This window comes from Schistocerca piceifrons, chromosome 9, assembly GCF_021461385.2.
Source record: "Schistocerca piceifrons isolate TAMUIC-IGC-003096 chromosome 9, iqSchPice1.1, whole genome shotgun sequence".
Classification (NCBI taxonomy): domain Eukaryota; kingdom Metazoa; phylum Arthropoda; class Insecta; order Orthoptera; family Acrididae; genus Schistocerca; species Schistocerca piceifrons.
In genome coordinates this window covers 180,175,016-180,247,104 of record NC_060146.1, presented here as the reverse complement: position 1 = coordinate 180,247,104, position 72,089 = coordinate 180,175,016, and the positions used below count along the sequence as shown (strand labels likewise).

Below are 72,089 nucleotides of genomic sequence, written 5' to 3'. Positions count from 1 at the left end.
CCGGGTTCGATTCCCGGCGGGGTCAGGGATTTTGTCTGCCTCGTGATGGCTGGGTGTTGTGTGATGTCCTTAGGTTAGTTAGGTTTAAGTAGTTCTAAGTTCTAGGGGACTGATGACCATAGATGTTAAGTCCCATAGTGCTCAGAGCCATTTGAACCATTTTGAAAATAACGGTCGCTGCGTGCAACAGCCTCTGAATGGAGGGTAACCCGATATATAAAAGCTGTTAAATTCTTTAAAAAATCGCTTAATTTAATAAATTTAACTGTAAAATGTGAAGAAATGGTGGATGATACATTTTTTCAAGTATTATATTTGTATTTACCACCCTAAAAGCTGCATCAAACCAGTCTCAGGACTGAAGACCACAACAACAACAACCCTAAAAAACATGAGAATAAGGTAATTTCAGCAAAAACATGTTTTCCATCGTTTGCCTGTGTTATTGAACGTCCCTCGTATATCCGAATGGGAGTTGCACTACATTGCATATACGCTGCAGCAACGTGTAAGAAAAACTTTTTGCCCCGTCGTGCAGAAGAAAATGAAAAAAAGGAAGAGCAAACCTTGTTCAGCTGGTAGACATATGCCACTCCGGTATAAGAAGGATACATGGGGCGGCATCCAGCACTGTTCTGGACTATATGTAACCATTTCCAAGCAAAATGTATGGATCTTTTGGATACGACCTGCTGTTTATTATTTGGTAGCTAAATGCTCCCTTCAAAGCGACTGACTTACGAGATGAACAGTAGGTGTCGCTTTGAGAGAGACACAGTCAGTCCGGCTGCTATACTCTTGGAACCAGAAAGCGCTTCTATGCAGTAATTGCAGCAGCCTTAATTCGGAGTGCGACGTGACCTCTGTTCGCTGTCACGCAGTAGCTACGCTGTTATTAATTGAATACCCACTGCACGGTTTGTCCACGTGCCAGTTGCCTTCTTTAACTACGGCATGACGCAAGCGTTCAATTGCAGCGTTTTTTTGCTGTCCACTGAGATGAACTGACCGTCTCACTTCTCGCCGGCGTAACAGACGATTTGCAGCTGAGATGAGCAAAGGGCGGCAAGAGACGTTTCCACACGCCGGGCAGGAAAGCACATTGCTCGCTATTAGGACTGAACCAATTTGAAGACGGTACACAGTACACGACAAATTGTCGGCAAGTGTACTACAAGCTTCGACACGCAAAATAATGGCACTTCAGCAAAAGCGCACGATGTAAATAGGAGGAACGTCATCTATAATCGAGATATGAGGAAAGATTGCGCAGCGCGCTCCTGATACAGAAATCTAATCTGAATGTTATTTAGTTGTGAGAAGATCGTGCTGTGCCTCGTCCACTGGTGTGCAAAACTCAGGGACGAAAGTAGCTTTCGCATGATGTGTCACGGCCAACTAACACAAGTCGATGAAACTTGGACCGTACACAGTAAGAAAGTTTTTGAAAACAGCCGTAAGTCGAACTTTATATATTTTAGAGATCGGTTTTGAACTTTAATGAACAAGAGCATCATCAGAATAAACATGGAAAGGGTACAATTGAGACAATATGGAAAAACTTACATTGACATTACGTGAAATGTATAATGACTTAGTTTAAAGTTGGCTGTCAGCATTAAAGATTGCCTTTAAAGTTGACTCTAAGGATCAACCTGGCTATACTATTTTGTTTGAAGTACAGATTTAAGTACAGAAGTAAATAGCGGCACTGACTGCGCCAAAGATGAAATTGGCTGTACAACAGTACTTGTAACGTCCATTGTTTAGTCCATCCAAAGATGATTTACAACTACAGAAAACGAAAGTCTGTTTTATGAGCGCGTGTATAGACATCTCATACCTGTACGTATCTGCTTATCTTTCAAAAAATAAGAGTACACCTGTAAAAATTAAAATATGTTTCAATTTAAAAATGTCTATACAAAAATGCTTTCAAAACTACCGTTTCTAAAAATATTTGTTAGGATGATAGGGCAGGTATTATATTTTGGTTGCATATCTACAGCAGTTCATCAAATAACTGGAAGAACCCATGTAGATTTAATTTGTTTTGTTCGTTTAATAAAACCCGATAAAATTTATTAAACGAACAAAACAGTGGAATTACCATTGCACTCTTGTTGTTGCCGTCCTTAATTTTGACTTTTCTATAACTGAATCAGTCCTTCTGATGCTCATTTCTTTTTCAATTTCTTCTCAATTTTCCTGCAGACATTTGTCCTTGGCCTCCCTGCATTTCCTATGCATTCCGTGACATACAGTATATGAGGGCTAAGTAAGGTCCAATCGCGTGCGAAATGGAAACCACAATGAAAATCCGATAAAGCTTTCCCCAGTTATATTGGGCAATGTCTCTAGCATGCCCGTCGATCGCGTCATGTCACTCTTTTCACTTCCGAGCGCATATACAGATTCCTAGAAAATAGTGTCTCCCGCCAAGTACTAGTGCCTGGTGAGATTTCGTCTGATGTGATGCAGCCCGCATAACATAACTGTCGTGTGTTTCCTACCTCGTGACAATTCTCGGCCGTACTCTGCAGGGGCAATGTAGCTGTTCCTTCAGCGTTTTCGGTGGGAAGAGTTTGATAACCCACAATGTAGCTCTCCTTGAGTTTGATCTCTGCTCACATGAACCGTTGACCATGAAGACTTTTGGCACAGACTACGAGTTGCAGAACAATGTAGATAATTAGTAGAAAGCACAGGCGGCTCTCTTCTGCGACGAGGACATGGGAAAGTTGGTAAAACCCTTCGACGAGTGCCGAACATGGAGCGGCGACTGTGTAAAGACGTAGCTGAAAGCTATAGCTGACTGTCACAAATAAAGAGGTTTTTGATTTTCACAGTGGGTTCCGTTTCGTGACTTATTGGACCTAAGTTTCCGAACATCCCTCATATTGGTGTATTTCTGTCCTTCCCTGAACAGTTCTGTACCTGATTCTTTTGTCAATCTCCTCAAGTCAAGGTTTCTTCGCAGTCATCTTCCTTGTACCTATGTTTACCGATTTATTGGGCTCTGACTTCCGGATGTGCTCTCTGTGTTCCGTGCACCTCTTAAGGAACGAAGAAGATTAAGTAGAAAGATTTAAATCCATGTCCTTGCTACCATAAGTGCGAAGGCAATCGACAAAAGTAGGTCACATCCTCACCAAGTATAAAGGTAAAGCGATGTTTCGCCCTGCACCAAGGAGAGCAGCACCTTTTCGATTCCGTCCATGCCGCAAAGTTGGAATTTTACAAGATAACACCCATTACTGTCGTCTGTACAGTCCATGAAAGTTTTATGGATAACCAAAGGTACACCTGGCTCACAGAGCCCAGAAAAACGGCTTAACAGAACACTACATCCACATTGGCCAGTCAGTGCTGTATACCAGTGTGGAAATTCTAGCGTCGACTCCATCATTTTGGGTTTCGGTGATGAAGGCAGTAGCTGAAATTTGTTTGACAACGCTCGTATTTAACTAACATACAGAGTGTCCCAGGAGCAATGGTCAGTACTCGGGTATATGACGGAAACGACAGTTCGAAGCAAAAATAAAGGCTAGTGAACACGGAAACTAAAATGCATTCAGATGTGTGTGACATCTTATGGGACTTAACTGCTAAGGTCATCAGTCCCTAGGCTTACACACTACTTAACTTAAATTATCCTAAGGACAAACACACACACCCAAGCCCGAGGGAGGACTCGAACCTTCGCCGGGACCAGCCGCACAGTCCATGACTGCAGTGCCTAGACCGCTCGGCTAATCCCGCGCGGCAAAATGCATTCCTTAAGAGCTATGAGCAGTACTCTACCTTTGATACTGTGAAACAAATCTCTTCTACTGCAACCTCTTTGTGTTCCATATTTTCGGAGGAGGCAGTATGGAAAAAAACTAGTAATCGTGGTCTCTAAAATGCATACCTTAAGAGCTATGAGATCTGCTCGTAAGCATTTCGGGATGTAAAGTCGTGGTCCAAGAAACTCCTCTGTTCCTGGCGTTTCGTCCAGGTCTGCGCTAGACATCCTCAGAGTCGCTACTCCGCTGAATCTTGCTGACTGCCCGATCGGACGTCCGAGAGCGACATACGGTCACTCGAAAAGAAATGCACACTATGTTTTTTAAAATCCATGTTTTATTCTACATGTCTGAAAGTTTTACAGTGTGTAGATACATCCTTTATGAACAATATTTTCATTACTCCACATAATTTCCATCCCTCTCACCTGCCTTACGCCATCTTGGAACCAGCGCCTGTATACTCGCACGGTAAAATTCTGGACCAACCTGTTGGAGCCCATGTTTGGCAGCGTGCACAAGGGAGTCATTATCTTCAAACCTTGTTCCACGAAGAGAGTCTTCCAGTTTCCCAAAGAGATGATAGTCACATGGAGCCAGGTCAGGACTGTAAGGCGGGTGTTTCAGTGTTGTCCATCCGAGTTTTGTGATCGCTTCCATGGTTTTTTGACTGACATCTAGCCGTGCATTGTCGTGCAACAGAAAAACATCCTGCTTTAGCCGATGTGGTCGAACACGACTCAGTCGAGCTTGAAGTTTCTTCAGTGTCCTCATATATGCATCAATATTTATGGTGGTTCCACTTGGTATGATGTCCACAAGCAAGAGTCTTTCGGAATCGAAAAACACCGTAGCCATAACTTTTCCAGCAGAAGGTGTGGTTTTGAATTATTTTTTCTTGTGTGAATTTGCATGATGCCACTCCACTGATTGCCTCTTCGTCTCTGGTGAAAAATGATGGTGCCATGTTTCATCACCTGTCACAATTCTTCCAAGAAATTCGTCTCCACCATTCTCGTACTGTTCCAAAAGTTCGCTGCATACCGTTTTTCTTGTTTCTTTGTGAGCCACTGTCAACATCCTGGGAACCCACCTGGCACAAACCTTTTTCAACGCCAACACTTTCAGTATTCTGCAAACACTTCCTTCCCCTATCCCAACATAGCGTGACAATTCGTTCACTGTGATGCGTCTGTCAGCAGTGACCAATTGGTTAACTCTCTGCACATTGTCTGGAGTGTGTGTAGTACGAGGACTGCCGCTGCGAGGACAATCCTCAATATTGCCGTGCCCGCTTTCATCACGTAACCTGCTTGCCCACCGACTAACTGTACTGCGATCGACAGCAGCATCTCCATACACCTTTTTCAAGCTCTTGTGGATGTTTCCCGCTGTCTCGTTTTCACAGCACAGGAATTCTGTGACAGCACGTTGCTTCTGACGAACGTCAAGTGTAGCAGCCATCTTGAAGACTTGCTGTGACGGCGCCACTCACAGGAACAGGTTGAACTAAGTTTGAAAACAAGCGGGAAGGATGTATCTACACACTGTAAAGCTTTCACACATGCAGAATGAAAACTGTATTTTTACAAAAATAGTGTGCATTTCTTTTGGAGTGACCCTCATAAATACTGTAGGAAAAGGGGTGTGGTCAAAATAACTCTCTGCTGCCAGCAGCTATGTGATACGGTCGTGAAAGCCTTCATTCTATGAGCACTTGTTTGGTAGCAAAGATGTGCTGCACAGTAGCGAAAATGAACACGTGCTCATACCTGTTAAGACACGCACTTTACAGCCGACGTTTACCGGACATTTTTCCCTGTTTTGGTCCATACTAACAGCTCTCATGTAGGGCTGAACATGGCAGTTCATTTTGTGTTGTTGTGAAACAGTTGAGGAAGTGCCACAGAAATGATGTGCAAACTGGTGTAGCAATCAGTGAAATAAAGGCGTTTTTCGTTGCGGCAGAATCTTCTGGTGAAATTTCAATCATTAACTTTCTCCTTATTTTGTTGGCCCCCACCTACACAGGGAAAAATGATCACCGTAATAAAACATCAGAATCGAGGATTGCACGGAAAATTTTAAGTTCGTTTTTCCCACGCGCTGTTCGAGAGTGGAACGGTAGAGAAATAGCTTGAAGGTTGTTCGATGACCCCTCTCCCAGGCACGTGTTTGTGAATTGCCGAGTTAAATCATGTAAATGTAGATGAATGAATCTGGAGTGCTCATTCACACACATCTGGCAGTCAGCCACAACGAGAATTGGCAACGAGCCGTCATAAGTTCTCGTCCGCTTTACATCCTCCGCTCTGTTCTGCCGTTGCCATTCATAGTGTTACGTTTGGCTGCTGAGCTCGGGACTGCTGTATCCGCAGGAAGTGCTGACCGGAAATGCTTATCGCGGTAGGTAGCGGAGGGGAACACAGTCCGCACCGTTTTTCCTGGTCATCATTGGGAGCCGGAACGTTGTGGCCCACAGAGCTTTGGGCACCATTCCTCACAAGCGCCAACAAATTCAATTGCGTCCCTATGGAATGTCATTTCAGTTCTGCGACCCCGTTCGTGATTTACTGTCACATTTCGTAGCAATGCGTAGACAGTCATTTATTAAAACCGAGGTGATATCTGCGGTTTCCCCTGGAATTGTTATAGGCCCCTGCTGTTCCTTATCTATATGGATATAAATATGTATCGTTCTCACGATAAATCGCCGGCATCGAGCATGTGATTTACAACTAGTGCATTTTCAAAAGATACACGTTTCAGAGGTGATCTGCACCACTTGTAAGGCATATGCTGGTGATGGCGATTTATGTGATAATCGGTACATATATTTTCGTACTGAAAAGTGAGCAATCTCTGACCAAAGAAAACTCACAGTCCAAGCTGCCAGTTGGGTAGTGTCTACATCTACCCATCTCCATCTCCGTAATTACAATTCACGATCAAGTCCCTCGAAGAGGGTTCATCGAACCACTTTCAAGCAACAATGAAAGAACTAAAGAAACTGTTATACCTGCCCAATATCGTGTCGGACTCCTGCGAGCACGCAGAAGTGCCGCAGCACGACGTGTCATGGACTCGACTAATGTCTGAAGTACTGCTGGAGGGAAATGACATCATGAACCCTGCAACGCAGTCCATAAAATCGCAAGAGTGCGAGGGGGTGGAGATCGCTTCTGAACAGCTCGTTGCAAGGCACCCCGGATGTCTGGCCAGTGGAAGTGTTTGAAAAATGGCTCAAATGGCTCTGAGCACTATGGGACTTAACTTTTGAGGTCATCAGTCCCCTAGAAGTTAGAACTACTTAAACCTAACCAACCTAAGGACATCACGCACATCCATGCTCGAGGCTGGATTCTAACCTGCGACCGTAGCGGTCGCGCGGTTCCATACTGCAGCGCCTAGAACCGCTCGGCCACACCGGCCAGCGACGAATGTGCTGAAACATGCTAGACGGCAATGGTGTATGGAACAGCGTCACTGGGGACAGGAATGGCATCAGTTTTCAGACGAATCCATGTTCTGTTTCTTAGTAAATCACAATGACTGCATTTGCACGAGATGTACAGTGCCAACTCAAGGCCCTGTGTTGCGGGGTGCTATTGGGTACAACCATAAATCATAGCTGGTGTGTGTCCAGGGCCCTGTGAGCAGTATGACCTATGTGAATGATATATTGTAACCCGTAGCCATATCCTTTCTGCGGAGACGCCATTTTTCAGCAAGACAATGCACGACCACGTGTTGCTGCACGAATACGTACTTTCTTGGTGTTACAGGATATCAGTTCATGGCCGTGACCCGCCAGATCACCACACTTGCCGCCAATCGAAAATGTGTGGCATATGTTGACACGATGGGTGCAGCACTGTGATCCAATGCACCACAAATGGTGGTCAATCCGGAATGCATGGCTATACCACAGGACGCCATTCGCGTCTAACAGGTGTCGATGGGATCATACGTGAACAAGTTATCAGGGTACACGACGGACCCTGTGCCTACTAGGCAACAGACAAATGCTGAACCGAGGTGCTCATCATTTGTGCAGAACGTCCTAATGTACACGCCCTGTGAATATGAACGTCGTATCTCCAGTCGTTCAAGATGTTCTGTTTTTTTTCTGAACGCGAGTGCATATAGGGGTCCACAACTTTGCTTCCGCCGTTTTTTCCCGAAGTTCGAGACTTTGTTGTGAAAAACTTACAAAAAATTTACGATTCGAAGTATTGGCCATCGTTGGCCACTGCTTTCTCCTAGCTTTAGGGCAGCATACGAATCCCGCAGTGTATAAGCTGGGTATCTTTTGCACTTGTTAATATGACCGCAATAGCTAACCAGCTAGTTCGTGTGTCATAAATCGAGAAAGGTGGCAGTGAGAGGGAGGAATATTTGGAGAATACAGCGGGTGGGGAAGAACTTCCCATTTCAACGTTCCCAAGTATGTTTTGACGGAATTTCGACATGGGGTCGTGCACTGTCATGATGCAAAATCATTTTTTCATGTCTATCGCTGTAGTGTGGCCGTTTGTCTTTCAGTGCTCGGCTCAAGCACATCAGTTGCTTCCGATAACGATCTCATGTGATTGTTCCCGTCGGTTGCAGTAGCATCGAAAGCTTTCTCTCTTTCACAACCATACCGGTCTTTAAAGTCAAAATCACCGTTCTCGAAGCATGGAAACCATTTTCTGCGAAGTTCTGTCACTAACAGGCACCTCATAATAGGTCAGTTTTTTATGAGCCTCAGCCGCAGATTTCTTCATATCAAAGCAGAAAATTAGAAACTCCCGCAGATGACGAGAATTGGGCTCATAAGTTGACGTATTCAGTCGAGAATAACTTCATGATGCACTCAAAAATCGACTGATATTTTGATGGCATTACGTTCTCAAATGCCTAAGCTTACTGTATGTCACTTACGACGAACGACTTGCATCACTACTTTCTACTACGGCGGAAGCAAAGTTGTAGACCTAATAGATGAGAAAATGTCAGAATTACCGAGAAATAAATGTCTCATGATGGAGACATTGTGGTTTCAATGACAAGGTACGTCCAACCGTAAACCTTCGACACTGCAGCGTATGTCGAGATAGATGCCGGCAGAGGAATGCAGCGCCGGATCTGGCGGGGAATACAAATGCAGCACCGAGGCGCAGTAAACAGCAGTGCGTTGGCCATCCTGACGTCATTCGACTGGCGACATACAGCTGTGGTGGACGCCCACTGCATGAGCGAGCTCTCTTGTCGCAAAGAGGCCGCTTCGACTCACGAACGTGGTTTATACACGCACTGTTTTATAAAAAGAGGACTTTGTTATACAGGATGTAAATTTTAAATTGACAAACCAGAATAACTCCCAAAAATAAGTTTCACACGAAAAAATGTGTAGAATCCAAAGTTGATTCTTTTCGAGGAGGACAACTGCTGGTGCTAAAATTAGCCCGCCACCCCAGCCCCCTGGGGATGGGGCAGGAGGTAACTTTAAAATTTCAAATGGGATCCCCCATTTTTATTGCAGAATCAGATTCTAAATAAAAAACTACGTACATTTTATCTTAAACATTTGCTTTGACTTTTGGTAGTTGGCGCTGTAATTCAAGAAAATCCATGTTCTCATTTTTGCGTGCAAAATTGTTACGATTAAATAAAAAATATTAACTTCGTAAATTTTGATTCGTTTAAACTAAAACTCTCCCTCTCTCACCATAGGGTGGGGTTTGAGAGAGAGGAATTGGTTTTTTGCAAATGCTGACACAAATATTAATTTTTTCCGCAGATTCGGATAAGTGTTGTTTGTTTCGTGGTCATGAGGTCACACAACTTTTAATCATCAAAGAAATCATCTGACTAGCTAACTAACTAACCAAACATCCTACTTACTAACGAGTGAACTCATTAACTAACAGAGTAAACAAAGTAAAAGACTAACTGAGGAAAAGATATGGAGGCGAGGGTAGGATCGACAATCCCAACCGTCGCACGTGGGGAGAGGTGCGATATCTGGTGACGTCACATGTCCAACATTTGTAATCCAATTTTGACCTATTTCCCAACAGTTGCGGCCCCATGTGTCTTATATTAAATTTCTCGTCTTAGCATCGTCTACGTCGCTTCAAGGGTTTTTAGAAGTTAATAAGAATCACCTTGTACACCTTAATGGTAATATCTCCTTAGTTCTCCTGTCCCTCGCACTTTCATCATGAGCCTAGAATGAGCCATAGCTGTGCCTAATGAAAGGTATATGTTTGGCCGGACTCGACAGAAGAAATAGGACACAGCCGCATATTGGGACAAGCTGTGAACCCTAATCCTCCCGCTCTCCCTCCCCAGAACAGAAGCCTGCTGAGCCTGTCGCTACTTAGGAGACTGACTAGAAGCGGCCTAAAGTTGAACGGGAATGTACAGAGCTACCCCTTCCTCCTCCTCTCCCCCCCCCCCCCCCCCCCCCCCCGCTGTTTCATAGCTTTGGTTACTGCAACTTCCGGACCTGCACGTGTTGCAGATCCTTCAAGGTAGCAGGGGCTGCTCAACTGTTACTCTGCGTGACGCCAGGCCTCACGTGCTGGCTAGTCATCCACACTGGAAGGGAAGAGGGGAGGTAGCAACGTTGCCGCCCGTCCCCCAGCAATGCCCTACCCAAGCAGAGCTCCGCTGTGCCGGATGAAGTCACAACAGTGACGTACATCTACCTCCCTTAAACCAGCGCCACCTGTGGTCCCGGGAGGCTTTGGCCACCGGCCTCTGTACGAACGCTTCAGTTTAAGTTGCCGTGCTGTCTGGAACGCTGGGCTTCGTCCCATTCCTCTGCAACATCCCGAACTCGTCATAGACAAGGTACGTGCCGGTGTATTATCATTTGCCCCGTTTAAATAACCGTACTTTATTTTTTGATGCTTTTAACAGCAGCCATTTCTGCAGAACTAATAATGGGCCAGGATTCAGCATGTTTAAACGAAACAGAAAATTCTTCGTACGTTACTTTTCTTCCTCAACGAATGTTTAATACTTTTGTGCCATCAGCATGTCTTATTTTAACTGAAATGCGTTGGAAAAAGTTAGGCTTAAAATATTTGTTTACACCTACATCTACGATATTACTCCACTATTCACAATAAAGTGCTGGCAGAGGGTTCAATGAACCACCTTCAAGCTGTCTCTCTGCCGTTCCACTCTCGAACGACGCGCGGGAAAAACGGGGCATTATAAACGATTATTCGTTTTCAAACTACTACATTTTCCAAGTTTTGCATGCACGAACGGATTGGTGCACGAACAGAACCGTAAAACGGACGGCAAAAAACCGTCTGGTCAACAACGATACCAGCATTTTAGTTCTGAATAACTGGTATCTTCGGTATTTCTTTCGTCTCGGTTGTAACTCGTGTTTTTATTTTTTACTAATAACCGGTTAAAAAACAGAATTATCAATTAGCCATAGCAGCAGTGCTAAATTTTGTTTTTAATTAACTCTAGCGAACGATTAATTTTTATTTGTAAAATCTGTGTTGCTTTGAAATGTTGCGTTATTGCAAAAAATGGGGAAAAATCGATCAGTGCTACTTTCATAATAATGCCGACAGAAAAGAGCAACAAACACGTGGTATAAGAATTGGTACAGCTCTGTTGAGAGCTGTTATCACATGGCGTGGCCAATAAGACGGTATGCGTGTACATGCAACGTACAAGACTTGCCCCATCTGAGCCGGCCGCGGTGGCCGAGCGGTTCTAGGCGCGCAGTCCGGAACCGTGCGACTGCTACGGTCGCAGGTTCGAATCCTGCCTCGGGCATGGATGTGTGTGATGTCCTTAGGTTAGTTAGGTTTAAGTAGTTCTAAGTTCTAGGGGACTGATGACCACAGCAGTTGAGTCCCATAGTGCTCAGAGCCATTTGAACCATTTATTGCACACATCTGATTAATATGGAACGTTCTCACTATCGTCGTCGGACTTCAGTTATACGGGGTGTTCAAAAAGTCTCTCCGCAGTGCCGTACGATTGTTCGCCTGCTTGGGTTACCTCCCTTCAAGTGGACGCTCCCGACACTCCACTGTTTCGCTAACCTCAGCCGCGTTTCAATGTCACTGCTTGCTGATGTTTTTGGTGGTCGCATAATTTCACAGGGACTTTGGCCTCCACGATCGTCTGACCTAACACCACCTGACCTTTTCTTCTGGGTGCAGCGAAAGCAACTGTCTATAAAAACCATCCAAAATCCATCGATGAATTGAAAAGTGCAATATTCACTTTCGCTGCTTCTGTTACAGAAGAAATGTTACAGCTTGTGTTTGGAAACATGATTAGACTAATTGAATTTTGTATTCAATAACAGGGGGGACACTTTCAACATTTAATGTGAAAATTGGTAAGTAAAAATGAATATTCAATAAATTGATAACTTGTATTTCACTGAGTTTCATTTCGGTATATTCACTGCGGCAAACGGAACACGCGGCTAACAATCGTACGGCAATGCGGAGAGACTTTTTGAACACCCCGTATTACAGAATGGCACCATTCTTGGTTTGGAAGTATTCCACGAAGAGCGGTATCAATAATTGCTCCATTTGCTGTAAGAGATTGAAAACAGGAAGACCTACAACAAACTTTTGACATACGAGGGGAAAACTTGAAACTTAACAGTTTGTAGTTAGATTGAAAACAGAAGGCAGATCTGGTGCCAGTGTCTACATAACACGCCTCTGTTTGTAACCCTTGGAAACGGACAAATTAACACCAGAGTTGAAACTTGCTGGCAGATTAAAACTGTGTGCCCGATCGAGACTCGAACTCGGAACCTTTGCCTTTCGCGGGCAAGTGCTCTACCAACTGAGCTACCCAAGCACGACTCACGCCCGGTACCCACAGCTTTACTTCTGCCAGTATCTTATCTCACGGCCGAATTCACCATCGCCTATTAAAATGGACAGCTTAAAACATTACTGTCTCCGTAAGCAACTGTGTTTGTTAGTGAGCAAGTTAAATACTCTTTTAACAAGCATTTAAAGTTACTTGACTTCTTATGGTTCGGTTGTTAGTTACTAGAAGTATGTTATTGTACAATACGGCTGAGAACCGCAGGCCGCACGAACACTTGTTTATGGCCACAGTTTGACGACCATTGTCTTAGAGAATTTATACGTAATGACGACCAGTGTCGAAAGTAAAAATAATGAATCAATACATTGTAACTGGTACGTGTTGCGAAAATACCGAATACATGCGGTATAACATTTTGTCACTACTTCTGTACCTGGATTCGGGTTCTAACGAGAAAAAAAGAAAAAAATGTTAATCACTGATCCTCTATTAGCAATGAAGTGATTAATCGTTACCGCTGCAAACAAATAAAGCAACACCCAGTTTCGCTGAGGACTAACGGTGCTGAAACTCTTGAATACACCCCACGAGTTCTGCAAACTAACCGCCATCCAAGTCGATACGAGAGCCACACCGCAAACTAGCCACTCCCTTCCATTGCAGTTTCTGCGGATTCAGAGCTCTGCTTGCAACACAGCAGCTTCTACGTTTATGACAACTTCCTCTTCGCATTGCGCCCGACGAGGGAACGTTCAGCAAGATATTGTGGGCACTACTCGCTTGTAACATCTGCTTCCGCCACGTAAAATACTTCCTCCGCTTCTTTCTCCAAAAATAATTGTAGTATCTCGTCAGAAAGTAGGCCTGAATTCCGCGAACGATTTCCCCAATTCTTCTGGTCAGCGTGTCTATCATCGTTTTGTATCTCACAGCCACGGCCTCCTTCGTTGATTGTTTGGTTGATTTGTAGATGAAAGGGACTAGACTGCAAGGTTATCAGCCCTAATATCACCTTCGTTCTGTACGACTACTACTACTACTCTCTCCTTCGTTCTGTCCTCCTACTGCTGTATCCTATCACTGTTACTGTCTCCCTCGTGCAATCTATTACTTCTACTGTCTCATTCATTTCTTTCCACTTCTGCTATGTCTCTTTTCCTCGTTCTCAGTGCCATAGACTGTCTCTCATTATCGCTGGCTCTCACCCACTTCCGGTGTCTCCTCCTCTTTATTTCTGTCCCACCGATACTACCTCCTTGTCTCTTCGTAGTTCTGTTCTCTCACAGTCAACTACACTCATGTTCAGAACTAACGGAAAACACTGAACGACTAGTGATAGGACGTTCATATTCACAACACATATACATTAGTACACTACTGGTCATTAAAATTGCTACACCAGGAAGACATGCAGATGATAAACGGGTATACATTGGACAGGTATACTATACTAGAACTGACATGTGATTACACTTTCACGCAATTTGGGTGCCTAGATCCTGAGAAATCAGTGCTCAGAACAACCACCTCTGGCCGTAATAACGGCCTCGATACGCCTGGGCATTGAGTCAAACAGAGCTTGGATGGCGTGTACGGGGTACAGCTGCCCATGCAGCTTCAACAAGATACCACAGTTCATCAAGAGTAGTGATTGGCGTATTGTGACGAGCCAGTTGCTCGGCCACCATTGACCAAACGTTTTCAGTTGGTGAGAGATATGGAGAATGTACGGGCCAGGGCAGCAGTCGAACATTTTCTGCATCCAGAAAGGCCCGTACAGGACCTGCAACATGCGGTCGTGCATTATCCTGCTGAAATGAAAGGTAGAGCCACGGGTCGTAACACACCTGAAATGTAACTTTCACTGTTCAAAGTGCCGTCAATGCGAACAAGAGATGACAGAGACATGTAACCAATGGCACCCCATACCATCACGCAGGGTCATAAGCCAGTATGGCGATGACGAATACACGCTTCCAATGTGCGTTCTCCGCGATGTCGCCAAACACGGACACGACCATGCTGTAAACAGGACCTGGATTCATCCGAAAAAATGTCGTTTTGCCATTCGTGCAGCCAGGTTCGTCGTCGAGTACACCATCGCTGGTGCTCCTGTCTTTGATGCAGCGTCAAGGGTAACCGCTCCAGTGATCTCCGAGCTGATGGTCCATGCTCCTGCAAACGTCGTCGAACTGTTCGTGCAGGTGGTTGTTGTCTTGCAAACGTCCCCATCTGTTGACTCGGGGATCGAGACGTGGCTGCACGATCCGTTACAGCCACGCGGATAAGATGCCTGTCATCTCGACTGCTAGTGATAAGAGGCCGTTGGGATCCAGCACGGCGTTCCGTATCACCCTCCTGAATCCACCGAGTCCATATTCTGCTAACAGTAATTGGATCTCGACCAACAGCAGCAATGTCGCGATACGATTAACCGGAATCGCGATAGGCCACAGTCCGATCTTTATCAAAGTCTGAAACATAATGGTACGCATTTCTCCTCCTTACACGACGCATCACAACAACGTTTCACCAGGCAACGCCAGTCAACTGCTGTTTGTGTATGAGAAATCGGTTGGAAACTTTCCTCATGTCAGCAATTTGTAGGTGTCGCCACTGGCGCCAACATGATGTGAATGTTCTGAAAAGCTAATCATTTTCATATCACAGCATCTTCTTCCTGTCGGTTAAATGTCGCGTCTGTAGCACGTCATCTTCTTGGTGTAGCAATTTTAATTGCCAGTAGCGTATTTATAATTGTACTTTGACTGTTTCTTCTTATAGCATTGTAGATGGCTGAGAAGAGTGACAAACGAAAAAAAAAATGTAAAAAATGTTCCCTAAATTTGTTTTCGCACTGTTAGCCAGACTGTTACACCGATGTGAGCTCGGGGTGATGTTCCCGCCCCCTCGCTTCAGACACGATAGTTTAGGATTACGCGTGATAAAAGCCACACGTGGTGTGCCGGCTGTCGGCTTGGTGGAAGCCGAAGCCGGCGCCTGCGCAGTGGCGGGACGAGAGATCCTCAGCACGCCGCAGCTGCCGACGGAGCCGCACTATCAACCGGGAAGTTGTGCTGACAATATGTGACTGTTAGATTAAAACTGTGTGCTGGACCGAGATTCGAACTCGGGACCTTTGCCTTTCGCGGGGAAGTTCGCAGGAGAGCTTCTGTAAAGTTTGGAAGGTAGGAGACGAGGTACTGGTTCAAGTAAAGCTGTGAGTACGGGGCGTGAGTTGTGCTTGGGTAGCTCAGTTGGTAGAGCACTTGCCCGCGAAAGGCAAAGATCCCGAGTTCAAGTGTCTGTCCGGCACACAGTTTTACTCTGCCAGGAAGTTTCATATCAGCACACACTCCGTTGTAGAGTGAAAATTTCATTCTAGTAATATGTGACTCTTTAAAACTGTGTGCCGGACTGAGACGTTTGGTGTTCCTCAGGGCCCCGTACTAGCGTCACTTAATTTTCTTACACAAATTAGTCAGTTAAGTAGGGGCGGAGATCATTAAATACATTCTTGCTGTAGCTGTTTTTGTTGTTGTTGTTCGCAGTCCAAGTATTGCTTTGACGCAGCTTTCCACACAACCTAAACTCTTCAGGTCTCTTTGTCTTTGCATCTCCGTGTAACCCGCATCAACATGAACCTGCTACAATTTTCACCTACCACACGGTGATCCAATGCCGAATTAACTATTCCTTCATGCGTCACGATGTGCCCCAACACCCTATGTGCTCTTTAAGATCTTCTCGTCAGTTCAGTTCAGTTCGGCATTAGTTACTCGGTCTACCACATAACAAAAGCTTCTATCTCGCGCTGTCCGTTCTGTTTATCGATCACGATCACCTGCACATAATATTATGCTCCACACAAACACTTTCAGAAAATAGATCATAATGCTTAATTAGTGTCGCATTTCCCCTTTACATGAAAGATTTTCTTCGTGTTAGTAACATACGTTTTATCTGCTAATTACTTCTGCCATAGTTACATCTACACCTGCACCTACATGCATCAGAAGCCACTGTGCGTGGCTTAGGGTAGCCTGTATCACTACTAGTAATTTCTTTTCTTGTTCTATTTGCAGATAAATCGAAACAAAACGACATTCTATGTCTCCGAATCAGCCCCAATTTCTCGTATTTTATCCTTGTAGTCCTTGCGCGAAATGAATGTTGGCGGCAGCGGAATCGTCCCGCAATCAGCTTCAAAAGCCGTTCTCTAATTTTTCCTCGAAAAGAAGATCGTCTTCCCTCCAGGGATTCCGAGCTCACCAAGCATCTCTGTAATACTTGCATGTTGCTCTAATCTACCCGTAACAAAACTAGCAGTCCGTCTCTCAATTGCTTCGATGCCTTACTTTAACCCGTCCTGGTGCGGATCCCGAACACTCGAGCAGTACTTGAGAATAGGTCACACTAGGGTGCTACAAGCCGTCTCCTTTAGGGGTGAACCAGGACTCTCCAAAATTCTCCTAATAAACCGAAGTCGTCCAGTCGCCTGCCCTATGATACTCGTCACACGCTCGTTCAGTTTCATATCGCTTTGCAATGCTACGCCCAGGTAGTTAAAAACCTGTCATGCAGGACACTACTAATGGTGTATCAGAAGATTACGCGCTTGTTCATCCTACACATCCGGATTAACTTACATTTTTCCGCATTTAGAGGTGCACGTCATTGTAACAGAGATGCTCGGGGAACTGAAACGGTAACATAGGAGCTAACGCTTTCACACTATTCTCAGCAGTTTCGTCGCCCAGAAGAAAACCGCTGCAAAGACGGTCAAAATTTCGGCTTTATACGGGGTGTCCAAAAAGTCTCTCCGCAGTGCCGTATGATTAATAGACGCGTATGCCGTATGATTGTTCCCCTGCCTGAGTTACTTCCCTTCAAGTGGACTCTCCCAACATTCCACTGTTTCGTTTCTCAGCCAGCGTCAGTAGTATCGTTGGTGTGTCGTTACGCGTTGACGTGAACGTTTAAGTTTAGTTCCTTTGTTTGTTTTTGTCACTGTTAAAATGTTAACCATTGAAGCACGTGTGTTTTTAGTCGAAGAAGTGTTCAAAGCTGGCGGTAAATACAGTTTCAGTTTGTCCAACATTTAATTCAGTTTTCCCGGAGACAACACTCCCACATCGCGATACTGTGCGAAATTTGATTAACAAATTTCGAAATACGGGTTCAGTGACAGATGCAGGGGAGTCGTCCTAGCGTTTTGTCTGAGGCTAAACTACTAGATATTTCCGATAAAATGTCCATGAGTCCGAACAAGTCAGTAAGAAAACTCGCCCAGGAAATCTATGAGTGTCGGAACGGCCCACACAGCTGTAAGGAAAAAATTAGATCTTTCCCATAGAAAGTAACAGTCGTGCAAGAACTGAAAAATACGGATGATGGCAAGACCCTGCATTAATGTCAATGGTTCAAAAATTTCGTTCAACAAAGTGGAAGGGATATTCTTAATGAAACGTTTTTCACTGATGAGGCGTGGTTTCATTTATCCGGGTACATGAACTCGCAAAATTCTCGTATGTGGAGTACTGCGAATCCATTGCGTATTCATGAGGAACCACTTCATTCTTTGAAAATAGGAGATTGGATTGCAATTTCTAGACGTCGGAATGTGGGTCCCGCATTTTTCAACGAAACAAACGCACAACGATACTGCACTGATATTCTGTACACATTCATAGGAGAACTTGTGTTAAGTGAAATACTGAACGGTTATTGTCAACAAGAAGGTGCAACCGCGAATACAGCTCGCGTTTCAATGTCACTGCTTGCTGATGTTTCTGGTGATCGCATAATTTCACAGGGACTTTGGCCTCCACGATCGTCTGACCTAACACCACCTGACCTTTTCTTCTGGGTGCAGCGAAAGCAACTGTCTATAAAAACCATCCAAAATCCATCGATGAATTGAAAAGTGCAATATTCACTTTCGCTGCTTCTGTTACAGAAGAAATGTTACAGCTTGTGTTTGGAAACATGATTAGACTAATTGAATTTTGTATTCAATAACAGGGGGGACACTTTCAACATTTAATGTGAAAATTGGTAAGTAAAAATGAATATTCAATAAATTGATAACTTGTATTTCACTGAGTTTCATTTCGGTATATTCACTGCGGCAAACGGAACACGCGGCTAACAATCGTACGGCAATGCGGAGAGACTTTTTGAACACCCCGTATTACAGAATGGCACCATTCTTGGTTTGGAAGTATTCCACGAAGAGGGTATCAATAATTGCTCCATTTGCTGTAAGAGATTGGAAACGGGAAGAGCCACAACAAACTTTTAACATACGAGAGGAAAACTTGAAACTGAACAGTTCATAGATAAATGAAAACAGAAGGCAGCTGATCTGGTGCCAGTGTCTACATATCATGCCTCTGTTTGTACCCCTTGGAAACGGAGAAATTAACACCAGAGTTATTCAACCTCTGTTCCCAGCCTTCAGCTCTTAATATTCGTTGTGTCCAAATCGCAGTATGATGTCAGACTATATAATGATTTTTGAGCAGAATTTCAAAAAATTTAATCAATAGAATACTAGTGATTTTTTGTAGTAATAAACTACTAACCACTTTTCGAGAAAAACAGCAGACGGACACGTTTTTCTTTCATTTGCATATTTAATATTTTGATAAACTTATCTTGAAAGTGAGGGAGCCAAAATTTTTCAATCTTTATTAGATTTCTATGTTTATTACAGGAAATAATAGGAATAAGAGTCGAAAACCAGTATCTGAGAACCCAGTTATTTTGAGCGGTTTTAACAGCCCGGTTAAGCTGGCGTTAAACAAACCGATATAACCGAAAACCGGTTGTTTCATAGATTACCGCCATCCCTACCAGAAACTCACCAGTTGGTGTCAAGAGTGCAGTGCCTTGACAAAATGGCAACAAAGCAAGAGAAGAGGTTTTGTGTGTTGGAATATTAATGTTTCTCTATAGAAACAGTTCAGCATGCATTTGGAAGGAATTGTAAAAAACAACCGCCATGTAAACAGAGCACTATGTATTGTTATCGACAATTTACAGGCACTGGTTGTCACTGTAAACAGAAAAGTACTGCTAGATAAAGAGTGCCAGACGCAATGGTGGAGAGAGCGAGAAAAACTTTCGTTTACTGTCCCAACAAATCAACGGTCCGCCCAAGTCACAAACGTTGAATACCGCAGCAAATTGTGTGAAAGATTGTCCGTGCAGGGACCCTAAACGCATTTCATTTCCCATGTACGGTCGTTCCCGTCAGCCACCGCGCCAAGTGTCAACTTAGTTTGCGCAGACAGTACCATCAGCAGCTGTCGTCCAACAGTTAATACAGGAAGGTTAGGGCCAGTGGCTTCAGTTTTCCATCACAATGCAGTAAGCTCTTGACGAACATTTTGCCTCCAAGCTGATACTCAGCCACGGGAAACATTAAACGCCACAATGTGAGAGCGTGGACCACTGAACATTCTCATGAAATCGTGGCACATGAACGAGATACGCCGAAGATCAGTGCTTTCTATGACGAGAAGACTGTGACAAGTTCCTCATACCGTGTTATGTTGCAGTGGTGATTTTTTCAACAAATAACTGATTCCGTGGATTTCATTTAATTTCATAACTGAAATATCGATGTTCGTCGCTACCTAAATGACGAACTTCAGCTTCACTGGTTTGGGCATAGTAGTGAAGATGAGGCTCATTTCCCTTGCTGTCTCCCCCCTCCTCCCCCCCCCCCCCCAAGTTTGTCTGACATAACGCCTTTTGACTTTCTGCTTTGGATGTACATTAAGAACCGTGTTTATGTACGCCCACTGCCAAAAACACTGGAACAGCTCAGAGAATACAACAGTTCCGCTGTGATGACCATGGACAGCATGTTGCTACATGACTTGAGTAACACTTGGACGTGTGTCTTGTGACCAGAGAGGCACTCACAGAACATTTGTATGGGATAAAATACAAACTTGCTATGTTGACTGTGAGACTATGGTTCAAATGGTTCTGAGCACTATGGGACTTAACATCTGAGGTCATCAGTCCCCTAGAACTTAGAACTACTTAAACCTAACTAAGCTAAGGACATCACACACATCCATGCCCGAGGTAGGATTCGAACCTGCGACCGTAGCGGTCGCGCGGTTCCAGACTGAAGCGCCTAGAACCGCTCGGCCACACCGGCCGGCAGTTAGACTATGCATGAACATGAATGTGCCAGTAATGCTTTAGAAAATTCAGAGCTTTGAAAACGAACGAATCATTCATAGTAGCCCTATACTACATTTACTGTAAGACCTTCTTTAACTGGGCCAGTACCCTGTCATCCGCAATAATATTATTTAAAGGCATTTGAAGAGCTATCATGTCTCTCTTTTCACTGCAATTTTATTGAGCGAAAATAACTCGCAACAATAGTTTGTGGATGCCGTACAAAGCGGTGTGAAAGGGCGTGGTAGCGGACACCAGGTATTAGGGTTTCTTCCCCATCAATTTACATGTTTAGTGTGTGAAGAAGGTTGAAAGCTTGTTGATGGGTTGGGTTGTTTAGGGGAAAAGACCAGTGAGGTCATCGGTCTCATTGGATTAGGGAAGGAAGTCGGCCGTGCCCTTTCAAAGGAACTATCCCGGCATTTGCCTGGAACGACTTAGGGAAATCACGGAAAACCCACATCAGAATCGCCGGACACCGGATTGAACCATCGTCCTCCCGAATGCGAGTCCAGTGTGCTAACCAATCCGCCACCTCGCTCGGTGCTTGTTAATGGGTCATTATAATTAAAGTACACCTCACGTTGGTCCAGTGTTGAGTGTAGTTATGGTAGGGCTATGATACTTGGTACATATAATAATGCGAAACGGATTTACGCCGAAAAATAAAATTAGTTCCAGTTTTGGCCACCAGGTGAACGAACATCTGGCGCTACACGCCTTTCTAACAGCGATTATCTGCGTCGTAATTACACTGCATATTTTCAACGATCGAGGGCAGAGGGCCCTGGCAACTCCTGTATAATTTGGGTTGGTTTGCTTGCTTGTCACGCGGTTAACGGGAAATTATTCCGTTTCTGTGGCGCGGTGGCAGTTTCGGCGCTGACCTGATTTAAAGCGGAGGCGAGCGTTCGCAGAAGAGCCGAAGTAGAGCCTCCAATCATGTCTGTCCTCCCCTCATACAGCCCTTGTCGAGACGCAGAATAGGACCCGCCTGACACCCTGGCGCGTTGATTGGCCAATTCCTGGACATAATAAACGTGGGTGCAGTATAGCAGTCCCTCATAAGCCTCTGATTTCCACAAGAAGGTGTCCTCCCCTTCTTGCATAAAGTAATAACAGTAGTTAAGCGTTTCTCAGTGGGCAGAAGACACGTGATGGCTCGCTGAATCTACGTGCTGCCACACTGCCGTTGCGATAGGCTGAAGATCATGGACGTGCTATGCCCTGGTGGATTCATCTATTGACCAAGCGCATAACGAGGTCTAAAAAGTTGTTCTGTCTAGGAACTGGATCTGCAGTACAGCACAAGATGCAGTCAAAGATGTGCGAATTCTGTGTGCTAGTTGAAGTATCTGTACGAAAACTGGAAAGAAAGACCTCTTTGTTCCAGTCATAGGCTGCTGAGTTGGTTATAGACATTAGTTTCAGGATGGTTTGGGTGTTTTCCCACGCCTTTCTGGTCGAATGCCAGTCCTAGGTTTCAGTGTATCCAAACAAATGTAACTGGATAATTCATTAATGAATTATTTCTTCTACTTCTCTTTCTAAGTTGTAGTAATGAGTTCACCTCGCAGGATCGTAATAAGCCGCATCACTTCGCTGGTCGCCTTCGCCGATGGCCGCACGAAGAAACCATCGGCCACTCGGTCTGGTTAATTATTGACAGGGTATCTCTTACTTGAAACAACTCTGGCAAAAGTAGAAGATTCCCTTTGTATTTTTTCGTGGCTTATGTAACATACTAGTAAGCTTTAACGAACCCAGTTCACGTGATTAAGACGGCTTTAAACGTCTCTTTACTTTACAAATGAGTTATGTGGTAAACATTTAACTTTACGCGTGTAAACGAGAAAAAAACTTGTGAAACGTACGAAATTATGTCTAAAGTTTGGTGGCTGTAGCTAAGTGCTTTGTGACATACTGGATAAACAAAGTCCGGATATTTGCGCCTGTCGGATACTCTGGCTCAAGACAGTTTCCAACTGTAATACATACTACACTACTTGCCATTAAAATTACTACACCACGAAGATGACGTGCTACAGACGCGAAATTTAACCGACAAGAAGAAGATGCTGTGATATGCAAATGATTAGCTTTTCAGAGCATTCACACAAGGCTGGCGCCGGTGGCGACACCTACAACGTGCTGACATGAGGAAAGTTTCCAACCGATTTCTCATACACAAACGGTTGACCGGCCTTGCCTGCGGTTTATCGTATCGTGACATTGCTGTTCGCGTTGTTCGAGATCCAATTACTGTTAGCAGAATATGGAATCGGTGGGTTCAGGAGGGTAATACGGAACGGCCTGCTGGATCCCAACGGCCACGTATCACTAGCAGTCGAGATGACAAGCATCTTATACGCATGGCTGTAACGGATCGTGCAGCCACGTCTCGATCACTGAGTCAACAGATGGGGATGTTTGCAAGACAAAACAGTTAGACTACGTTTGCAGCAGCATGGACTATCAGCTCGGAGACCATGGCTGCGGTTACCCTCGACGCTGCATCACAGACAGGAGCGCCTGCGATGGTGTACTCAACGACGAACCTGGGTGCACGAATGGAAAAACGTCATTTTTCGGATAAATCCAGGTTCTGTCTAGAGCATCATGATAGTCGCATCCGTGTTTGGTGACATCGCGGTGAACGCACATTAGAAGCGTGTATTCATCGCCATACTGGCGTATCACCTGGCGTGATGGTACGGGGTGCCATTGGTTACACGTCTGGGTCACCTCTTGTTCGCACTGACGGCACTTTGAACAGTGGACGTTACATTTCAGATGTGTTACGAGCCGCGCGTCTACCCTTCATTCTATCCCTGCGAAACCCTACATTTCAGCAGGATAATGCACGACCGCATGTTGCAGGTGCTGTACGGGCCTTTCTGGATACAGAAAATGTGCGACTGCTGCCCTGGCCAGCACATTCTCCAGATGCCTCACTGAGTGAAAACGTCTGGTCAATGGTGGCCGAGCAACTGGCTCGTCACAATACGCCAGTCACTACTCTTGATGAATTGTGGTATCGTGTTGAAGCTGCATAGGCAGCTGTACCTGTACACGCCATCCAAGCTCTTGACTCAATGCCCAGGTGTATAAAGGCCATTATTACGGCCAGAGGCGGTTGTTTTGGGTACTGATTTCTCAGGATCTATGCACCCAAATTGCGTGAAAATGTAATCACATGTCAGTTCTAGTATAATATATTTGTCCGATGAATACCTGTTTGTCTGCATTTCTTCTTCGTTGCTACACACGCATCCACGCATCGACAAACTGGACGTGTGTAGGTGTTTCGACCGACCAACCAGCGACCTTTTCTTGTCGGGATGTCGGACGCCCGCTTCCCCCCCCCCCCCCCCCCCTTTCACCGCCAACACTCCGTCCCACACGCAGCGTTGCCGTGCCAATGTTCTAATAGACATGATAGGGTGCGCGGCTGCCGCAACTTTGACATATCACACAATGTAGGCTTTCGCAGCCGGCGTCTTCTTCAGTTAAAACTTCCGGGCTAAGAGGCCGTGGTATGTTCCCACTCAGTAGCAGCAACCGTTTTTTCCGGGGAAGATGTCTCCCGCAGTTGGCGACGAAACGTTAGGAAGCAGTTTTATACACTGTCCACGACTTCTTACCGCACATCTACATCTCTACATGTACGTGATTACTCTGCTATTCACAATAAAGTGCCTGGCAGAGGGTTCAACGAACCACCTTCAAGCTGTCTCTCTACCGTTCCACTCTCGGACGGCACGCGGGGAAAACGAGCACTTAAATTTTTCCGTGCGAGCCCTGATTTATTTTATCGTGATGATCATTTCTATGTAGGTGAGTGCCAACACAATGTTTTTGTGGTGTTACCGCCAGACACCACACTTGCTAGGTGGTAGCCTTTAAATCGGCCGCGGTCCGCTAGTATACGTCGGACCCGCGTGTCGCCACTGTCAGTAATTGCAGACCGAGCGCCGCCACACGGCAGGTCTAGAGACACTTCCTAGCACTCGCCCCAGTTGTGCAGCCGACGTTCATAGCAATGGTTCACTGACAAATACGCTCTCATTTGCCGAGACGATAGTTAACATAGCCTTCAGCTACATTTGCTACGACCTAGCAAGGCGCCGTATGCAATTGATAATTAATATTATGAAGCATGTACCGTAACAAGAGATGTTCGACAATTGTGGATTAAAATTAAGTATTACATCATCTACGTACTTTATTTACAATTCTCAAGATATTGTCCTGTTCCAGACCTCACGCCAGTCAGCGTGTAATTAAACGCGTGCATTTCGGCCTCCTCTAGAAAAACAGTGTTGGCTCTTCTGCCAACACTACAGTTTTCGCAATCGGAGGAGAAAACTGGTGATTGAAATTTCATGAGAAGATACCGTCGCAACGAAAAACGCCTTTGTTTTAATGATTGCCACTCCAATTCACGTATCATGTTTGTGACACTATCTCCCCTATTTCGCGATAATGCGAAACGAGCTGCCCTCCTTTGTACTTTTTCGATGACATCCGTCAGTCCCAACCGAAGTTTTAATTGAAAATGGTTTAAGGAAAGAGTCTCTGGAGAAATTTAGACTGCAGATGTTTGTGGGACACGTCGTACGAAGAGTACAGCTATATAGACGCAAGAAATTAGGCACTTTCTTCATTCTATTTCGAAAAATTAATGGTTTCATGTGGCACATAATGCTTCATTTCTTATGTATTGAATTCATTACTCATGTGAGACACCTTTGTGTAGCCATTACTTTTCGAATCTAAAATGCGTTTCTTAAACTTAACTCATCTTTCATGCTACATTCGTGAATAAATTAATAACGTTTACATAATAATTGTGGCGATATAACGGCACTAAATTTGAGATCCTATTGCCGGCCGATGTGGCCGAGCGGTTCTAGTCTGGAACCGCGCGACCGCTACGGTCGCAGTTTCGAATCCATCCTCGGGCATGGATGTGTGTGATGTCCTTAGATTAGTTAGGTTTAAGTAGTTCTAAGTCTAGGGGACTGATGACCTCAGATGTTTAAGCCCCATAGAGCTCAGAGCCATTTGAACCAGATGGAGGAATAAACTGCAGCCTTGTATACCTGTGCATGCAAAGGAAGCTCTAGCCCATTTGAGATCCTATTAAATTCTGCCAGTGGCTAGAAATGGTTATGTTGGTAGCAGCCTCTCCTGGCAGCTTACACCTTCTCTGATGACTATTCTTTCGAGCTAAGAATTCTCAGCAGCTCCGAAATGCGTAATTCGTCCATTGTTAGATAACTACAATGAACGGCTTTCAGCTCCTTAAGCAACAGAACATGGATGAACTACTTTCTCCGCATTAGCCACTTCTTTGCCCTCAGCTTTTTCTCGGCTTTTTTCTACTTTTTACCTACAAAACGGCCAAGGCAAACTACCATTTTTGTTTCTGTGTTAAGACCCAGCGAGATCTCGTAGAACATAAACTCAATGAAAGTAAGATAAACAAATCACAACAACAGGGTAGCGCTTTAATCGCTGAGTCGGTCGGGACGTAAGTACTACTACGAAATTGGTCGGTCGGTCGATAAACTGCTGTGTGAGTAGGGGCCTTAAACTTCACCAATAATGTCGTATGTGAGCGTCAACAGAACAGCAGATACAAGAGCACCATGGACCACAGATGGTCCAAAAAAGAGTTTAAGAAAAAGGCGGAACGGAGTCCTCATCCCCATTCCGAGGTGATAAATATTTAACAACCCCCGATTTGGACCACCTTGTAGGTAGGACAATCACAGCTATGAGCAGTCACCTTGCGTATGAACAACCGCTTCAACTGTATTTAGTCCTTTGTTATTAGATCACTATCCGTTTCGTTGCACTGAAAGCCACATCTTCAAGTGAACATATGACTAAAACATTAGAGCGAAGAAGCTGGGAACCTTTTTACCAAAGATTCATTGTCCGTCAGAACAAAACACTGCTAAAGGGTGGCGTGTCATAGAATAAAACAGCCGGATTCCAATATAAGGATGGGTCCGCTTCTCCCGATCTATGCGGAATCGCGTCCAGGGGAAGCGGCCGCGTGCTGTCATATGTCCACAGTAAGAAGTGGCTTTTAGTAGCACGAAACCGGTGGTTATCCAATAATAAAGGCCTAAGGTGGCATCTGCTTCAACACAAATCTCCTGGAAGAAATACTCAGCAGAACTGGCTTAAGAATTTCTGTAGCCGGCCGCAGTGCTTGAGCGGTTCTAGGCGCTTCAGTCTGGAACCGCGCGACCGCTACGGTCGCACGTTCGAATCCTACCTCGGGCATGGATGTGTGTGATGTCCTTAGGTTAGTTAGGTTTAAGTAGTTCTAGGTTCTAGGGGACTGATGACCTCAGAAGTTAAGTCCCATAGTGCTCAGAGCCATTTGAACCAAAGCTTGTTAATGTGTCATTATAATTACATTACAGCTACTCACGTTGGTCCAGTGTTGAGTGTAGTTATCGTATGGCTATGATACTTGGTATATATAATAATGCGTAATTTGTAACAAACGTTAAGGATGCTCCAGAATTTCTAAAAACAGATTCTGGCCAAAAGAGACGGTAAGCAAATTCAAATACCTAGGAGAGATAATCCAAGAAAACGCTTCGAAAAAATCTGCAATAAAGGCAAGGTTACAGAAAATGGGGAGAGAATATGGTACCACCCAAGACGTCTACTAGAAGGGTTGGAACTTTAATAATGGTAACTATTTATTTACAGCGCGTACAAAATAGATACGTGTTTCAAAGTTTTACTGACCTTCAAAGTAGTCACTGGCCTTCTGTATAACCCGTTACCAGCGATGTGGAAGTCGTAGGATACTGTTAGCAGTGCCAGTTGTGTTGACAGTTCGAGCGGCGCGGTCTATTGCCCGACGAATTTGTAGCAGTTCTGAAGCGAATGCCGTGAAGTGTTTCCTTCAGTTTAGAAATCACTCTCTATGCTGTTCATTTTTGGAACACAACCTACGACCAGCTTAGAGACAGAAGTGACGACACTTTCTGCAGGACCTGACATTCATTTTGCAGGACAATGCTCGAGCACGTGCAGTGCAAGCTGCTACTGATTTGACTGACGGGGCTGCTAAGTGCTATACTACCTATTACACACCCCTGACATACGCCCTCTTGAGTTCAACTCTATTTCTAAACTGAAGGAAACACTTCACGGCATTCGCTTCAGAGCTGCTAAAAATTCATCGGGCAATAGACCGCGCCGCTCGAACTGTCAACACAACTGGCACTACTAAGAGTATCCTACGACTTCCACATCACTGGCAACGGATTATACACAATACTGGTGACTACTTTGAAGCTCAGTAAAACTCTGAAACACGTATCTATTTTTTACGAGCTGTAAATAAATATTTGCCGCTATTAAAGTTCCAACCCTCGTGCCAATCCAAAAATGCAAAAACAAGGCACTACAACACAGGAGAGAAGCCAAAATGCCTAAAAGCAAGCGAATGCCTGGCATTAAACTATAATTTACATATATTGGAGGTACTAGAAAAGGGAATTATAAGGAATATATTAGATCCACAAAACACAGCAGAAGGGTGGAAATCACGAATTAATTCTGAAATATACCAAAATACAGATAATATTCGAAACGTAATGGAGAAGAAATAAAAACTTTGAGGTTCGCCGATGACGTTGTAATTCCGTCAGAGACACCAAAGGACTTGGAAGAGCAGTTGAAAGGAATGGACAGTGTCCTGAAAGGAGGGTATAAAATGAACATCAACAAAAACAAAACGAGGATAATGGAATGTAGTAGAGTTAAATCGGGTGATAATGCGGGAATTAGATTAGGAAATGAGACGCTTGGAGTAGTCAAGGAGTTTTGCTATTTGGGGAGCAAAATAACTGATGATGGTTGAAGTAGAGAGGATATAAAATGTAGACTGGCAATGGAACGAAAGCGTTTCTGAAGAGAATTTTGTTACCGTCGAGTATAGATTTAAATGTCAGGAAGTCATTTCTGAAAGTATTTGTATGGAGTGTAGCCATGTATGAAAGTGAAACGTGGACGATAAATAGTTTGGACAAGGAGAATATAAACTTTCGAAATGTGGTGCTACAGAAGAATGCTGAAGATTAGATGGGTAGATGACATAACTAATGAGGAGGTATTGAATAGAATTGGGGAGAAGAGGAGTTTGTGGCACAACTTGACTAGAAGAAGGGATCGGTTGGTAGGACATCATCTGAGGCATCAAGGGATCACCAATTTAGTACTGGAGGGCACCGTGGAGGGTAAAAATCGTAGAGGGAGACCAAGAGATGAATTCACTAAGCAGATTCAGAAGGATCTAGGCTGCAGTAGGTACTGGGAGATGAAGCAGGTTGCACAGGATAGAATAGCATGGAGAGTTGCATCAAACCAGTCTCAGGACTGAAGACCACAACAACAACAACGAGAAAAAGACAGAGCTTTTTTGACGTCTGTTTCGAATAAAAAACAGTAGATTAACTAATGAAATTTTCAAATATTTGTGGTGTAAGAAGTCCGCAACAAGCTGCGTCAACGAATTAAAAAGGATTCAGAAAGAAACAACATAAAAATAGAAGATATAAACAGAGAAACCTTTCCGGAAACAAAAGTATTGAAAATGAAGGATTCCAAGACAAGGTAGCTAAAAAGACTGGTTCAGAATGGAAAACAGAAAGAAGAAACATATTGAACAAACGAAGGCGTACTGGAAGAAAAGAACAATGAATTCATATTGGAACGTGGTTCTCAAATAGCCTATTAGCAGAAAAAGCTGAAGTTGTTACTAATATGCAGGATGACCCCTATATGGAGTTTTTTTTTAACCAGTCCACGACGATTGAATGACGTTCGATCCCTCACACGCTTCGCTCGGTACGGAGGACGCAGAGACGAATGGCTGCGAGGTTGTGATCGGCGCTGAGCCAGTGGTTGTTCGCGTCGGTGACGTCACCTTCCGGAGCGCCCCTCCTGCCTCCCCTCCCTCCTCCTTACCACTGACGAGGCAATCCACCCCACCCCGCCGTGCCCGCTTGTCGCGGCTGTTTTTATACTCCGGCCCCGCGCGGGCCGTTTCACAAGTGGAGCAGTCAGTGTGAGTAGAAGAGGAATTCGTGAGGCCCTGCTGGAATCTACAAGGAGTCTGCTGTCAAGGTGTGTTCCTCTGAGGACTGTTGGCGTCTTATTCACAACTCTCTAACGTGAATGTCGGTCTTTCAATAGTCTTTCGCGATGTGTTCGACTTCAACTATTTGGAAGGTTTGTTTGGCGCGTAAGGTGTTGACATCATACGCAGCGACGTTCCACCCTCTGCCATGCACCTCACGGTGGTTTGCAGAGTATAGATGGAGAGTTTACGGTTATTACACATCCGCAGATGGGTTGTGCTGTTCTTATCTCAGTAAGTCAGTGGACGCTCTTATATTCGTTTTCTAGTTCATTCGATTTGTTGTTGTTGTTGTGGTTGTGGTTGTGGTCTTCAGTCCTGAGACTAGTTTGATGCAGCTCTCCATGCTACACTATCCTGTGCAAGCTTCTTCATCTCCCAGTAGTTATTGCAACCTATATCCTTCTGAATCTGCTTAGTGTATTCATCTCTTGGTCTCCCTCTACGATTTTTGCCCTCCAATGGTAAATTTGTGATCCCTTGATGCCTCAGAAAATGTCCTACCAAGCGATACCTTCTTCTGGTCAAGTTGTGCCACAAACTTCTCTTCTCCCCAATTCTATTCAATACCTCCTCATTAGTTATGTCATCTACGCATCTAATCTTGAGCATTCTTCTGTAGCACCACATTTCAAAAGCTTCTATTCTCTTCTTGTCCAAATTGGTTATCGTCCATGTTTCACTTCCATACATGGCTACACTCTATACAAATACTTTCAGAAACGACTTCCTGACACTTAAATCTATACTCGATGTTAACAAATTTCTCTTCTTCAGAAACGCTTTCCTTGCCATTGCCAGTCTACCTTTTATATCCTCTCTACTTCGACCATCATCAGTTATTTTGCTCCCCAAATAGCAAAACTCCTTTACTACTTTAAGTGTCTCATTTCTTAACGTAATTCCCTCAGCATCACCCGACTTAATTCGACTACATTCCATTACCCTCGTTTTGCTTTTGTTGATGTTCACCTTATATCCTCCTTTCAAGACACTGTCCATTCCGTTCAACTGTTCTTCCAAGTCCTTTGCTGTCTCTGACAGAATTACAATGTCTTCTCCATGGATTTTAATACCTACTCCGAATTTTTCTTTTGTTTCCTTTACTACTTGCTCAATATACAGATTGAATAACATCATTCGATATATATATATATATTTTACTCGTCAGATAATTCTCCAGTGCCTAATAAATGTTTTACGAATTTACCTCGCAGTTTTAGTTTCGATGATGAAAATTGCGGCAGATATGGCAAAGTGCGTTTAAACACGACACCAACGTAAACAGGCTACGCTAAGGTCAATTTATCACATTTATTTGGCAGTCACATTTGCTGACTTCGGAAACTACCAAATTATCACTTTCCCAACATATCCAAGATTTAGGAATAAGCTACAGACTAGCGTGTCACCACACTCAAGATTTCAATAACGCACTCTTGCCCTGGTCTCTTGAGAAATGCGTAGGAATTTGTCTTGTAATTGGCTGCTCGGTCGGTTCGACCAAGTACTAGTGTTACAGAATTGCTCCGTGAGCTTCGGAAGAAGAGGATGTTTTACCCGAACAATTCTGAGCAAGTTTAGACAACCTCAATTTGCAACAGACTGCAAAACGAATCTAATGCCTCAGCTTTCATCTGGCTTTAGGACAAATTAAGCGTATAAGGCAATCGTTTCTCCTATGTTCCATTTGCTAGTGGAACAGAAAAAGAAATAATTTAAAATGTGGAAATGTTTCAAAGTACCTTTCGCTACTTCTTGAACAGAATATGTGGATGAATCTGGACACAGTTCGCTTTCAAAGTGTATGAAGCCTACTTCCGATATGGTGTTTAAAATTATTATGGAGTGTAGCCATGTATGGAAGTGAAACGTGGGCGATATATAAAATTAAAATTATAGTCACTACGTATAACGTCGTAAGCTTATCTTTCCCGGACGCGTTCTGCGTGAGACGTAGCGCCGGGGGTTAGATACTTACGGAAGTCAACATTGCGCCATGAATTCGTGTACGTCATTTGTCAGGTCAGATAATTCCCCTTCCCGCAGTAGGTACACCACGCCATATCGAGTACAGTCGCGTACCATAGGATTACTTCATACTGCAGCCAAGTGGCCGACGCACAGACTTTCTGGCGTACTTAACAGGCAAGTGTAATGCGCCAGTTGAGGATTACGCTGCGGCTACAGGTCAACATCTACACGAGTGCTCTGTAATTTACACTTACGTGTCTGCCATAGGATTCGCAGAACCACTTTTGAGACTTTCTTGACCGTTCTACACTCAAATAGCAAGTGCAAAAAAGTACATTCAAAGTTTTCTGTGCGAACTCTGATTTCCCGCCCTTTAAGCTGTTCAGTTATCGCATGTAGCTGGCAGTCAACATCAGTAGGAAACATTGATTCCGCAACTGTTACCATATCTGACTCCCCACCCCCACCCAACGTTTTCCATAGATGGCCTCCCGTCACCACTACGAAATGTGACCTTTGACATAAATGACGAATTCATTCACACAAGCGAGACGATATTTCATAGGCGCGCAATTTTATCAGATACCCCCGTGGGTACTACTAGCGTGAGACAGAAAGCGAGTGTTAGAAGCCTTCTCGAAATCGAGAAATACGAAATGAACGTATGTTTACGACCAGACAATCAGACGTCAAATTCCAGGTATGCCATTTGTAAACAGGAACAGAAGTAATAAATTGTAACGTCGTGCCCGAACAGTGAAAATGTAGTTATTGGTAATTTTTTCGTTATTTTATGGGGAGTGTTAGCGAGAAAGTTTCGAAAAGGTTTGAAATTATGTGTAAAGTTCGTTCAGGTCGCTAAGAGCTCTGACTTCCAAAACCTGGGTGAATATAATCCGGGTATTTGGGCGTCGTGATTTACGCTTCCACAGTATATATATGTAAGTTCAATACTAGTTTGTGTTAAAATCTTAAACTAACATTATACATCTTAATGAGCAGGTAATGACATAATTTTAAATTTTTAAATTCGCCAAATAAGTATATGAAATACTGAAAATAAATTTTTGTTACCGCTGGAAGTCGTTAGGTAGGCAACCCGCAACTGACTTTGTCTGTTCAGTAGTATAGGTTTTTGCCACCTTTCACATCAGTGGTATGTTTGTAGACTTCCCTAAAACATTAAGATAAATCTGTGCTTTTTAAGATTTCCGCGCAAATGCTTCAATGTGGAACATGGTCACCACACATTTCGACGACGCACACGAACCGAAAAACCCCCGTGGGTACTACTAGCGTGAGACAAAGCGTATGTCCAGTGAGGGAGAGAGGCTTAAAGCAAGAACTGCACGGCTTAAAACTTTCAGGACAGTGAGTAGAAAAAAACGCTTAAGACTTTAAATGCTTGTTTTCAGCCTTCGTCGACCTATCGTTCGTGTTACAATAACAAAAAATACGTAATCCAGAAGTAGGTCCTATTTCCAATGACATTCCAACACCTTGCTGAAGGTGCACAGTTAGTGGCGACCAATCGCTGAAAGTGTGTTTGTTTATACCTCTGCTGAACGTGCGTTGATGGAAGTATAGCTCCAGGTGACTATTTCTGAACGCAAGCTTTCGCTGCTGCCGCCACAGGACTCACTGGCGAATAGTTCCCAGCTGCGGCGAGGGCGTGTGTTAATGATGCGCTTTTCAACAACGTTACGGCGGTATGTGTGGATAGTCGAACGTGCCTACCGGGCGCTACTTTCTTCACGTTAGCCTTTCCACCGACGGCGCGTCGATAGGTGACAAGGTAATCTCTCGTGTTTACGTCCAAGAGAGAGAGAGAGAGAGAGAGAGAGAGAGAGAGAGCCGAGTCGGAGATGTTCCAGTCAAGCACGCTCCAGGGTCACAAAGAGCAGAAAGCTGTCGCACGCTACTGGTGAAAAAGATCACTCCACTCAAGAATTTAGCAAATTCTCGTTGTTTGGCGTTTGCTACCAGTGTTGCCACATCGGTCTGTCTCAGTTCAGGCTAGCAAGCTGCCGACATAAGAGCAGAAGGCTTTACTGCCCGATAAGGTACGTGACGAAGGGTACTTTTGCTGTCACACTTCCTTGCCCTGCCACGAGTGGCGCGTGGAGAAAAATGAGTCGATAAAACTCCATGTGACATCTAATTTTCTACAGGGTGTCGTATCACCTTTCAGCCGTCTAGCTTCCGAACAGTTAGCTTATTTGGCTACCAGTTTCAGCGATTTACTATGCCATCTTCAGGCCCACTGACCGACGTGTACATCTACATCTACATAGATATTCTGCAAATCACATTTAAGTGCCTGGCAGAGGGTTCATCGAACCAGTTTCACAATTCTCTACTATTCCACTCTCGTATAGCGCGTGGAGAAAAGGAAGACCTATATTTTTCCGTGCAAGCTCTGAATTCTCTGTTTTTTGTGGTGATCGTTCCTCCCTGCATAGGCCGGCGTCAACAAATATTTTCGCATTCAGAGGAAAAGGTTTGTGATTGCAGTTTCGTGAGAAGATTCCGTCGCAACGAAAAACGCCTTTGTTTTAATGATGTCCATCCCAAATCCTGTATCATTTCGGTGACTCTCTCTCCCCTCTTTCGGGATAATACAAAACGTGCTGCCCTTCTGTGGTGTGTGTACTGTAAGGCCTTCGGTACACACACCATCAGATTATTTGACTTGTCGCTCTAACGAAGTAGGCGAGTGTCAGCAATATGTCTCGTGGTCTTATCGTGGCGTGTTTATCTTCTGCCGTTAGGTCAGACGATAGAAATGCCACTTGCATGCTTAGAGCAGCAGATTGACGGTGACCAACTTTAAACAGAACTTGATTAATTTTCACACACATTTATTAAAATGATAACAAGCATAAACATCACGTAACTGGATTCTGGATGCTATTTACAATTGACAATCTGAAGTTCCTTTGGCCTTGGTACGTTAATCTTATTGTCACATATCTCTGATACTTGACAAAATGTCTGTTCATTTATCTTCATGGCTATGTACAGGAATATGGTAATCTTATTAGGCGCAGACTGAAATTTGACTATAGACTGGTACAGACTAATACAGACAAATGCAGACTGACTAATCGGAAGTCTGTACACTCGTTATAATACCTCGTGCGTTCAGGTATCACTGCGCGAGTGTGATCCGCGAGGTTCGAATCCTGCCTCGGGCATGGATGTGTGTGATGTCCATAGGTTAGTCAGGTTTAAGTAGTTCTAGGGGACTGATGACCTTAGATCTGAAGTCCCATAGTGCTCAGAGCAATTTGAACCATTGCAATTCGGCATTCGTGCGATGACTGAAAGATGGAACAATTTCTGAGGACCGGTTTCAGCACTTCGGTACGTGGAGAGAAGGAAAAATAAGGGTTCGAGGTGATCAAACATCATAAGCTCGGGACTGGCACTTCTTAACGTCAGTTATAGGCACACGGAATCCTGAAGTATTGTTTTGGCTACAGGCTGTACACCTGTGACCTTAGACAGGTTTCGCAACGAGTAAGCTTCACTTTCCCCGTGGGAATGTCAAGGCGAAGTTTCGAATGTTATCCGTTACCTCGGTCGGACGACCACGTGGTATGCAAATTATTCGAATATGCGTCGACATACGTAACTCCAAAAGCCACTGTAGCGCGTGGAGGAGGGTCCATCGTACAAATATTGGTGTATTTTAGTTCTATTGTGTTCGCACGCTGCGCGAGGGGAAAATGACTATTTTGTCTTTACGGTGTTCAGCGGCCTGCATGAAGTTCGTGAATGACGTTGTTTGTATACACGTAGACGAGGCACCTTGTTTCAGTATTCTTATTTCTGGTGCGGCCAGTATCGGGCCACAAAAGATGAGTCAAAGACAAAGATATCAGTTAATAATTGGAAACCAATGCTGTACAATCGCGATAAAGTTATGAGATGTTCAATTGACTCTTTTACTAGAACATGTTACGCGTTTCGGGATTACACCAATCTTCAGACATCTGTTACAAAAAAGTACAAAACATAAGTGAACAGCACACTCAACACGTCTCAACGTTACAGAAAATGTGATCTGGTCATATGAGTTACATACCACGAACTTCAACTCCTTCCTAACAACCAGGCGTACAAGATATCAGTTCTTTGTCACGAACTGTCAAACACAGAAACACTGCGCATGTCACTGCATAGAGGAAGGTTCAGAGTTTTATGTCCGCACAGACACTATTCCATACACTGAGCAGGAGCACCATCACCATGTGTTGCTCGAGAAACATCGGTAGTACATTTTATTCCGCACAAGAACCAACAGGTCGCAGTTGACTGAATCGATACCTTAAACAATTTGATTTCTGCTCTTGAAAGTACTGCCACATGTGGGACAAAGCCTCTGTCTTATGTACTTCCACAGAAAAAAAAAAATCGCAGGCAGTGAGGTCTGTTAACCTGGGAGGAAAGCAATAAACAGGATTTTGTTGGCCACCTCCTGCAATCCTACGTCTTGGGGCGGTGTTGAGATAACGCCGCACCTAAAGGCCAAAGTGAGCGGGGCGCCATCATGCATGAAAATGAAATCATTCGAATCTTCCCCAAAAAAGAAACGTCCATAAGCTCTGAGAGCAGAAACGGCACAAAAGTCATTTTCGGTGAGTCATTCATGATTGACAACGCCGCCAGAATTTTATTACGGCGTTTACTTTATCCGGTAGAATATGAAATGTCGATTCGTACTTTCTCTGTTACGGTCGCCGGGACACAGCTGCTGCACCAACTGCAACTTCTAAGGCTTCATACGCAGGCGTCGTTGCAGACCAAGCCACACCGTCGCACAAGGAAGCAGAAATGCCTGACGGATACGCTCGACATTGTCATCAGACGTGTGTGGATGACCAGCGCTCTTACCTTCGTTCATGCAACCAGCTTCCAACAATTTTGTGTACCAGTCATAAATCTGCTTGTTCAGAGGCGGCCTCTGAGTGAATCGGAGGCCGAATGCAAGTTGCACCTGAACAGTGGTTCAAATGGCTCTCAGCACTATTGGACTTAACATCTGAGGTCATTAGTCCCCTAGAACTTAGACCTAATTAAACCTAACTAACCTAAGGACATCACACACATCCATTCCCGAGGCAAGATTCGAACCTGCGACCGTAGCAGTCGCGCGGTTCCGGACTTCGCGCCTAGAACCGCTCGGCCACCGAGCCGGCACCTGCACAGTGGATTGACTTCGCGCAAATTCGTATACACAAAATGATTTCTCATGTGGCGTACTCACCATTTTGCTACGAACAAACAGCGCAGCAGTCTAAAAACTTCGAACGTTCCTGTATCCAATGGCACGCGCAATGTATTTCTATCTTCTATAGTTTGTCCATAATAACTGAAATCTATTCTATATTTTTGAATCACCCGGTACGCTCATCAACAGCGATACTGCAGGAGATACAGGTTAAGATACAAAATACATTCTGTACGTATGCGACACGTTCATGATTGAGTTTGGTATAATTTATTATTGTGCCCGCATAGAATTCCCGTACATTTTTTCGGAACTTTTACTTTAATTTTTAATTGCTTTCTAGCACGTCCGCCTTGTTACGTTAGATGTAGCGTACGTTACAATAGGAGCGATATATTTTGTCGTCAGACATGGGTGTTTCTATTATTGGTTCTTTACTATTCGGCCTTTTCGCCACACATCCATCATATACGTGCACATTTAAGTAAAATATACACTGCTAGATCAGTGAAGGTGGTGAACAGGTCACAAAAATTCAGTATGTGTAGGTTCGAGTTCTACGGTACTAACAGAATAATTACTGCTAACACATCATAAACTCTACGATTATTTTTCGTTCATTGATGTTACAATTTTTTTCTACGAAAAAACGCACTGACCTTACCGTGATTGTAAATTCATATGTGTATCTTGCATTATGTGTGTGCATGTCGTTTTCTGTGGCTTGGCCGATTTGATGTGTGTACTAAGAAAAAGGAACACACACACACACACACACACACACACACACACACACCAAAAAAAACAAGGTCCACAGTATGCAAAATACAAATAATAAGCGTAAGTTTGACCACACAATACATCGTCTGTAATTAAAGCACGCTGTCTCATGTCTAAGAAGTAAAATGTGGCAAAAACCAATTACAAAATAAAATTTCTGGAAAATCCACGGAATTTTGGTAAGGCGCAATATGTCCCGGGCAACCAATGCAATATTGTGAACGCGTTCCTGTGGCATACAGCGTTATGTTATGCGTATCATCTGCAGGGTCGCTGAAGAAATAAACAAAGCAAGTTGGAAATTTGTGGTAAGTACTGTGGGGCCAAATTGCTAAGGTCATCGGTCCATAGGCTTATGCACTACTTAATCTAACTTAAACCAACTTACGCTAAGGACAATACATACCCACGCCCGAGGGAAGAGACAAGTTGGCTTGTGTATGTCCATACAATGTCATTCATCGACTGTGGGTTTTGTCATTCATTCTACGTAGGGGCCGTAATATCCATATCGTATTTTCATGATCCCTAAGCAATAGACGACGGGGTCAACAAAATTATCAAGAATTTTTCTAACTTTTCACAACATGGTTCTGCGAGAATAATTTCCCTTGTCTTCAAAGTATCCCAATTGAGGTTCCTTCAGCACCTCGCTGACACTTTCGCGTGGACTGTGTGTAACGGTTCGATTCCCGGTTTGCGGCAATCTCTCGTTTTAAATGTACCTTAAAACTAGCGTGTTGTTCACCTGTAGAAATATCGCCGGTTATCGACGACGTTGGCAACGGCTTTGCTCCAGTGGATACACCGGTTCCCGTGAGATCACCGAAGTTAAGCGCTGTCGGGCGTGGACGGCGCTTGGATGGGTGACCATCCAGGCCGCGATGCGCTGTTGCCATTTTTCGGGGTGCACTCAGCCTCGTGATGCCAATTGAGGAGCTACTCGACCGAATAGTAGCGGCTTGCGTCAAGAATACTATAACGGCCGGGAAAGCGGTGTGCCGACCCCACGCCCCTCCTATCCGCATCCTCCACTAAGGATGACACGGCGGTCGGATGGTCCCTGTAGGCCATTGTGGCCTGAAGACGGAGTGCTTTTTTTTTATCGATGACGTTATTAGATTTGAATTAACGTTACTTGAACAGCCCATGGCGATTTTATTTTACAACATCCGATGCGATGACAGTGGAAAATTGGTGTTCCAATTTCCCCAGTCTATCGTACAAAGCGATGTAGCTCGCAGGAAAGAATATCTGATTGAAATCGCCTTCAGAAAAAATTCTTCACGTACATATAATAACCGGACCTCTGCTTCACTCCCGTACGCAGCTACAGCTAATACCTACGTGGGAAGTGTGACCTCGAACGTGCTTGGATTATAAATCTCACCCAAAAAAAACAGCGGTATGAGCTAATCGTCTGAAAACATGCCCGTCTCACCACATTTGAGAAATACCCTGTTGAAGGTCTAAGAGGGCAACTTTAGTAACGCGAAGAAACAAAATATCTGTATAATAGGACCAGAAAAACCGTATGTCACTTTCATGAGTTACTGCTACACTTCTCTCTGCTTGAAATAATTACTCTATCCCAACAAAAAAATTTCCGAGTGATCTGATAGTGTTGCACAGCTCTTCGGTCTTCAAACTGCGAGTATGGGGCTTCAACGGAATGGTCAGAGAAAAGCGGAACTGAACGATATGCTCATCTGACTAAAACACTTTTTCCCATTCAACATCACTTTTGCATTCAAGCAGGCCAATGTTAAACGCCTTACTAATTACATTTGCAACAGGAAGAAGTTGTGTGGAACTGCGAAAAAATTTGCAAAATATACAAACTGAGTAGTCCATGCGCAAGATAGGCAACAGCAAGGATAATGTGAGGTCAGGAGCGCCGTGGTCCCGTGGTTAGCGTGACCAGCTACGGAACGAGAGGTCCTTGGTACAAGTCTTCCCTCGAGTGTAAAGGTTAATTTTTTATTTTCAGTTTATGTGACAAACTCTTATGTTGTCATCACTTTTTTGGGAGTGATTATCACATCCACAAGAAAACCTAAATCGGGCAAGGTAGAAGAATCTTTTTACCCATTCGCTAAGTGTAAAAGTTAGGTGGGTCGAAAACATATTCCTGTCATGTGACGCTCATGCCGTCACCAGTGTCGTATAGAATATATCAGACGTGTTTTCCTGTGGAGGAATCGGTTGGCCTATGACCTTGCGATCAAATGTTTTCGGTTTCCATTGGAGAGGCACGTCCTTTCGTCTACTAATCGCACGGTTTTTCGGTATGGTCGCAAAACACAGACACTAAGCTTATTACAGTGAATAGAAACGTCAATGAACGAACGGACAGATCATAACTTTGCGAAAATAAAGTACACTTTTCATTCGAGGGAAGACTTGAACCAAGGACCTCTCGTTCCGCAGCTGCTCACGCTAACCACGGGACCACGGCGCTCCTGAGCTCACATTATCCTTCATGTTGCATATCTTGCACATGGACTACTCAGTTTGTATATTTTGCTTACTTTTTCGTAGTTCCACACAACTTCTTCCTGTTTTCTCGATTGATTTGTGTTCAGTTTTTCAAGGCCTATCCACTGTGCCAATTTATAACTAAATCTGAGGGGGGTGCGATGGGGAGGTTCCCTTGTTAGGTTAAGAAATTTGATTATGAAGTCTAAAGAAATGATCGTGTTTAACTTTAATTGTGGTACACGGCACGTCACAACTTTTCCTCTAAACTTTTGACAATATTCATGGGACTAATTCGCCTTCTGATACAATTGTACACTCTTTACATTATAATACACTACAAACATTGTCAAAGACGGTGTGCTACTGCAATTGCGCTATTCACATACCTAGGTTAAGTACTTGTTTGTGAAAGTAAAAGATGCCACCGATGGCACTAGCTGATGACACGAGCATTTTGCACGCGAGTGGGAACAACCACTGTTTTTAGGATGAGTGATTTACATTCTAAGCACATTTTCGTACCTCTGCGAACGTTCGAGGTCACGCACTTCCTTTGTTAGTCTGGCCAGAGCGCGAACTGAGATCCCAATTGACCCGCCCCCCTCTCGATGACGTAAGTGCTCAAGAGCGCGGGACCCACGTCGAAAGAGGCGACGATCCACACGCCAGCACAGGTTTTTTTTTTTTTTCATCACGGACCACACGGAGAGTTGTCTCTGGGATATGGGAAGAAGTGAAATATTTGCACGAATTTTAATACAGTGAATTTACATTACTGTATTACGATGCTAATGCTAATCAGTAGTTTGAATTTTATACATAATGGTTAGACTCTAGACATACACCAGCAATGTAATGTGAATAGTCTTTCACAAAATTAAGTGGTTTTCTGCTATTGGACTCCCACGACATTTTCAGAAAACAAAGTATATACTGTTCCGGACAGTAAATGGCAGGACAACGCTGATAGATATGGACTTTGAAGAGAAGGCTGTTGCCAAGGCAGAATATTCAGAATTTCTGGAAGTGTGTGCATTGGTGAGGAAATGAATTGGAAAAAACACACTGATGTGTCGAAACGTTTAGGTTTACCTACTTCTGCTGTTATGGTTATTGCAAATTTTGGTGATAAACTTACCAGTAAATTAGCCTACTATGCCTATTTTCACTCATTGCTTTCATATGCCAACATAATTTGGGGTAATTCTTCATAAAGAGCAAGGGAGCGTCGTCGACCTGCTCATCCAATTCCAGTGGCATACGTTGGAACGGAGGTGTTATTTGTCACACTGCTGTATACTGTCAAAATTCCGTGAGTGTACTTTCCTAGCAGAGTCAGCCAGTATATTTCTTCCCCCTAGGTACAGTTCACGTAAAGACTGTGAACGTAAAATAAAGGTGGTTAGAGTAAACATGGAGGCATAACAACAATCGTTCTCCGTGTGGACACTTCGCGACTGGAGGAGGAGGAAACGACACAGATACACAAAGTACCCTCCGCCGCACACCGTAAGTTGTCTCCCGGGGTACAGATGAAGATATCCACATTTTCGTCAGCCGCCCTGAACCAGAATCTTGGTTAGGAGCTGGTGCGTCCTCTTGCCTTTCTCAGACCCGACTGACTTCACCAGTCCAGGAGGCACCCGCAGACACGTAACTGTTATAGGTGAAAGAAGCACCTAACGACAGAAAAAAACCCTGAGACTCGTCGGAGTTAAATATCAAGTCTGTAGGTAGGTAATACAGTATGTATCTAGCCACAGTATCATACTATCAAACTTAAGGGGGGGATCGAAAGGTTTCCATTGGAGGGCATTGCTGCAGCGTATAAAGCAACGTAGCGCGACCCCGAGGCAGGTACATAAGCACCGAAATGGAGACAGAGGATTAGTAGGGCATTCATATCTTTCCAACGCGCTCTCGATAAATGCGTTATTTCCAAATGCGTCCAAAAAGGACCAGCGTGCTGTAATTTCTTTTCTCGGCTGCTTAAGGAAAAACAGCGTCAGACATAAGTTAGAGAACGTGGAAAGATGCGCAAAGGGTGGCATGATATTGCACGTCCCCATATCGCAAATGTCGTAGCACAAAAGTTATGCCAACTGAAGTGAGAGATACTCGAGCACCCGTCCTATATTCCTGATCTGTCCCCAACTGAGTATCATGCCTTCAGTCCCTTAAAAAAAAGGCCTTCAAAGATCGACGATTTCTGTCGGACGGAGACGTGCAGCAAGGCAGCTACGGACTTTTCAGGCAGCAGTATACGGTGTTTTACCAAACGTGTATCTTAAGCCTGGTCCGTCGATAGGACGACTGCCTCAAACCTCGCGGCGATTTTGCCCGATTGGTACACCTATTTTCGACTGTACGACATTCGAACGGAAAGTTTCTGATCACCCTTTATACACTACTGGCCATTAAAATTGCTACCTCAAGAAGAAATACATTATACTAGAACGGACATGTGATAACATTTTCGCGCAATTTGGGTGCATAGATACTGAGAAATCAGTGCCCAGAACAACCACCTCTGGCCGTATTAACGGCGTTGATACGCCTGGGCATTGAGTCAAACAGAGCTTGGATGGCGTGTACAGGTACAGCTGCCCATGCAGCTTCAACACGATACCACAGTTCATCAAGAGTAGTGACTGGTGTATTGCGTCGAGCCAGTTGCTTGGGCGCCATTGACCAGACGTTTTCAATTGGTGAGAGATTTGGAGAACGTGCTGGCCAGCGCAGCAGTCGAACATTTTCTGTATCCAGAAAGGCCCGTACAGGACCTGCAACATGCAGTCATGCATTATCCTGCTGAAATGTAAGGTTTCGCAGGGATCGAATGAAGGGTAGAGCCACGGGTCGTAACACATCTGAAATGTAACTTCCACTGCTCAAAGTGCCGTCAGTGCGAACAAGAGGTGACCGAGACGTGTAACAAATGGCACCCCATACCATCACGCCGGGTGATACGCCAGTATGGCGACGACGAATACACGCTTCCAATGTGCGTTCACTTCGATGTCACCAAACACGGATGCGACCAACATGATGCTGTAAACAGAACCTGGATTCATCCGAAAAAATGACGTTTTGCCATTCGTGCACCCACGTTCGTCGCTGAGTACACCATCACAGGCGCTCCTGTCTGTGATGCAGCGTGAAGGGTAACCGCAGCCACGGTCTCCGAGCTGATAGTCCATGCTGCTGCAAACGTCGTCGAACTGTTAGTGCAGATGGTTGTTGTCTTGCAAATGTCCCCTTCTGTTGACTCAGGGATCGAGACTTGGTTGCACGATCCGTTACAGTCATGTGGGTAAGATGCCTGTCATCTCGACTGCTAGTGATACGAGGTCGTTGGGATCCAGCACGGCGTTCCGTATTACCCTCCTGAACCCACCGATTCCATACTCTGCTTACAGTCATTGGATCTCGACCAACGCGAGCAGTAATGTCGCGTTACGATAAACCGCAATCGCGATAGGCTAGAATCCGACCTTTATCCAAGTCGAAAACGTGATGGTACGCATTTCTCCTCCTTACACGAGGCTTCACAACGACGTTTCACCAGGCAACGACGGTCGATTGCTGTTTGAGTATGAGAAATTGGTTGGAAACTTTCCTCAGGTGAGCACGGTGTAGGTATCGCCACCGGCGCCAACCTTGTGTGAATGCTCTGCATATCACAGCATCTTCTTCCTGTCGGTTAAATTTCGCGTCTGTAGCACGTCATCTTTGTGAGTAGCAATTTTAATGGCCAGTAGTGTGTTATGAATCACATTATTTCTACAGGTCCGTTTTCCAGTAGTTGTAAAAGTTATAGAATTATCACTGTCAGTGATGCTTACTAACCGGTGGAAGGCCAGCGTCATAATTTAGTATATGTACTCTTGGCAATGCAAATGCGTGCTGGAGGATACATGTGTTTGAAGCTGAATCGATAAAAATAAATTTATGTTGTAGTGAACATGCCAGCAACCTGTATCCTGTAACTGCGCCGTTATTCAAACGCAAAACATACTTGAATGTTCTGGTGCAATAGTCCCGAGAAGCCTGCTTTCTTTCCGAATGCTACAGCTCGAGCGAAGCGGCCCAGAAGAACGCCTGGCGCGTATACTTGGCCGCCTGACAGCTCGACCCACATCAGCTCTGACGTCACGTCGTAGTGACGTCACGCCGGAAGAAAGCGAGCCAGGCCGCGCCAACTGGGCGTGGCACAAGCCGTACTGCGCATGTGCCCTGAAACCGAACAGTCAGTGGCTCTCTAGAGGAGACGGCTGCAGAACCAAGGCCATCACAACATCACTACGAAACTGCCGTTGAAGCTAGGCACTGCGTCCGTCATTAGCATGCGATATAGACCCTATACGACCCTATAAGAATTCTCATTCCCACAACATACCGTCCGATGAAGCCGGAATTTTACGTACAACTAAATTGACGCCATAATATATCGTATGATGACCCATTCGCCAATGGCGCCGTGAGGTGCCATTTACACATACCGCAATCATTCTATCGGCAATGTTTACAATATGCCGTCAACTGAATTCACGTCGGAGGTGAAAATTGTCACGGTAGAAATTACAGCAGTAAAACTGCGACAAGAGCCTAAAAAGATACGTTTTTGTTCTTGTTTTGGTCTTCTGTCCGAAGACTGGTTTAATGCAGCTCTCCACGCTACTCAGTCCAACGTAAGGATTTTCAGTTGCGATTAACCACTGCAAACCCGCATGCATTTGAACTACTTAATGCGCTCATCCCTTGGGCTCCCCCTGCAATTTTTATCCTTCACACTTCCGTCCATCATTAAATGTCGATTCCTTCGTGTTGGCGCTGTCCAGAATGGCCGAGCGGTTCTAGGCGCTTCAGTCTGGAACCGCGCGACCGCTACGGTCGCAGGTTCGAATCCTGCCTCGGGCATGGATGTGTGTGATGTCCTTAGGTTAGTTAGGTTTAAGTAGTTCTACGTTCTAGGGGTCTGATGACCTCAGCTATTAAGTCCCATAGTGCTCAGAGCCATTTTTTTGAACCTTCGTGTTGCAGAATATACCACATCAACCGATCCGTCTTTTTAGTCAAGTTGTGGCAATGGCAGGTAAGTGTACGTTCTGGCTGTTCACACATTTTTAAATTCAGATATGGTAGTGCGAAGTAAATATGCAGTTGCTCCTATCACTTCAGCCACTGTCAATAGTAATAATAATAAAATAATAATTACAACATGCGTAACTTGTCTGAAAAAGGAAGAATAGTTTTTGTGGAATTTTGCTGTTTTGTACATAATTAAGTACACTTTATGGCAAGAACGAAATAATGTTTAAGCTTTCACTCTTCTCGGTTTCGCATTTCTGTGTAACTGGGAGTCTTCGTGCTTTTATTTGTCGGACAAATATACAAGATCCCTAATATGTGTATTAGTTACCAAATTAACTTCCAGGCTGAAAATCATTCTAAAGTAGCACCCCCACAAGAACTTAGCTTGTTATATACTCCTTGGCTAAATGTTCGGTTGTAGTCACGCTTATTTTATTTCGTGCTTTCTCCGACTACGGATCTGGTGTGGGTGGCCCTAATTCCTTTGCGCCCAACTTTTCCTGGTAATTTCCTTTTCTGCAAGCAGTTAAAACAGATTCAACAGTTCTGGTCGACGCTGCACAGGAAAGCCGATTCCTGCACAGTGAACAACCAACAAAGGTCATTTGACGAGAATACAGATGAGGATCTCAGAGCCATAAAGGCCAAAAGCACATCGTCCTCGACCCGACATTTAAGTGAACATCGGAAAAACCAGTGAGACAGGATTTCGTGAATTTTCATGTATACGATGAGGGCCTAAGCATAGATAAACCTGACACACCATATGATCAGTAAACGGACTTCAGAAGTATCAATTAATGCCACAGTCTCAGAATCGGCAATGATGTGCTCCATGGTTCTCAGTGACTCAAACGGATTACTGTATGACAAAATCCAGAACTTCGTATATTATCTCATTTAGAATCCCACAAAATAGAAAAATCTATCATTAAAACTACAACACTATATCTGAGGAATACGCTAATGTCTAGCGGGATTTATGCCAATCCACTGGGATAAAAGTCTGTTACAGCGTGCTACCACCTAGACGCACTGACGTCAACTTTTTGTTGAGCGGTAAGAGCTAGCCGTGCACGCCGTGAATCATGCACGTTGTCCATCAAACCAGCATGTATTGGGCCGGTAAGGCAATTACGTCGCGCCTGCGAACCTGATGCCAAGTATCACCGATTCTAGAGGAGCCATGTAGCACAGCGCAACAGATACGGTGAACATCTGAACAGCATTCAAAGAAAAATAACCAATAAATCCGCAAGGAGTCAAAAGTTAGGGTGCTCACGTGCACAACAGCCGCCACTGAGTTGTTGTATACATCCTTATCCTTAATTCGATTAGTTATCAGGACAATCCAGCTAATCTTCCACTTTCTTCTGGAATACCACATTTTAAAAGCCTCTGCTCTGTCAGAAGTATTCATGTCGACATTTCACTTCCTTACAGTACTACACTTTAAACAAATACCAGGTGGTTATCATTAAAGTGCAGCCACTCACGGAGGTCCAATGTAGGCTGTAATTACTGTATGGCAGCGAAACCTGGTAGGTGTTTAAGTGCATTAATGTGGAACAGATTCACGCTGGAAAAAGAATTAATTCTGGCAATGGCTACAAGGAACAATCAGGGGCTGTGCAGCATCTCTTCAAAATCTTTGGTTGTGTAAGTGGTGGCTAATAATAAAATCAACTTTACACCTTTCTCAATTGTTTCAGCTTTTCAGCCCATGTCCCATTCCTGATGCATTACATATGGAAACATTTCTGTATGTCTTTCATTCATTCATTCGCAGTGCAGGATTTGCATTTGATGGCCTAAATTGGAACTAATTCTTTTCCAGTGTAAATCCATCCTGCATTAACATATTAGAATAACTACTACGTTCCACTGCCAAGCGATAATTATAGCCCACATTGAACCTCTCAGAATAGCTGCACTTCAGTTATAACCACCTGCTACCTTCAAATGACGTAGTAACACTCATATATTAACAAATTTCTTTTTTTCTGGAATGTTTTGGCCGGTCTGAACTTCATATCCACTCTGTCTTCGCCATTATCACACATTTTGCTGCTCCAATAAGAACTCATCTACTACTTTCATGTCCCATTTCTTAATATAATTCCTTAAGTATTGCCTGATTTAATTCAAATTTATTCCATTATCATTGCTCAACTTTTGTTGAAATTCATCTTTAAACATTATGCATAACTAAAACACAGTCCTTTGCTGTTTCTGAAGATGTAACAGAAAATGTAAATGCAGAGTCCAAAACCAGAGAAGACACAAAAAATAAATGGTAATCAAAGACACTATCAATCATGAAGGCTAATTTTTTTACTTGACAAAATGCTTTAAGCATGTCTACAAAAACAGAACTTCACTCATTCTGTCATTAAGTAGAAAGGACAACATATAACCCTAGTTGATATATCACCCTAATTGAAATTTTTGTCCTGTTAGCCTGCAAAACGATTGCTTGTGATTCCAATATTCAGATGCTGAAGTATAGTTATGAGCAGATTCTGCTGTGGCTACCAATAAATGAGAAACACCAGCTCTGAACGCTAGGTTTTTGCAAGACAGGGAGGCAAGCTGGTCCCATATAGAATTTGTGCGGCAACCAGTGACAGCTGATTTACTCCAGCCAGCCTGAGGTGGGTTTTTACGTGACTGTCACACTCATTTGGACAAATGATGGGCTGGTTCCCAACTGCACATAGTGTAGTTAGATACACTAGAGGAAAGTGCAGATAATTTTTCTTTCTGGTGTTGGGTAGACAAAGGAGGCAGTTACTTATGCTCACACACATCACAAATCTCAACCAGAGAAATACAAATAATAGATTAATAACAGTAAGGATGATCAGAAAGCAAAGAATGTGTGTGGTATAAACAGTGTTGCCAATGACAACTATGTATTTCGACATTTAATTTCTGGATATGCTTCAAGCTTCTGCATGGAATTTGACCATCATCCCTTTGTTACAGAGCTACGTCCCCATCACAAAACCAGAAAGAGTTGCAGACATGGCAGTTCTCAACCAGTGTTGCTGTGGGTGCTCCCTGAAGACGGGCACCATCATCATTGCTGTCTTGTATGTGGTGAGTACACAGCGAAAAAAAAAACAGTCATCATAGTAATTAAAGTAATGTGGCTTCCTTGCATTGACTACTGCACCTGACTGCTGTACTTCACTACTGCCCTCTTTTCCAGTGCCAAATGATTTTCTTTTAAGCTGTCTGCTTTTCCACTGGTTTGATGCACCTTTGCCTAACCTTCACACCCCTACCTAGTTCTTACCACATGCAACATACTCCATAGCATTTTTACATATTCAAGTCCTCTTTCTACAAGCCTATTTTCCCCTCCACAGCTCCTTCCACTCCCAGTTAAACTATTCCTGGATGCCGTAGCAGATATTCCACCAACCAGTCCCTTCTTCTGTTTAGGTCCTTTCATACACTTCTTTTACCACATATTCTACTTAGAACATGCTTGTTCATTGGAACTGTTTGCCCACAGAGTTTCTGACATTTTTCAATAGCATTCCATTTCAGATGACTGCAATTTCTTCTCCTTTATCATTTTCTCCTAATTCTTCGGAATACAGTGGTCTGTTTCATTTCTCCATAATGCAGCATCCCAGATGTACACTTCACGGAACTGATTTCCCACTTCCATATCATCAAATCTTGTCAACAGAGCTTTTTAAAGAAACTTATTAGCCTATGCCAGCATTCCACTATTGCCTTCCTTGTTTCAGCCATTCTGTGAGACCTTCTGTGCTAGATAGAAGTATATCACTTCTGCCACACTTTATCACCCCCTATTTGGTATTCAGAAAGTAACTATTCACCTTTGACTTTCCTTTGTTAACCTCCACATTGTGTTCTGCAAAAGTTTACTGTCTGTGCCTTTCCACAGCAACCCTAAGTTGTTCTTACATCTACACAGAAAGGTTACATTGTCTGTGAACTATAACACTGGCAAATGTTCTCCTTGGGCATTTACACATGTTCAAAGTCTGTCCAATACTGGTAACTTACAACTCTATGGGAGATGCGCATTCACCTAAAGGGCGTCACGGTATTTGAACTTTATTGGGAATGTTTGGAGTATGGGTATATGCTTCTCCACATGGCAAAAGAAGGTATATTATAGCTGGGAGCACTATTTGCAGTTAGCACTATTCGCAGTTTTCAAGTTCAAATTCCATGACATTACAGCCATAAAAACCTAAGACTGCTTCAGCTGTGGAACACTGTCTTAGAAATAGAAACTAAATCTTTTCTTGTCTTATGTACAATAACATCACCATGAAATATCCCACAGCATAATGGCTCATATCTTAGGCACTTAAAGCATGATTCTCATCTTTTCCCATAATTACTGAGATGAGAATATTGGTATTCAGTTCTTTATACCACCTTGAAAATACTTCCTGATTAGTAACCTATATGAAGAGTTGAATACTGTCATTTGTTGAACACTCAAAGAAAATTGTAAACCATATTGTTGACAAGGTGCTTGTCTTTCCCTTAATTTGTTTTGCTACACACGCCCATAGGCAACCTTCTGAACCTAAGGGGTGACTGTGTCTCCATTTCTACTTTCAGCAAAGATACAAACTATTCTGTATGACACCTATTTAATTCTGAACAAAAAGGCTGATCACTAAGGAGCCAGACTACGACTCTGTATAAAATTGTTAATTATAATGTACCAACCATAACCTGGAACCAACTGAGTGCAAATGTATTTCTTTTTCCATTGCAGATTGCGAGCCTCGTGCAGATTGCAACAACAGCGAACAGTTTGCACACCCATCAGTATGTTGATGAAGATCTAAATTATGCCATAGATAACTTTAACAGCCTTGTACATACAGATATTGAGAAACAACTTAGAGATACAGCTGAGAAATTAGACAACGATTTTGGACTGAAGGGCAGTGATGGCAGTTTGACCAGGACAGTGAATAAAGCGCTACCCTACAAGACTAAAGGTGAGGAATGTGGAGTTAGCATACCGCGTAACTTAATATCTGTGGTTCTCCTGGCTTCCAGAGTGAAAGCTGTTAGCATTTAATATAACTGCCGTTTCAGATATCTCTCACACAACATTCATTCAGTAATTCCTTACAATAATGATTTTATTTTTTAAAATTATTATCAAAAAAAGTCCTGCAATGAATATAATTACAGATACACATACAAAGAGAGATTTTAAAGCTCAAAATACTGACTTACAAAATATTGAAGATCACGAGTAATAAAATCCTCAGTATACTCCTGTTATGGACTTTGACTAAAATATCCTTAAACTAGAAGTCATTTTTTAGTTTCTGTGTAGCTATGCAGTCTAACCATGTTTTTCACGATGATTTCCTGTGTACATAATCCTTGAAGAAGCAGAACAGAGCACTGTGCATGTATTAATCTTGTACCACTGCTCCGCACTTCTCACTCGTGTGAGGAACTGTCATCACTATATCTCTAATGAAGTAACGTCACATCATTCTTCATTTTCTGTACTGATAAATTCAATATCAAACTCAGGATCACTACAGCCATCCTTTTTTGAAAGCACTGTCTCATTCAAGGAAAGGGGCTGAAAGGGCGCATTTTGTTGTCGAGTATCAGAAACTGCACACAGTGAAGACGATATGTAGTGGCAACTTCCTCAACCAAAACGTGGCAGCCAGACTATAAATGTAGGACCAGATGTCCTCTAGTGGCCAGACACTTAGTATCAGTGTTGAAACAGATGTACGCAGATTTCTTTTTTTATTTTATTTTTACGTCCATTCCTAAGCTACCAGAGTACTCAGGATTTTAAGTTTCTATCAAAATAATAAAATTGAGATAGTTTGGGGTTTTACATTAAGGGGTTCATTCATAATACCTTATTCAATGTCTGATTCAATGCATGACAAGTTTTTTCATACCAGATGGGCTAAAAATATGATTTGTATTATGTTTGTAGACAAAAATCATGGCTAGCTACCTTACTGCACTCCTTTTTTTAATGGACTGCAGTACTCCATGAAGTCACATTAGAAGAATAATCAAATCTATCTCTGAGTAACAGGCACAAACAACACATGGTGATATATCAACGGTGTTTTGAAATGCAGTGCATTAAACTTTATTGAGACACATGGGGATGTTGGTGTAATTAAACTGCCTGCTTCATGTAAAACCAGTCTTCAGAATTCTGAAGTTACCACTGACAAAATGCAAGAAGCAAAAGGTGATATACAACTTGCACGCACGCCACACTCCACACTCCAGTTAGAAGTATTGAAGGACATTAAATGAAGACAGTAACTGCAGAAAGACAGAATGATTGTAGTCTATCCCATAATTTATTCAATATGTACAATGACAGACAAGTTAAGGAAACAAAGAATAAATTTGAAAAAAGCAGTTAAAGTTCAGGAAGAATAAACAAAATCATTCAGATTTGCTCATGACATTCTGTCAAAGGTACAAAAAAAGTTGCAAACGAAGTTGAATGGGATGGATAGTGTCTGGTAGCAGGTTGCAATATGGACAACAATATAAGTAAAAAAAGGATGAGGGAATGTAGTTGAACTAAATCACATGATACTGCAGGAATTAGATTAGGGAGTAAGATGCAGGAAAGAGTTCAAGCTGGCAATTATTGTGACAGTGGAAGTATTTCTTTGGAATGTGGCCTTACATAGAAATGAGACTACACAACACAGGAAAGAAGAGAGCAAAAGCTTTTGAAATGGGGTATTAAAGAAGAATGCTGAAGATTAGATGATTGGAACTAATGAAGTAGTACTGAATCTAACCAGGGGGTAGGTTGATAGGATGGTTCATGATGCAGAGAGATAGTTAATTTGGAAGTGGAAGGTATTAGCGGGATGAAAATTGCACAGGGAGGCCAATGCTGAATAGTAAAACAGATGTAGGTTTAAGTAGCTATGCAGACATGAAGAGAATTACACAGGTAGGGTAATATGAGAATTGCATCACACTTCCTTCTCTTTCACAGAAATACAAACCATTATTCTAAGGGTTAATTACAAACAACAGGCACCCCAGTGGAAATATAATTATAATCATAGAGCTAATACAATAAGCAAATTATAACCAGAAACAGTTATGGGCTCATATGTGTGAACAAGCTTATGTAGTGCCAACTGAGTTACCAAACCACCTTGTTACTACATGTCATGACAGTGTTGGCAGAATTCAGATATACTACAATTACTGATTTTTGTAGTGATTCCTTCATTGCCTTTTGTATTAATATCCCACTTATGAGAAACTCAACTGATAATTTTCATGCTGTTTCAGTTACTAAGACGCAGCTAATTGTAACACTCGTGTTTGCTATTATCCAGGCTATCTGTGGCATACTTCTCCTCTTCGGAGCCATTCAGGTAAGTCTCTTACTGCACACACACTATTCAACAGAAACAGAACAAAATTTTTTTTTGAAACTTTTTGCTCCATTCCTGCTGCTTGTAATCTGATTTTGGTAAAAAAGCACATTTTCTCAGTTCTTTGAAATAATTCTTTTTTAATCATCATGTCTGAGGAAATTTGTTTCCAACGTGACAGATACATAGTTCTCCCAAAATAACACATATTAAGGAAGCAAATTTCTTGCCAGTAATGTCAGCTTTTTCTTTTATATTTCAGGAAAAGGCTGGCATGCTACTTCCATGGGTGGTTGTGGAAACCCTGGTGGTCATAGCATCAACTGTCGTAGGCATTATCACATGCATTGCTCTCATCGCGGTGGCTGAAACTGCTACTGCTGGCTTTATTGCAGTTGTTTTTGTCATCCTCTATGTGTGTAAGTATACCATTATTATAGAGACTGGTGCTATAGTTGCTTGTCTGTGGTGCTAGAAACATCACAGGAAGCAATTTTCACAATGTATGTTAGACTAATTCAATCAGTTTAATACAAATACATTTTACTTCCTAATTCTAAAAGTGTAAAGTGACTGGTGGCACAGTAACTCTGCTTCTTCTTCGCACAGTGACAATGCATAATTCTCGATATTGTTCCTATTATTATTATTATTATTATTATTATTATTATTATTATTATCATTGTAGGGTGAGAGCTGAGCACCAAAGAAGTGACCCCCCCCCCTCTCTCTCTCTCTCTCTCTCTCTCTCTCTCTCTCTCTCTCTCTCTCTCTCTCTGTGTGTGTGTGTGTGTGTGTGTGTGTGTGTGTGTGTGTGTGTGTGTGTGTTTTTTCATTAACTGTGCCTGGTTTTGTTGGCCCTTTCCTGTATGAATGTTCTGTGATTGATACAATGTATTGTCAAAAGCATTACTTCATTTTTGAGACAGGGTGGAGCCTTTTGAAATGTTTCTAATTTTGTTCAGTTCACCTACTAGAATTTAACAGCAACATACAGATCTACAATTTGGCAACAGTGGATTGTCGTGGTATCAAGAGCTGCCTCAAAAGGTAGTTGCCACCCTGATTTCTGTTCTCCATTTTTTAAAATTCTGTTCCATTATGAAAGGATGAGATCTATCGTAGCTGTTATTATGACCCAAATAATCCAGATATTTAAAGAAAAAAGCAACTTGGTACAAAAAATTACACACATTGCTGTAAATAACCCTGTAGCAGAAACCAGATATGAATGGCATACAGTGAAGGTTATATACAAGGAACCACTCAGAAATTAACACAGGCAATGGCTGTATCTGCAGAAAAAAATTTCAAGTGTAGAAATTTCAATGACATTCCACAAGTTACAAATTGAATAGACACAAAAAAGAATCTAACCAAGTGTTATAAATAAAATGGTATATTATAAAGGAAACTTGGTAAAGAAATCAAGTTGATTTCAGTGTGATAGCAAAAATGGCTTTAGTGATATGGAATGCAAGTATCATTGCTAAACTGATAAAACAAAAACAAACAGCACAGAGAGCAAGAAGTGAAAAAGATGGCATGTAGAAAAATAGTGCTTGGTACAAACCAATCTAATTTGCAGTGGCTTGCTATTTAGGTGTGAGAGGACAGAGATCGCTGCATAAAATGCTGCAATATCAATTTCAAGAGAGGTGATTAAAAAAAAAACTCCATATTTGTCAATGAATGGAGGAATATAGGTAGAGTGGAAGATGCCCACTGCTGCCATGGATGATGATGATGATGATGATGATGATGATGATGTTGTGACTTGCTTATTAGCATGTAAACAAATTTACCCAGGAGAATGACTTTTTATATCTACATATTTCCACAAATAGCACTTCAGTTGTGTACTTATTTATGCACATATAACATAAAATAACTGGGATCAGTCATGTTAACTCTGTGCATTAGCCCTTCACTACATAGTTCAGCATCAACAATAAAATTTGAATGGGCAATCTTGAACTGAATCACAACATTGAATGTTTTTGAAGGGAGGTCAGCCACTAGACCTGGGGTAAGGAGTATTCACCAACACTTTAGAAGATGAGTGGCAGTGGTACAATACTGACTTTTGAATCATTTTCTTGAAAGAAAAATGCCTGATTAGACTAAAATTTTTCTTTTCCTTGCAGTTCATGTGAGCACACCCTCTCCCCTCCCCCCCCCCCTCCCCCTTGCCACTGGCTATGGATGCCCTTGATGTAGAAGAATGTTGGACCTAGAAAGCTGGCCATCTATGACTTCATTTACAGTGTCACTGGAACATATGTAACTGATATATCATCAAGACTAGTACATACTAAAAACAGTAAGCTTGAAGAATTATTTTCATGTTTACTTCAGTTCTTTGAGAGGGATTAAATCTGTAAAATAAAGATTACAGAAATAATTATCCTTCAAACAAAAAAAGGTTAGATGAGTTAATGAGTAATTTCTTCCTCTTGGGCTTCCAAAATGTCTTGCTCGCTGAACAAACATGACATATTTGTAGCAGTATTACGTCAAACTGTGAAATCTAATAAGTACATGCTTGAAATTACATCACCATGATCACATATTGATCAGCCATTCATGTTTTAAGGTGTTACATTTGCTAATGTTCTGGAAACTGATAACAGAAGGCAGCACATGTGATGGGCAGATAGTGAGATGCCTGTACATTGTTTTCATATGAAATGAGTCCACTTTCTGAGTGACAGGTAGCGCATGCATCAAGAAAGTTGTAGCTCAAACTATAGTCAGGCACGGTCTTTGGAACACAATATTATGGCCTGAGTTATGTTCAGGCTTGGTTGTCAGTGTTAAATTTATCTTTCATAAGTGTTAAGCAATGTAGTGTCAGTGTATTGTTAATACAGCATAGAGGTTGTTAGGCTTCTACAGTTTCTTGAAGAAAGTTCCACTTTACTTCAATTTAAACAAAATGCTTAATTTTCTCATATCTAGACACTCTGACTTGTTTGCAGTAGTACAACATGATTTGATTTGCTTGTAATCTTACATTGTCACACTTTCCTGTTTCAGTGCTCAGTGTGTACTTCCTGCTGGTTGTGTACAGCTACTACCAGACCCTCCGTGAGAACCCACGCCGATACGTTTGAAGATCTGCTATTCTGGCAGGCAGACAGAGGATGGTGTGTGCACCTTTGTAATGGAAGTGTATGCAGTTGGGGAGTTTCAGTCATCGTCACTTTTGCAAAATGTGTTGCTGGTGAAATTGCTTCAAACTCTCAGGTTTATTCTTGTGTGCACCATCATTGGTTTTGACAGTGCATCTGGAATCCAGATGCAACACTCATTACACACAGTGTTAACATTTCATCAGCTTTACACCTCAGCCTCAACTTGCTGTTTCCATTTACACAAAGAGAGAATTTCATAAATAATTCCAGAGACCATTGAGAAGTACAAGAATTGATTTCACACTGTTTTCCATAGATTTTTGTATATATGTCTCACCTGTTTTATCAGCACACAGTCTGTATTTTTATGATACATGATATTAAACTGCAGTCCTCGAATATCTCTTAAAATCTGTACACAAGAATGTACTCAATTCTTCAGCTGATTTTAATGTGATAGTAAGAAGTAGCTTTAAAACAAATTTGAGAATCAAAATAGTATCTGTGTTAACATGTTTTAAAAATACGTTCTGTAACTTAATTGACTGAGTTTTGTGTAGCAAAGGCTGCAATCAATTTTAGGAGATTTAAATCATTCATAAAGCAGAACTGCACTGAAACAGCTACATCTTAAAAACAAGATTTACAAATGTTGTGTCATTGTAAGACATGATGTATTCAATTCTGATTTTCTTATCTCCTTTGGTTTTTCAGTAGTACGACTGCTGTGCAGAAATTCTGGTGTTCTTCTTAGCACTTCAAACTGTTTTGTCTTCCTCAGGCACTTAAACTGATTCTGTTTGTGATTTACTCTGTCTTACTAGGTGGTGTAATATGCAACTCATATGTCAAGTAGCAGACAGGAACACGGATTTTTGTTGTTATTGGTTTACGGACATCAGCATTGCACAAGCAACTCCAATTTTTTCCATATTCACGGAAAATGTTTTATCTTAACACCTTTGTGTGTTTATCACTGGAGATTGTGTTTCAGTTCTCTAGGGTGCCTCAAATTAAATTTTTTAAATACAAGTTTAGGCAACTCATCTCTCTTCTGCACGGTATGTTTTGTTTAATTTTGCACATGTAACACTTAGGGTTGGGGGTAGCTGGTTTTACTGGTGGTATATCCTGCTTCTCTGGTGTTGCAGGTGACCCAACAGTAAAGACTCACAACCACCCTAATAAATGGCTCCTCTGCACTCTTACCAGCCTGCACCTGTCTTGCAAAAATATATCTTTCATAGGCATATGAGATTCAGCTTAAGCACACCAGCCAATCTGTGTCAGTGAAATACACTCTCTTATTTCACTCATTTTGCATTAGCACAGCTCCAGGTTCATGTCACTACTCTTGTAGTGAAGCATCTACTTGATATGTGTTGTTCATTATACCAGGAAAAATCCTATTTACTTCAATTATGTGCATTTCTGTTATTGCATTTCCATTTTTGTAAGTGAATGATGATTGTCTTCATCTTATATTGTGTATAGTTTGTAGAACAAATGTATGTTTTCACTATTTGATGTTACTGACTGAAGAATAATACTTAAATGTATTTTTATTGAAATTAATAAATGACAAATTTCTGTACTCGTAGCCTTGCCAAATTTAATTTTATCATTAAACCTGCCTCCTTTATTTATTTATTTACTTTTTTGCATGGAGACATCAATATGATGGCTTTCGCAAATGACAAATACATACAGGTCTGAATATTACATGGAGAAATTGCAATTAATAATGCTTGTAAAAATAAATTACAATCTTTATGCAACAAAATCCACATCATATTTTCTAAAAATGGTCCTTTTTTTAAGGCCCACATTTCTTTGCAGTACCTATGATACGGATAGGTTGTCCCATATTATAATTCTTCAGGATGTACGTAGGAGGGGGGGCGGGGAGGGAGGAGAGATGTGGGCAGCAGCACAGTTTTCGGCAGCTAGCAAAAAAGATAAAGGTCATTACTAACTACTACACAGAGCTTCAATATGGTTAGCCCACTGGAAGTTTTAGCCCAGATGGGCACCAAGAAATTTACAGCTGTTTGCTTCCACCACCATTGTCCAACATGCCCCATTTACTCATGAACACCTAAGATTGTAGTCATAAATTGGCATGTGTCATACTGCTCAACCATGATATTATTCCGTTTAGATGATACAGGAAACAAACAGTGAAGTTACAGTAAATAATTGCAATGGTGACTAAGATAAATGCAGCTCACTCTGCCATTAGTCAGACGAACCTGCGACCAAATGTGTCCTCCTTTGTATACTTTCAGTAATCATAGCTAACACTATGTTGGATTTTTTCCTTACTGACATGTAATATGTCTACAGATATTTGTGTTGATAAGCAAAAAGAACACAGATACACCTGATTACGGAACCTGCTTTCATAAGATCATGTACATTACAAAATTGTTAACTGTCAATGAAATGTAGCTCGAGGAAGTCCATACCCTTTTATTCAATAAAATTAATAGTACTTTATATAAAGAGGCAGGAATGCAGAAATAGGAAGTAACAGACAACATAAAATTGCTCACCCAGAAACATTGTCAATGCAAATGAAAGATGAATTACACTTGGAAAACTGGAAGATTAAAACACTTCTTCATGGGATGTTTACAAATGAGTTTCCAGTTGGAACTAAACTCAAAATTTATTCGACCTGGAAACCCCTATTATCTTACTGGAGCTCCAGTTCCTTATGTTATTTATTGTAAACAAGACAGATTAAATGGGTTACCCAACTTGTTTCCAATTCTTTGAGATTATTTCACTCAAGTTCTTGTATACATTTCACATAAAAGAAAGAGACGTAAATACAGAATTTAGCTAAAATTTATCATAAACACTTGTGGATTACATGTCATGGTGCCACAACACTTAGCTTAGTTGTTCGTGCTTTTTAATGGAAATGATATATACACTCAGGGACTCATTCTAATATGGGTATACTGGCAATTTGTATTGTAACTGGTTATAGAGGAATTCAATGAGTGAAGAGGGATAAATGAGATATTTGCTGTGGTACACAAGATAAGCTGTATGAAACTATTGTTTGATTAATGAAATGATAAAAGTTGCACTTACATTGAATCTCAGTAAAACTAACACTACAGTTGGTACAATAAAAGTTATTCTATCCTCAATCAAGAAGCTGGCTTGAGTACTACAGTGCTTTCCCAGAAATTTGAGGTGCAGGCCCAATTGCTCCTCTGACATTTCAACTGATTTGTCCAGCCAGTGATATGGGCTCCAATGTGTGATGTGTAGAACAAGCACACAGAATGTCCCCAAAATAATAGCTGTAAACTGTTTGTATTAACTGGAGCACTCATATTAAGAGATTAGGGCATAAACTAATTCCAGAACAGATCATGTACTGCTTCAAAGCACTGTTCTTTCTGCAGACTATTGTTCACTACATGTACACAATAACTCAGGTCCACTGCACTTTTCCCAAATAAAATTGAAATAAAGGGACAAGGGCAATTTTGTAACAGAAAATAACACCACTAAATTGGAGGAGTAGGCATTTTTGTTAGATATACTATATGAAAATATGCTACACTGAACAAGAAGTAAAGAACAAGCCCAAATTATTACAAAGAGTGGTTTTATTAACATGTCAACTTCAGAGACAAAGGTCCAAATTTCTTCACAGCATCATGTTGTTACCTTCTCTGTGCTTTCTTCTTTAGACGGAGTTCAGATGGCTTTCTACCTTCCTAACTAACTTTGTACATGGCCAGGGACTGCCTTCAGCTTGGAAACTATGTGAGATTAAATAATTACTTATTAGTATTAACAGAACTATGAGCTGAACTTTATTAGGATACTGAAGAAAGTATCTCTTGGCTTTGAGCTTGCACCCAATTTTTCATCATTCATATTTCAGAGGACATTTCTACTGCAAACTACTGCAAACTATTTCTAAATAATGCGGCTAAGACATATGCCATACTCTTCTCATCATTGTATGACAGTACCAGGTAGTCATTTGTAGTGTGTCAGTTAGTCCCTTCCCTCATGGTAATTGTCTCCCATCACTGCATTTGAGCTTCACAGACTGTATGCAGTTTCCGTAAGCATTGTCTTTCATCCAATGCCTTTGTAGCTGCATTATCAAGTTAACTCTACATAAATTTCTGGAGAAGCAATATTAATTAGGATGAGTAACTATTCACCACATAGGTGTTGAGTGGCAGACTGCCACATCTGGAAGCTGACTGTTGGAAAATATCAACTTTTGGACAAAGTCCTTAGGACCAAAACCTATGGTGGTACACGTATTACCATGGCATATTTGTAAGATATTATAACTGGTGGTAAATGGATTTCCCACTTCCATTTCGTGTGATATTATGTGTTTCCACTTCACGTAAAAAAAAATAATGAATAGTGTTTTCTGTTAGGCAAAAATCAAACAATGGAAAATCCAGGATCGAATGTAACAATATTATGAGAAGGGAAGTTGCTACACACCATATAGCGGATATGCTGAGTTGCACACAGGCACACCAAAAAGACTCTCACAATTACAGATTTTGGCCATTGGCCTTCGTCAGCAAAACACACACACACACACACACACACAACTTCAGTTTCAGTAGTCTGAGACTGCAATCATCTCTCTCTCTCTCTCTCTCTCTCTCTCTCTCTCTCTCTCTGTGTGTGTGTGTGTGTGTGTGTGTGTGTTGTTTTTTATGATGAAGGCCAATGGCCAAAAGCTTTAATCGTGAGAGTCTTTTTGTTGTGCCTATCTGCGACTCACCGCAACTGAGCATCTCCGCTATATGGTGAGTAGCAACTTCCTTCTCATAATACTGTTTTCTATTTTTATTTTATGTTTTCTTTTACTTTATTTAGAAAATATTTATTACTGATATTGACGTTTACTTACCAAAATGTGAAAACAATCCTTGAAACTTTATCACGCAATAAAGATACAAGCTGATACAGGTTGCAATAATGTACATTGCAGAAGCAATGTGTTCCAACAACAGTAGTGATCCCACGACAAACAGGAACTGATTGTTGTAGCACTTTTCAGACACCTGATGCAGTGTACTACCAGAAGATATCAGGCATAGACAGAGGTGGTAAAACATGTTCCCAAAAGCTTTGGGATACCCCTAAGTTGTGGCATGTATGCTTCCCAAAGACTACAAATGACAAATTAATTTTGTGTAAGTATACTTCCTGAGCCCCTTCCAGAAACTCAATTGGTGGTTACCATACTGACCAATAATCATTAAAACACTGTTGTTTGGTTGGATGTATACTTACTGCAGTCATGAAGGCTATATTTCACAAGAAGCAGAAAGTACACGTGGTGCAGCAGACATCCACTAGATGCCAGGAGCGTACAGAAGTGGTAACACACATTCCCTTAATTGCTGTAAAGAAATATGTTTAGTGGGAAATGTATCCCTCATGGCCTGCGAAAGGATTAAATATCTCTGCATGTTGCTCAGTGCCACCTCCATGTGGTGGGTAGCAGTTTATCCTCATTGAATTCTCATTCCATTCCAGATTTTCAATTGTTTAATTTTATAGATAATTACAGTTCCCCATTATACATTTCAGTTCTCGTTGCAAACTTTTCTGATCATAATTATCATCATCATCATCATCATCATCATCATCATCAGTAGCATCATATTAGGCATTTGGCAGTCACTGTTGAGTAAAAGCCGCCTCTAGACATGACAGTCCACAATCTTCATCCTGCATGTTTTCTAACATCATGCAGATGCAGTATTTATTGATTTTTGAAATGCATCTCACTCAGTACCACATTTCCCCTTATTGTAAATGTGGTATCAAGTGAAATTTTTCACTAGATTGAGAATTTTTATTTAGGGAGGATGCAGCATGTTATCTTGGATTGAGAGTCATCATTGGGTCTATAAGTGACTTATGGAGTGTCCCCGGGGAAGTGTGTTGGGACCCTTCCTGTTCAAGTTGTATTGAATGTTCAGCAAAGTAAAATCGTGCACTTAACAAAAAATGTGGTATCCTACGACCATAATACCAATACGTCACAAAATACCTGAGATGTGAAATGCAATCGTCACATACGCTCAGTTGTGTGTAAAGTAGGTGGCAGACTTCAGTTTACTGGTAGAGAACTGGAGAAATGCAATCAGTCTACCAAGGAGATTGCTTACAAGTCACTCGTATGACTCATTTTTGAGTACTGCTCAAACGTGTGAGACCGGTACCAAGTAGGACTAACAGGAGAAATGAAGAGCATGCAGAGAAGGGCAGCACGAATGGTCATAGGTTTGTTTGACCTGTGGGATAGTGTGACAGAAATGCTGGAAACTGAACTGGTGGACTCTTTAAGACAGACATAAACTATCTTGAGAAAGTCTACTTCCAAGGATTCAAGACCTGGCTTTAAATGATGACTCTAGGAATATACTACAACCCCCTATGTATCAGTCCCATAGGGATCTTGAGTACAAGATTAGCTTAATTACAGCATGCACAAAGGCATTTAAACAGCTATTCTTCCCACACTCCATACATTAATGGAACGGCAAGAAACGCTACTAACTGGTACAGTGGGATGTGCCATCTGCCACACACTTCAAAGTGCTTTGCCGAGTATAGACATATATGTGGACGTAGATCTACCCTCATACCAGTGGATCCTGTTTTAATATTTCCTTAGCTGTTGCAATCCAATACTGTACATCCACAGTTCATCTGCTGTACTTTAACCTGTGTGTCCCATTCACTGCCACTGCATTCCCATTAGAATCATAGCTCAGTCCGCCACTCCAATTAGTTCCCTGATCCATTATTTTTTTGTCTCTGGTAGAAATTTCCAAAATGAAACATGCTCTCTGAGCAACCCTTGGGTTTTTAATGTTTTTTTACAGTACATTTACCCATTATTTGTAAGTGCTTTAAAATTTAAAGACCAAATAATTATTTTAACGTATTATTTTAATTATATGAGGCTTCCTGAATGTAACGCAGAGTCTATATAAATTTACTTATTTTTACCAATGTATTCACCATCTGGGATCATATAACAACTTGCATGGCTCCATTAGAAAGTCATACGTTCTACAATGTGAATGTCTGTTTTCTGTGTGCATTTTACTCTAACTCATTGAAGGATAACTCCAAAAGCTAGCAAGTTTTTTTTTTCATTAGTGTGTATGTCTATTGACAAATCAATGCTTCTGTTTTCCTTCAACCCAAAAGTATTTCTTTTTTTGTCTGCTATTACATTTACTCATATTTTAAAGAATAAAAGTGTTTCCATAATGTGTACACATGGTAATGGAGGAATACTAGATTTCTTAAACAGAAGTTTACAAGAGTCTCTAGGCTTGCACCCAAACAAGACTCTAATGGCCATTTTTTTAGTTTAAAAGTCCTATTAGCTGTTTTAGAGTTTCCCCAGAACGTGACTGCATATCTAAGATGAGAATGAAAGGAGGCATGATATGCAATCATTACTGTTTTTTCTCAGTACAACATGATTTTAATGAGAAAAGCGGGTAACATGCTTTGCTCAGTTTCACATTGACATATTCAATATACTTATTCCACCTGATGTTCTTCTGCAGTCAAAGTCCTAAGAATTTGGTTTCAGTACTATTACCAATTGGTTCGTCATTGATAGAGACTGGTGGGATTAACATGTCCTTGTTACGAATGTTGTGGAATTTTAGTGCCATGACTTTTTTACTGTTTATTACAAGCTGATTATTCTGTGCCCAGCTGTGTTTACTGTCTGCTGTAACTGTTCATTACTGTCTCCTTTTAGTAGAATTGTGGTGTCATCTGCAAATGTAATTGTTTTATGTATGTCAACATTTAAGTTCAGATCACTTATGTACCGAAGGAGAAGAAGGGGTCCCATTACTGATCATTGGGGTACACCACATTTAATTTGTTTATAGTCGAATAAATGTGATGATACAGTTTTTAGTTCAATATTTGTGTACTTGATGCACACTGTCTGCTTATGATTAGTCAGGAAGAAACTGATCGATTTGTTGGATAGACCTCGAATACCATATCTTTCAAGCTTTTATAGCAGAATTTTATGATCTACCACATCAAAAGCTTTTGAAAAGTCAATAAATACTCCTATTGATACCTGTTTTTTGTCCATCAGGTTTAGGATGGAAATGATGCACTCGTAAGTAGCAGTTGTCGTTGACCTCTTATTTCTGAATCCATGTTGTTCATTGCATAGGATGCTGTTTTTATTAATAAATTTCATAAGTTTGTCATACAGATCTTTTTATAATACTTTAGAGAGGCAGGAGCAAATTGTGATGTGTGTGTAGTTATTTACATTATCTTTATCACTTTTTATGTACAGGAATAACTTTTGATGTTTTCAGTACATCAGGGAAAGTGCCAGCCTGAAGTGAGCAGGCAGATAAGTGTGTGAGTATTTCAGTTAGGTTCAATGCACTCTTCTTCAATATTGTTGCAGGTATACTATCAATGCCTGCAGAGTTGGACTTTTTTAGTCCTTTTATTGCTTTAGCTACTTCACCTTGTGATGTACATTGATCCTCTACATGCACTTATTTTATGTTCATTTGTCTGGGTGCTATTAAAGTTTGACTGTAGCATATTATCAGCAACCCCTATGAAAAAGTTGTTAAATGTGTTGGCTACTTCTTTTTTATTTTTATGTGATAGTGTTATATTTTATCAAGATTGTCTGTATTCTCCACATTCTTTTTTTATAACACTCTACATAGCCTTTGATTTATTAGCTAAATTACAAATGTATTCATCATTATGCATTATTTTTGCTGCTTTCATTACTTTTCTTAATATTTTGAGTATTTTTTTTATAGTATGCACATACTTCAGGCGAGGAATTTTTTTGAGTTATATATTTTATGAAGTAGTCTTTTCTTCTGGCATGAAACCCTTATTCCCCTTGTGATCCAGCTCTTTGTTCTGGAGTTCCTACATATGGTTAATGTTTTCAGTGAGAATGCAGTTTCAAAGAAATGGGTTAATGTATCATTAAAAGTGTTCAATTTATCATTTATACCATTCATTTTGTACACTTCTGACCATTTTTCTTTCTGAAGTTGCTGAAGTAGTTTACATTATCATGATTACAACTTCTACATGCAGTTGTGAAAGACATGTTGTTCTGCCCATGCAGACCTTTCCTTTCTTGAATGAGATTTTCACTCTGCAGCGGAGTGTGTGCTGATATGAAACTTCCTGGCAGATTAAAACTGTGTGCCTGACCGAGACTCGAACTCGGGACCTTTGCCTTTCGCGGGCAAGTGCTCTACCATCTGAGCTACCGAGGCACGACTCACGCCCGGTACTCACAGCTTTACTTCTGCCAGTATCTCGTCTCCTACCTTCCAAACTATACAGAAGCTCTCCTGCGAACCTTGCAGAACTAGCACTCCTGAAAGAAAGGATATTGCGGAGACATGGCTTAGCCACAGCCTGGGGGATGTTTCCAGAATGAGATTTTCGCTCTGCAGCGGAGTGTGCGCTGATATGAAACTTCCTGGCAGATTAAAACTGTGTGCCCGACCAAGACTCGAACTCGGGACCTTTGCCTTTCGCGGGCAAGTGGTAGAGCACTTGCCCGCGAAAGGCAAAGGTCCCGAGTTCGAGTCTTGGTCGGGCACACAGTTTTAATCTGCCAGGAAGTTTCTTTCCTTTCTTGATTGGTGGCAATTTTAGTGGATATCTTGCACACCAGAGATGAGCCTTATCACTCTACAGTTTAAGTCTTTTACTATCTTCTTTCTTATGAAGGGGACTAATTACAACATTGAGCCACTTTTGAGGAATAGTCTTATTTTGCAAACTTACACCAAACATTTTTCCAAGTTTTCCCCTATCTTTAATCATTTGTAATGAAATGCCATCATGTTCTGGCAGTTTATCTGTATTCACACATTTAACAGCTTTAAGTGTGTCATTTGGCTATCAAAAAATTCATGAACAGATTCCAGAGTGTGCTGTGGCTGCCTTTTCATATTCTAAGAAAGTTCTTTGTGAATAAGCAAAGTTGACCAAGAAGCGACACCAAAGAATACAGTAAATTTAAAGTTTGAAAAATAAACAAGATTCCATGTTTCAATGTCAGTGAAAGCTATCTCCTTGCATTTCTCCAGTATTCCACCAATAAACTGAAGTTTGCCACCTACTTTACCCACAACTGAGCCTATGTGCTCATTAAACATGTCACATCCCAGCTATTTTATGAGTTGACCAATTCCAACTGTGACCCATTGATATTATGGTTATAAGATATAACTTTTTTGTTAAGTGCACAATTTTAAATTGCATACACCAGCACTTACTATCTGTACAACATCCTGAGTGCTACTTCTAGGAGAGCTCTCCATCCACCTTCAGTCCTAAGAATTTAAAATGTTTGCCATCAATGATTATTTGACCACACTGTGTCACTTAAAAATGTAACTTCACAAGAGTTTTGTTGCAGCTAAGCATTAACTGATTTTCTGTGGACCTTGAGGTAATTTTATCTTCTGACTTATTTGCTAAATTATGTACATTACTTTCCACATCTATAACTGGAATAAACATCTATGCCTTTACCATTAGAGAAACATTAATTTCAGGAACTCAGTTAAAGATAAAACTATATAAATTTTCATTGGTTTTTCCTTTGTAAGTTTACTGTATTTAATTTCAGAGAATTTTTCATGGTATGTGTTTCACTTTTATTTACAAAGCATCTTCAGTGTTCATTGGTGTTTCTGCCTCTTGTTCACATTTTCTGCAAACCACTGCTTTTTTCTTCACTGTTAATGGAGCTCGAGTTTGAAAGAGACTTCATCGAATATATGTTCTACACAGTTTTTGAACGCACTTTATCTTACACTGCACTAGAAGAACTGAAATAACACAAATACAGTGCTAGAGAAAGTGCTTTCAAAAAATGCAAAAGATGGCCAAGTCTACATGTATGAGGCATGCTGAAAAGTAATGCCTCCTAATTTTTTATTTTGTTCTCAATATTGGTTGAGGCATTACGTGCCATGCACACTACTTGATTGACTTTCCTAATTCACTGATGCTAGCTGCAGCCCTCTCCTGTAAGAGGGCTCTGAATTGGCAGTGTCTAATGTAACTATGTTGGTGCATGAGAAACAGCAAGCTGTGGTAATTTTTTTTTATTTTGACACCCACGTAGGAGCTGCCAAAAATTGCACAGAGACAGTATTTCATGTCTCTTCGGCGGGGTATTGGTAAAAGCCCTCAATGAGCAATAACCACACCTCAGTCATACTTCACTGGTCATGACAATACCACTGTGAAAATGTAACAGTGAGCTGTAATACAAATTTCTACCCACAGACAATATGACTTCAATTGAAAAGTGAAGAGGAATGAAAACTGTGTATGGTAATGAGGGCATGCCACACACGAATTTTTCTGCATCTGAAACAAATTGATGCCTTGTGTTCACTGTCATTACTGGTCCTTCATTACTGTCCTAATCTGACCCATCCAATATTCATTTGTTTCCAAAATTTAAAGAACACTTTCAAGGACTTCACTCTGATAGTGATCAGTGTAAGCAGATGTGAAGTTGGTTGTGATTCCGTCAACAATGTCAAACGTTATACAATGACAGCATCAACAAACTGGTCACTCATTGTTGCCAGAGTGACTCTGTTGAGATATGAACCTGTAGACGTGAAGAACAAATATACTTATTGTCAGTAATGGTTGTTCATTTAAAAAGTTTTAAGTTTTCTTCCATGTAAAGAAACTGGAGGCATTATTTTTTAGCATTTGTACAATGAAGCTTCTCTTGACCTCAACCTCTACTAACAACTAGGAAAAATGCAGTGGGTTGCAGAATATGTGAACAAGAGGCAAAACCACCAATGACCACTGATGATGTTTTGTAAATAAAAGCAAAATCTATCTAGTGTGCAATCTCTTTAATTAATTGCAGTAAGCTTAAGATAGAGAAACCAACTGATTTTAACAGCTGCTGCAGAAGATGGCCATGCAAATGGACATAAAACCATTGTAGCTTACCATTCTGTAGAAGTTATACACAGCATGGATGAGAGAAACATGGTGGCAGCTTTGGAACTCACCTGTAACAAATATAAAACAAGAAACATGTAGTTTGTTGTGTAACACCAAAATGTCACAAGAAAGATAAGCAAAAGCAACTGACTGGAAGATTTTCCATTGCAGCAGCTATTAGTTTATTAGTTATTAGCTGAAATCACTGTTCAAATAAAGAATATGTTACCAGTTGAGAAATACACTATTGGAAAATAAAAAATAAAGATCCTGAAGCAATGAGCCCACATTAACCAAAGGTATAGCCAGGGTGATTGTGTGACAGTAGGGGAGAGTATTGGGCCTTGGAACACTTTCCAAAGTTTTGCTTCTAGCCAGCGCACCGTAGTATAAGTTTGATATACTTTCTTATTCAATTTTGAAATGATAGCATTCAACTCATGTGTGCTACAGTCTTTTTCTGAAATAACAAAAATTACTTCGTGAATGTATGGTTTTTCCAAATGTGGAAAACTGTACCTGGTGGTAGTAAAGCTGTGATGTCCAGATACGAGTAATGCTCGGAGAGCTCAGTTGTTAGAGCACTTGCCCATGAAAGGCAAATGTCCAAGCTTCCAGTCCTGATCTGCCAACCAGTTTTAATTTAACCAGGAAGTTTACTATCAGTATACAATAAGCCACATAGTGAAAATTCATTATGAGTATTGTTCCTAGGTACAATATGGTCATGTCATTGGAACAAATGTGCTGTTCAAATTGAGATGTGTTGCAGTTGAGAAGATCTTGTCAGTACTGTATTTGATAGTGCATGTGTTGCTTTAGTACTTTACTACACATCACCAATCAGTGAGTAAAATCAAATTAAGTAGTAGGGTTACAACCTAAAACTTTTCAAACTTAAGCTATTGGCAACTAACACAAGTTTCCATTTTCAAGACAGAGCACATAATTAGCATGTTAAAGAGACTCATTTCATTAATACATGTGACATGTTTTATAGTGTCACAGAAGATTTCCTTCCGTGTAAAGGTATAAGATGGTGCATGACTGACAAAGTATGGCTTTGTTGCTCATTCTTCATATTTTTTTAATTAATTCATTCATTAATAAGGAATTCTGCTTGTTGGGCCTTTATTTATCTCGTTTCCACTGGGTTTTCTTTTATCTTTTTTCCTCTCTTTGAAGGCCAAGGCCATCCTATCCTTTAGTGCATTCATAGCTGCTAAGAATATTTGCATATCTAAATTTCTTTCTACGAATAAGCGGTGTCTGTTCTATCGAACATGACCTAAAGAACATACACCACACGGAATCTGCCGCAACAGTACGTACGAGGGTTGGAACTTTAACAATGGAAACTATATATTTACAGCTCGTACAAAATAGGTACGTGTTTCGAAGTTTTACTGACCTTCAAAGTAGCCACCAGCATTGTGTATAACCCGTTGCCAGCGATTTGGAAGTGGTAGGATACTCTTAGCAGTGCCAGTTGTGTTGACAGTTCGAGCGGCACGGTCTATTGCCCGACGAATTTGTAGCAGTTCTGAAGCGAATGCCGTGACGTGTTTCCTTCAGTTCAGAAATCGAGTTGAACTTTGGAGGGTTTAAGTCAGGGGAGCACAGTAGGTGGTATAGCACTTAGCAGCCCTATCAGTCACACACAAATCAACGACAGCTTGCATTGTACATGCTTGAGCATTGTCCTGCAAAATGATGGTCAGGTTCTTCAGAAAGTGTCATCACTTCTGTCTCTAAGCTGGTCGTAGGTTGTGTTCCAAAAATGAACAGCATAGAGAGTGATTTCTAAACTGAAGGAAACACTTCACGGGATTCACTTCAGAACTGCTACAAATTCTTCAGGCCATAGACCACACCGCTCAAACTGCCAACACAATTGACACTCCTAAGAGTATCCTACGACTTCCACATTGCTGGCAACTCCTTTCAAGGTCAGTAAAACTTTGAAACATCCATCTATTTTGTACGAGCTGTAAATAAATAGTTGCCACCATTAAAGTTCTGACCCTCGTATTATGCAAACTGATGGTGAAGGGGGAGAAAGTAAAGCAAAGGAACTCGTGATGTCAGCTGCTTCATGACTTTATGGGGGTTAGCAGTGCTGAGTGAGTATGGGTGCAAGACCAGGATTTGAACTTGGGACCTTCTGCTTACTAGGCAGTTGCATTAACTGAAGCGCCACCTCGACACAGTTTTTACCGCAATTGCGAGGGCTATCTAGATACGTGCCTCGGTCGACCCACATTCCCACCTAGCACCATGTAGCCACTGTTTCTGTTGATGTCCTCCATGCTCGCTACTTTATGATGTCGAATGTAAATGTGCATCAGCACTGAAGGTGGTGGATTCATGGTCCATCGAGACAACTGGTATATGCCATCGGTTAACACAACTGCATAGTATACAGGAGGTCCCGGGTTCGAATCTCGGTCAGGCTCACATTTTCCCTTAGCACTGCTGACTGTGCATAAAACCCCGAAGCAACTGACATCATGAACTCCTTTGCTTCTCTTAACCTTCATCCCCCTTTACCTTCAATTTATATAAATCCCTTTCCCCTCTAGTATGCATCTTAATTCATTCCTTTTTTGCTTTCTTCCTTTTACTTGGTAGGCTTTCTTATCTCATTCGTCAGATAGGTATACTACTATATTTCACATTCTGTTAAGGAACAGTCTCTTCAAAGAGGGGTAAAAGGCGTGATGAATTTCTATGGTGTAAGACAAATTGTGAAAGTTCCACCAGTTAGTTAAGGTAAGTGACGAAATTTCTTTCTTGGCTTTACCAGTCTGGAATCTAACTTCCATCAGACAGTTTTATTACATTTAAGAAACTAATTCCTGGTCATCTGTTTACGCATTTGAAAACCATTGGGTCACACAATGATCTCGTCTCAGACCTTTTCTGTATGTCCATGTACTCATATGGCACTAAGTACTGTTATAGCTCGTTTTTTCATTGTATAAACTTTAACAATATCAATTTTTTGTTTCGTAACCGGGAAGTCCTCCGCGTTCGATGTACTTGCTGGTTAATTCTGTACCAAAATTCCGAGTTATCGACGGTAACTGTCACCGTCTTCGCTGGGAAAGCAACCGACAGCTGAAGAAGTAATGGATTCACACAGATTTCTTTTAATCTGAAGTATTGCTGGTTTCTACTAGTAAATGGTGCCACATTCAATAGCTTAGCTAAAAACATTTTGGGGGTCTGCTTCGAGAAAGAGGTACCAGTAATAGAGAGCGCCCGAGAGACGTAGGAGGGGGGGGGGGACGTAGAAAGGGGGGGGGGCGTAGGTGCCAGTATCACAGGAAAAGGCCATGACAAATAAAAACGTGGCAAAGTATGGTCAGTAATTCGTGCCATTCATGTACCGCAGTATAACGACGTACTGCGTAATCTTATTAAAAGGTTAGTGAAAGTTTAAAAGTCATAGGTACACTTAGCGCGGTGGCTGATGGAAAAACCGCAAGGATTGTTACCCATTACCATCGCTCCCATCAGCCACCGCGCCCAGTGTCAACTTCGTATGAATATTACGGTCAATCTGGTAACTTTGTACAACTTTTTGAAAATAAGGGAATCAAAATAAACTACATATCAAAGAAACACATTCTGCAGCTATCTTTCCGGAATACTTGGAAATGTAAAGATGTAGGTATGCTAACTATACCCTATTACAATAAAAGTTCAATATTAATGCTGGGACAAATTCACAGTGGCATTCAGAGTAACTGTAGACTAGTCTCAAAGAATTTTTGCTATATCTAATATTCTGGGTAAATTTAGATCGTACCAGAAGGAAATCAGAAAAACTGAAAACAAATAGTGTCAACTTAGTATTGCATGTTTACTTCGAAATATCGAGATATTTGTATCGACCTGGCATTGTTCAAC

At 41.9% G+C, this 72,089-nt stretch overlaps 1 protein-coding gene and 1 non-coding gene across 2 annotated transcripts; one reads left to right on the top strand and one right to left on the bottom strand.

The window, feature by feature from the left end:
- The first annotated feature begins 29,850 nt into the window (after window positions 1-29,850).
- Window positions 29,851-57,717, top strand: LOC124716980. The gene is made up of 6 exons (XM_047243584.1): window positions 29,851-29,984; window positions 48,551-48,664; window positions 50,340-50,568; window positions 52,895-52,980; window positions 53,243-53,399; window positions 56,020-57,717. The coding sequence occupies exons 2-6, from the start codon at window positions 48,590-48,592 to the stop codon at window positions 56,094-56,096; spliced, it is 624 nt and encodes a 207-aa protein (XP_047099540.1). The 5' UTR covers window positions 29,851-29,984; window positions 48,551-48,589; the 3' UTR covers window positions 56,097-57,717.
- Window positions 57,718-67,314: 9,597 nt separating this feature from the next.
- On the bottom strand, window positions 67,315-67,453 carry LOC124717548. The gene has a single exon (XR_007005804.1). It is a non-coding gene; the product is annotated as a U4 spliceosomal RNA (small nuclear RNA).
- Window positions 67,454-72,089: the final 4,636 nt, after the last annotated feature.

What these genes read in the sequence shown, in the direction of transcription:
- LOC124716980 (XM_047243584.1), top strand. Translation starts at nt 48,590, where the DNA reads ATGGCAGTTCTCAACCAGTGTTGCTGTGGGTGCTCCCTGAAGACGGGC. An exon ending in GCTACCCTACAAGACTAAAG is followed by an intron (nt 50,569 to 52,894) that starts GTGAGGAATGTG and finishes ATGCTGTTTCAG; the next exon opens with TTACTAAGACGCAGCTAATT. An exon ending in TTTTGTCATCCTCTATGTGT is followed by an intron (nt 53,400 to 56,019) that starts GTAAGTATACCA and finishes TTCCTGTTTCAG; the next exon opens with TGCTCAGTGTGTACTTCCTG.